This window comes from Neltuma alba, unplaced genomic scaffold (genome assembly GCF_004799145.2).
Source record: "Neltuma alba isolate B1F8T4 unplaced genomic scaffold, ASM479914v2 tig00002068_pilon, whole genome shotgun sequence".
Lineage (NCBI taxonomy): Eukaryota > Viridiplantae > Streptophyta > Magnoliopsida > Fabales > Fabaceae > Neltuma > Neltuma alba.
The window spans coordinates 3,214-75,302 of record NW_021632727.1 but is presented as its reverse complement, the minus strand read 5'-3'; the positions used below and the strand labels follow the sequence as shown (position 1 = coordinate 75,302).

The 72,089-nt window shown below is 32.7% G+C and overlaps 2 protein-coding genes and 3 pseudogenes across 3 annotated transcripts; 3 read left to right on the top strand and 2 right to left on the bottom strand.

Annotated features, from left to right (window-relative positions):
- Window positions 1–517: 517 nt before the first annotated feature.
- On the bottom strand, window positions 518–981 carry LOC114716291 (GDSL esterase/lipase At2g04570-like; annotated as a pseudogene).
- A 10,450-nt stretch (window positions 982–11,431) lies between these two features.
- On the top strand, window positions 11,432–40,939 carry LOC114716301 (E3 ubiquitin-protein ligase COP1). 2 transcript variants are annotated; one of them, XM_028901296.1, is made up of 15 exons: window positions 11,432–11,436; window positions 18,643–18,647; window positions 32,753–32,890; window positions 33,419–33,496; window positions 34,250–34,405; window positions 34,567–34,917; window positions 36,002–36,159; window positions 36,276–36,341; window positions 36,788–36,866; window positions 37,318–37,473; window positions 37,586–37,684; window positions 38,427–38,531; window positions 39,207–39,386; window positions 40,333–40,443; window positions 40,519–40,939. In XM_028901296.1, the coding sequence occupies exons 3-15, from the start codon at window positions 32,792–32,794 to the stop codon at window positions 40,687–40,689; spliced, it is 1,809 nt and encodes a 602-aa protein (XP_028757129.1). In that variant the 5' UTR covers window positions 11,432–11,436; window positions 18,643–18,647; window positions 32,753–32,791; the 3' UTR covers window positions 40,690–40,939. The 2 variants fall into 2 exon arrangements, with proteins under 2 accessions (XP_028757129.1, XP_028757124.1); XM_028901291.1 differs by lacking the exons at window positions 11,432–11,436; window positions 18,643–18,647 and having other exon boundaries at window positions 32,494–32,890.
- Window positions 14,071–16,802, bottom strand: LOC114716318 (triacylglycerol lipase 2-like; annotated as a pseudogene).
- LOC114716326 (uncharacterized) lies at window positions 20,398–23,575 on the top strand. Its single transcript, XM_028901318.1, has 4 exons — window positions 20,398–20,456; window positions 20,575–20,660; window positions 22,064–22,236; window positions 23,220–23,575. Exons 1-4 carry the CDS (start codon window positions 20,398–20,400, stop codon window positions 23,412–23,414), a joined length of 513 nt encoding a protein of 170 aa, XP_028757151.1. The 3' UTR covers window positions 23,415–23,575.
- A 30,271-nt stretch (window positions 40,940–71,210) lies between the features above and the next one.
- Window positions 71,211–72,089, top strand: part of LOC114716337 (tyrosine-protein phosphatase DSP1-like) — a 4,085-nt pseudogene continuing 3,206 nt past the window's right edge.

Genomic DNA, 72,089 nt, shown 5'->3' with positions numbered 1-72,089 from the left:
TATTTTGAGTAAAATATCTTTTTCAAGAAGATAACATTTTTAATTTACTAACTTCAGCCAAGACGAAAAAAATACTGACATATATTTTATAAAAATGGAATTAAAATGTTAACTAACTATATTTACTTGCAAAATAACATAGAATTAATGCACATAGCAAGTCATGAAAACCTTAGAAATATTTTAATGAAAATAGACTTAATAATGAAAGATGTATGATGAAGCCATGCGATATGGGATCATCTTTTTATATCTCATTTCATTTAACAAGTAAGTCGGACAGATTTAAACAAGTCTTATATCATATAAGTGCATTCCACCTACTTAAGTGAAATTGGCAAACTTTGAAGAGCATTCGAATCGTTAAATATGTTTTGTAAGTAATTATCTTCCTCCAAACAAAGATCAATGACTTACGTCGTACATGGAAAAGAATCTTAATCAAATTCTTCAAAACATCGCCGACAAACAAAAGACTATACGTAACCCTATTTTTGGTACAAAAATCAAACAGAGGGCTCAAATCAATCATTCAATAAACCCTAATTTCTGTAAGTTGTTGGAAAGAAGAAGCATGAGAACGAAGAAGACTTACAAGCACATCAGAAGTTGCATTATCATAACCCGTTCCTGCAGAAGCAAAGCAAACTCCAGTGGCAAAATCTTTGATGGAGTACGACGGATCCAAGTACGCAGGCACGTAGGTTTGATACCGAGCGCCTCGGAGATGAAGTCCGGCGGAACCCGGCCATTGCAGAACCGTCCGGTGGGGCGGCCTCCCTCGAAGTCACGGCCGTATGGCCTGAAGTTGCTCTTGAGAACGGTGGCGATCTTGTTGTTGTTCCCAGAATCCACAGAAGAGTCTCCAAAAACTATCACCGCAGGAACCTTATTATTGCAAACGACATTAACGAAATGGGTCGTCGCCAAAAGCAAAGTTAGTAATATTATGTGTATGCTTTCCATTTTCTTGCAGAAAGCCTGCTGGATATTGAATGACACACACGCTGGGATATATATATATATGCATTTTTACCATGCAGTTGTAATCAGAGAGAGATTATATTGGAAATGATAATAATAGTGTGAGGGGCAATTAATTAATAAGCAGATAAAGTTTGGTGGGAGATTGAATTTAATTTAGTGGATTTTTTTTCGGGGGCCCAACAATCTGGTGGACGATATAGAGATTTTATGGGTGTGTTTGTGTATGAAAAGTTGCCAAGAAATGAAAAAAAACCATATCAGGCATAAAAAATTTGGCAATTGGCTGACCAATAAATAATGTATATAATTTAGTAATTGATTATTAAGGCAACGAAAAGGAAAGTCTGGGGTTTGGTGAGTGGGTTTAAAACACCGATAAATATACAGACGAAGACGCTTATTTATTACTACACCAAAGAAAATAATAATTTGAACGTCCAAACGATAGAGAGTAAGTTAAAAGCAACGTATTTTTATGTAATCAGTAAACTGCTGTAGATACTCTGCTTAACTAATTTAGAGAGGTTAAAAAAGTTACTAAATTATATAATTATAGCATATCACTCTGTTCCTTGTTCTAAGTTACTTGTAGCCAAACCCGCAAACCAAAAAATACATTAAATTAACCAGTTTTTTTTTTCTATATTTACCCTTATTAAAAGTTGTGAGAGAGAGGGGGAGGGGATGAGTTGCATAGGAAATGAAAAGTTAAAAGAGAGATAGAGAGGGAGATTAATTAATTTTTTATTAAATTAATAGGAGTAAAATTGGAAAAAGATCATTAATTATACTATAAGTGACTTATATTTTAAAACAAACTTTTGAGGTACAAGTGACCTGTAATAAGGAATAGAGTGGTATGTTACATGATTTGTTTAAAATAATTATGTGCATTATTAGATTGTATATCAATTTATTATAAGTGAGGTAAATTAATTTTAAAAAAAACAATAAATATAAATAGTTTAAAATAATTTGGTAACTTTTTTAATCATTCCAAATTAATCAATTTATTTTTATATTAAGAACTGAAAGTAGCATCATTTTTCTTGGCAAAGAATTTGTTACTTTCGGATCAAACTAGTATATTAGCATTAAAATATATTTTCAATAAAAAGAATAATAAATTTTTTTAATATTTCTCTAATCTTAAATATAAGACACCTTTTGTAGTGTAATTTACACTATAAAAGGTGTCTTATATTTAGAACCACAGGATTATATATATTTTTTGATATGGTATTTATTGATTAGTTATGTTGAGCATTCACAAAAGGGAAAAACCTAATTATTATTGTTTTGGCAAAAAAAAAAAAGATGAAATGAGATAATGGTACGTAGGGAAAAAAAGAAAGAAAAAGAATAGTAGAATATTCTAGAAGGTTTGAAGGCTATCAAGGAGATGTGAAGATTAACGAGAATTTATAAATATTTTTTAAAAAATTTTGATTTTATTATACTTTTTAGATTTTAGCACTTAATTTTTAAATTTTTAGAATGTCGTGCATTTAATTCATCGAGTGAAAGGTGATGCTGTAAACTAATTAAATACTAAATAACCCCCTAATACATTTTATTTTGTACGCTTTTTGATAAATTGACTAAATTAAAGTTGAGATTTGAATACTCTTTTCCTATCTAGCTATCTCCAATTCTTCTCTTCTTCTCACTATTATCATGGCAACGCAACTACGGCAGAAACCACAAAATAAAAGTCACGTGGAGTAGTTTATAAGTATAATCGCAAAGTTTATGTCAGATGATTATATGACAATTATTTCTTTTCATATCACACTTTCTAATCAAAATATTTATATTGCGACTTTGACTTGGGTGTGATCTAAATAAACGTGCAGCAAGTTGAAGCTAATCAATGTTTAAAAACCAGATGGCATATCAATTGATCTGACTGAAGAAATATTGATACAGCCAATTAATGAATTTAATTATGATTCTGGTTCTGGCTGCGAGACAAAAAAAAATCAATTCTAAATTGATTAACCTGTCCAATAATTCATTTTAAGATGGTTTGTTGGAGTTCATATTTTTTCTTCAAAAAAAATAAAATAAATCTTTATAATCTTCTACTAGTACTTTTTTGATCCTTAATATAAGACCTATTTAACTAATTTGATTAGATTAAGAAAGTTAAATAAGTTAGTTAATTATAAGACATAAGATATATTTTTCTTAAAACACCATAATCAGCTTCCTTAATATCCTCTCTCCCTCCTCTACTTATTATAGTTGAGAGAGTATCCATATGGGTAATTTAGAAAAAACTAATAAATATGAGAAATAAGTCTTATATTTAGGATTAAAATTAACTCAACAATTAGGTCATATAGTAAGGATCAGAGGAGTATTTTAATTTAGATGGAAAACGAAATGAAGGAGAAGGTCAGGACCGGTTAACCCCTTGATAATACAAATATTTTTTTTAAAAATTTTTTATGTGTGAGGTTATGAATTCGAACATCCATAAATTCAGTTTTCTTTTTAATCCCCAAAGAATGAAATGGCCAAAAATAAATATTATAAAATTATAAATTGACTCGTTTTATTTGTTTATATTACATTAAATTTTTAATAAATCAAAATAATATACATAACTGCAAATTTATATAACAGCAATCAAATCAATGAAACTGTGCGAATTCAACTACTAATATGATTTTCAAATATGATTCAATTATCAAAGAAATTCTAAAAAAATCTATAATAGTGTCATGTGCATATATTAGTAAATGAAATTTAAATAATGTTAGTGTATGGTTAGATGTCCGTGTCAAAGGCTGTTCCTTATCAGGTGGATTTAAGTCACTACTTGTTCATATATCCATCGGCAAACGCATCTGTCACTCACTCTCAAACTTTTTAGTTATACTGATCCGATGGGCCTTACAACATTTAATTCAATTTATCTTATTTTTATACAGAATTAAACATTATTATTCATATATACAAATATATATATAGCTCGAAATCCAAATACTTAACATTATTATAAAGTCAATATTTTCTCCTGAATATATTAAAAATATGATAAAAGTATCTCTTTAATTCTTTAATGTGACATAAGACTTTCTTATAGTGTTTTTTCAATTATATAATCTTAGCATTGTTAATTTAAAAAAAAAAAGCTAACAAGGAAATTTTAGATATTGACAAAATATTCTTAAATGATACTATCGGTCCTAATTATAAAAGCTAGTTGACTAGTTTGAGAAGATTAAAAAAATAAGTTAAGTTAGTTATTTGTAATAAATAAGTATTGTCTTTCTTAAAATATTTTTGTTAATTAAGTATATCGGCTAAAACTACTATTATTAGGAAAAATACTTTGAAAAAAATACATAAACATGAAAGACAAAGTGAATTAGAATCTTATATTTATGATCAAAATAAAAATCAAATGAGGTCTTATATTAAAGACCGGAGGTAGTAATATACTATTAAGTTTAATTTTTTTAATGATTGTTAAAAAATGATTATTTAAGAATTTCAATATTTAAGTTAGAAGACTGAAAAATATTTCCTATAAATTAAAGGATCAAAATTAAAATATCATATAAATTTAGAGGAGGAAAAATCAAGAGATTTCATTTATGGAGATATATATATATATATATATATATAGCCTCTGTTGCTAGTGCCTTATATATATATATATATATATATATATTATTGGAAACATTAGGAAAAATTGTTATGAAATTTTAAAAAAACATAATTATTAAAAAGTTTCAATAAGAGCACAACAGTATACAATGAGAAGTCTAATATAAGAAATGACAACCGATCACTTCTCATTAAAAATTTTAAGTAACCATTTTGTTCAGAAATAAGAATGCTTTAATTATTTAATTTGTCAACAACCACATGACAATGTCTATATGTCATTGTTATTATCGTTATCATCGAAAACTATGGAAGGATAGGATTTTCTCTGTTCTTTCATTCATGTACGTACCACAATTTCGAATCAGATTTTATCCCACAAAGTCTCACGGCAATGTCCTCAGATAATCTTCTAGATTCCTACATCTTCATCCTTAATAATTACCATTATTATAAGTTTGAAATAACTAATTTATAGATAACGAATTATTAGTTAAAATTAGTTAGCAGCAATAAATACATTAAAAATATAGTTTTGTTTTTAAATATGCCTTTATAATAAATGAGAAGAAAATGAAAGAGAATATGTAGAGAAATGTGACAAGAGAGAGTATAATAAAAGAGAAAAAATAAATAATTAAGGGTAAAAATTAAAAAAATACGTTAAATGTTAAAACAAATCCAAAATTAAAACTTGCAAAATAGATTACACCTCTTTCTAAATTTAAAATTTATAAATAAGACCGGGGAGTACCTTTTGAACTCCTTCGTTTTGTTCTATAAACGTTGAAACGGCGGGTCGTCTCAAGTTGAAAATTAACAACCTCGTGTCTCACACGACAACATTACGGTATATTTACGTGTGGGTATTAAGCATTGACCAAAATGGGTGCCCCCATTAAATGGAATACATTGATTTATTTGATTATTTTTGACCACTTAAATTCCTATTAATCTTATTTTGAATAGATACATTCAAATTCCAAAGTCGTGAAGATTATTCAACATAGATATGTAGATCACCGTTAAATAAATAATTAAGTCGGTTGATGAAAGAAACGTGCTGGTGATTTCTCATTTCTCTGATATATAGCCTCCCAAATTTAATTGTATTTAGAGTAGTAATAACTAATTTTTCCTTCATTATTTTATACAGAATTAAACATTTTTATTCATATCTCTATATATATATATATAGTCCTAAATCGAAAGATTTAAACATTATTATAAAGTCAATGTCTTCTATTGAATATATGAAAAATATGATAAAAGAATCTCTTTAATTCTTGAATTTGACATAAGACTTTCTTATAGTGTTTAGCCAACAATGAAATTTTAATTATTGACAAAATATTCTTAAACGATGATATACTAATAAGTTTAATTTTTTAATGATTGTTAAAAATGATTATTTGAGAATTTCAATATTTAAGTTAGAAGAATGAAAAATATTTCCTAACAATTAAAGGATCAAAATTAAAATATTATATAAATTTAGAGGAGGAAAATTGAAAACCATTAGATCGATCATTGAGTGACAAGTTTTAAAAAAATCAAGAGATTTCATTTATGGATATATATATATATAGCCTCAGTTGCTAGTGCCTTTTATATATATATATATATATATATATATATATATATATATAGTATTGGAAACATTACATATATTTAGGAAAAATTGTTATGAAATTTTAAAAAAACATAATTATTAAAAAGTTTCAGTAAGAACACAATGAAAAGCTAATATAAGAAATGATAACGGCTCACTTGTCATTGAAATTTTTAAGTAACTATTTTTTTCCTTAATCTCACAATAATTCTCCCTTATATTTATTCTGGTTTAGAAATAGGGTGTTTTAATTATTTAATTTGCCAACAACCATGTGACAATCTTCATAGAAAAAATCGTCAAAAAGACCTTAAAAATTAAAAAATTGCACACAGAATTGGTTCACAAAAATTGTTGTCAAAACCTATATGAGTTAAAGTGCATCCAGCATTTTAAAATATTTTCTCAAGTGTATCTAATACCCAAAAATATTTAGTGGTATGTTCAGCATTTGCAAGTATTTTTCAAGAGCGTCCAACACCCTAAAGTTTTTTTTTACTGGATGTACCAAAAAATATTTTTGAGTGTTAGATGTACTCAAAAAATACTTTTGGATGCTAGATGCGCCAAAAAATATTTTAAAGTACTAGACACTCAAAGAAATACTTCAAGATGCTGAATGCATTACAAAATATTTTGAACTATTGGTTGCATTTAGAAAAGTATTTTGGAGTGCTAGATATATCTTAACCCAAACTCATATTATTGTTATCGTAATCCATACTAATATTATAAGAGGTTCCTATTTATAATTTTTCTATTTTAATGTTTTCTGGTTTTTGCAATTTTCCCATGTCTATATGTCATTGGTATCATCGTCATCGTCGAAAACTGGGGAATGATAGGATTTTTTCTGCTGGTAAAAAAAAAAAAAGATAGAATTTTCTCTATTGTTTCATTCACGTACGGACCAAATTTCGAATCAGATTTTATTCCTGCAGCTTCATCCTTGATAATTACCTTTTGAGCTCCTCCGTTTTATTGTATAAACGTGAAACGGCTTGTCGTCTCAAGTTGAAAATGGACAGGCTCGTGTCTCACACGACGACATGATGGGATATTTACGTGTGGACTGTGGATGTTGACCAAATTGTGTGCCCCCATTAAATGGAATACATCGATTTATTTGGTTATTTTTGACCACTTAAATTCCTATTAATCTCAAAGTCCTGAAGATTATTCATCATAAATATGTGCAGACCACCGTTAAATAAAAAACTAAGTCGGTTAATGAAAGAAACATTTGTTGGTGGCATTTAAAAAAAAAGAAAAAAGAAACGTGTTGGTGATTTCTCATTTCTCTGATTTATAGCCTCCCAAATTTAATTGTATTTATAGTAGTAATAACTAATGTTACTCCATTATTTTATGCGTAATCTTTTTTTAGTTTGCATAAAATTATCTTTAATAAAAAACTAATTTTTCCTCACACCACTTAAAATTATAATTATAATTTTACTATTCTTACGAGTTCTCTCTTTACAATATAGATCATCTATTTTTGTCACAACAAAAAATAATTTTAAGAAAATCTATTTGCTTGATGGTATACATACATATATTATTATTATCACTATTATTATTATTATTATTATTATTATTATTATTATTTTTATGCGTTCACATGGGGGTCTAGTATATGTGGTTGGCTTTGCAGACGAATATTAATTAAGCCAAAGCAAATTAGCTCCAAAGTTTAAAGTACACCTATATAAGTATTCCTCTTCTTGTCTTTAATTTAAAACCTAATTAATTAATTTGAGTTAATTAAATATGTTTATTAAATTAGTTAATATACTGCATCTTTTTTTTAAAAACACCTTAAATATCTTTTTAATTTCTCTCGCTCCCCTACTTAATTATTATTGAAGGAATATCAATAAATTTAACTTGAAAAAATTAATAAACTTATGAAATAAATCTTACATATAAAATCAATATTAATTCTCTAATTAGATTTTATATTAAATACTAGAGGAACATTTGATATATAGAAAAACGCATTAATTTGGATGCTACCTCCGCCAATTAATAGGATCAACTATAGTATGCATAGATCTCAGAAGAATCACCAAAAGCAATTGAATATATCAACAACACAGAATCGTCATCATGTGTATGGATTTGTTTTTGTCATACTTTAATTTAATTCATTTGATCTCCACATATTAAAAATATTTTTGATTAAAAAAGTAAATTTTAATGCAAATGATTAAAATGTATGAGTACTTTAAAAAAAAAACTTTTTAGCTATTTTTAAAATATCTTTATTAACTTTTATATTTATAACCGATTAAAAAATGGAAACCAAAAGTATTAATCTCAGTACACATGCATATCTATGCAAATCATCACATGGAGTCTAAAATTATTGCCTCTAAAATATTAAATTCAACATTATGGCCTGTCCATTCCATACAGAAAGGTCTTATTTATCATCACGATTGAAATCATTTATAAACACGTTTTATATAAGTCGAGACAAAACTCATCTCATATATTTATCTCGTATTTTTCATGAATTACGATTGAAAAGCTACTTATAAGCTATTCCAAACAGGCCCAAAGTATTGTATTAGCTGTCTTCAGGAAATGACCTACTCACAATTATTGGTGCCGGTCCATAACCCTCATACTTACCTATAATATAAACATTTGCACGGAAAAATAAATCCATGCAAAATTCAGACTATAATTTAAAAATAATAATGATGACATAAAATTTGAGACAAATAATTATTTATGAATTATATATTTTATATCAATGATTGCAAAAAATGCTCCAACTTTTTCTCAAGCATCAAACAAGTAAAAATTTGTCCAGATTTATCCATACGATCATTTAACCCTAAACTTACATGTGTTGAAGAACTTGACATAATTGTCATGAAAAAAATTTGATTTTATTATTTTTATTTTAACTAGGCCCACGTCAGCCAAACACTAATATCTTGGGACTTTAAAGTAAGTATATGGTTCATGCAAGTAATGGGCTTGCCCCAATATCTTTAATTCGGTTAGAACCCAATTCTAGTCACAGAAGAGAATAATGTGTTTAGAAACCCAAAAAAAAAAAAAACCCTTATATGCAGTCGCTTTTTTTTTTTTTTTTTTCCGCTAAAGCATAGATATCCTTCTATTGGAGGCAATCCTATTCGGGATACTGTCGGGCATTAAATGTGGACACCTCTCTTAACAGAGATTCGAACCTTGATTTGTCACGTTGTAAGAGACTAGTTTTTTCAGCTAGACCCAACCCCCATTAGTTATACCATTCATATCACATGACATATGGGCTTTTTTGTGCTGTTGTACAATTGATATTTCTTAACATGCGAAATACGAAATACAAGATAAGATATAAGTATGAAATACTAACTAATTTGATTAGATTAAAAAAGTTAATTAAATTAGTTAATTACAAAAAATGTAATATGTTTTTCCTAAAACACTATAATCATCTTTCTTAATATCCTCTCTCCTTCTTATACTTAATTATGGTTGAGGGAGATCCATAGGGGTAACTTAGAAAAAATTAATAAATATGAGAAATAGGTCTTATATTTAAGACTAAAATTAACTCAACAATTATATCATATATTAAAGACTGGAGGAGTACAATATAAGCACGCAGGGAGAATTTTGTTTCAACTTATATGAAGATCTTTATAGATCGCAGCTCCAAACAAACTCGTGAAGTAGATCCCCTAAGCGATAGTTTTAAGGGCCTCATGATAAATTTATTCATATTTATTAGATCAAGTTCACATGTAAATTTACAAGTGTACTGACATATTGAAACAAATAGTAATAAGCAAATGACAAGTGTTCATATTTCATAAGATAGTTTACAAATACACATGTATTTTGACAACTAACAATAATAAAATAAGAACTATTCATATGAAAATTTATAAATCTTAATTTACATTAGTGATAAAAATTTATAAATATTTATAGGCGAATTTACAAGTACACATATGTTTTAACAACTAACTATAACCATATAATAAGTATGATTAGAAAATTTGATCGCAACTTCACCTAACTTCCCTCCTTATTCATTTTTGCCACTCTCTTTTTCTCCAATAAAAAATTAATATTTTGTGGGTCACACTCGGCTGTTTCAACTGAATAGTAAAAAAATACGAAGAAAGTGAGAATTCGCGAGTAGGAGAAACGAAAACCCAACAAAATGAAAATTGAAAGCCACAACTTTTGAACAGAGGGGCAGAGAAGCTTTTACTGATCATTGTGAAACTTCTCGAGGATTAATTAATTATTAATCACACCACAAATCAAAACCCCAAATGGGCATTTTAGTCATTGCAATAGTCTCTTCCCTTCTTGACATGGTAATTTAAATAATTAAATAGTCATGGTAATTTTTATTTAAAGAAGGGTTAAGGTGCGCCCAACACCCCGAACTATTTACCTAGGTGCGTCCAGTGGCCTAAAGTAATTTTAGGTGCATCCAGTGTCCTAAACTAATTAAAATGGTGCGTCCATATTCCAGATTAACAGAAATGTTATGTTTAACTGTTACTTTCCTGACTCAATTTAAAGTTGACCCCAAATATTTTAAATGGCAGACAGATGGACATTTGATGTGTATTATTCTTACTCAAAATTGAATTTATTTCCTTCCTCTTCTTCTAAATAAATTGACTTTTGAGTAAGAATAATACACATCGGGTGCCTATGTGTCTGCCATGTAAAATATCTGGGGTCAACTTTAAGCTGAGTCAGGAAAGTAACGGTTAAACATAACATTTCTGTTAGCCTGGGATATGGACGCACCATTTTAATTAGTTTAGGATACTGGATGCATCCAAAATTACTTTAGACCACTGGACGCACCTGGGTAAATAGTTCGGGTTGCTGGACGCAACTTAACCCTTTAAAGAAAGAGACGTTGGTCTCATTTTGTCAAATGCAACTTCTTTCAGAACATTTCCGCATGTGGGATTCCCTTGCCTAAAGACCAGGTCCAAGTGAAACAAACAGCCAAATTAAACACAAAACTATCTACAATCACTCAAAAAAATAGTAAACTCACTCCCTTTAAAACCCAACTTTCCTCTCCTCTTTCCTTCATCATCATCAGCTTCTTCCGGCATTAATTAATTGGAAAAGCTCAGAAAATGGCGTTCTCAAAACGGGTGATTGCGTTTGGCTTCGTGGCACTTGTGGCCTGCATGTGCTTGATGAAAGCAGTGGAGGCTAGCGACGACAACGCCGACTCGCTTCATGCGTTTCAGCGCACCATTGAAGGACACTTCAACGTTGTGAAGAAGGAAGAAGAGTTTGATGACCCCCCAGAAGATCAACTCAACTATGATGAAACTCACAATCCAGATTTCTATGTTGGTCATAACAATGTCGAAGTATTGGGACACTGAGTTTCATCATCTGAGTCACAACCAATGCCGTTCTTCTTCTTCTTCTTCTTCATCCTCATCATGTTTCTTACAAGTTTCCTTCCTGTGATCACATCTCAGTTGATCCTTATGCCCGTTCTCTTCTTCTAAATACACAGCTAAGGAATTACAAATATCTACATTCTCCTTATTCTTGTACTAAATGTTTTACATCAGGGAACATTACTTTAAATAAAGGTTTTCAATTTCTCCTTGGAACAGTTTTGTCTTTTCTTTGATATAGGTACCCTTTGTAACGAGTTCACTATCAAATGTCGTGTCTAAAGCTATCAGCTAAAGAATATTACAGTTATGTCTCTCTGTTAAATTTTGAACGAGTGGATTTTACTTGAACAGTTTATCCTTTTTGCTTTATTTTTGGATCTTTCTTCCTGTTTCATGCGTACAGCAACTTGGTGAAGCATAGATGCAATTCAAATGACTGAGCCGTATTTATCAGTGTTATTCTCATGAATTTTATTCTATTGCGATATTGGCTAAGAGGTCATCTTACAACCCCTCTTTTGGGGACAAACATTAACTAAGTTGTTATTAAATGATCTTTTTAATGTCGTCATTACAAAAACCTCTTTTGTCACAATTAATATTGTAGTCCAAATGGGATCCTAGACATTTTTTTCAGTTAAACCACTGGTATCCAATGTAATCTAGACACCGGGCTTCTTTTTGGTTCATTTTTTTTATGTCTGAGCAACCAATTAGTCCAACCGAAGCGCAAGCGCATTAAAAGGTCAAACTTCTCTCAACACGTGTGCTTTCTGAGATTCAATGTAAATTATTATATGTTTGTGTTAAGTTTTAGTATGTGAGTGTGTCAAAGAAGTCTACATTACTCAAGATTGAGATTTGAATATATATTTAAGTTATGATATACAAATTTTAATGTTACGTTATGTGAGAAGCAACGAATCTAGACAAACATCTGTTTCATATTGTATCAATGAGAAAACAAACATGCATTTAAGAGGTTTTCTATGGTGATATTTTCATGGCTACAAAAGATTTTTAGTTGAAGCCAATAGTTCTAAATAATTAAGAAATGTGTTTTTAGTTATTACCTTCTGTGGTAACTAGTTTAGTGGCCACAAATTAGAATGGTTCATCCTCTAAATATAACTAAAAAAATCATTCGAATACTATTTTGTGAGCTTTGCATGATATTAAAGATTTTTAAATCTTTTATTTTGTCAGAATTTTACATTAGCGGATTACAAAGGACTGAGTTTCAATCAGAATGAAAAATCCATCACCAACTAGTGAATGGTTCCAACTATGTGGATTATAACACGTTAGCCATGATGATTGCAACATGGAAAGAAGGAAGCATGGTTCTGTAATGAAATTTATAATCACCGAGTGGAGTTTTTGCACAACAATATCGGAGCTTCAAAGAAGGATCTGACAAACTTTAATTAAATGCATTTTTCCCCTTTAAATGACATATTTGCTGATCATTATTTGCAGAAGCCGTGGGATTATCGTTTTCTGCTAGTACTGTCAAATTCATTACACTAAGGTGTTACCTTTTGCTATCTTGTTCATAGTTTACTGCAATATTTACCATCATTACATGAACAGATTTCCTGTTTATAGCGATCATATCAGTTTGGATTTCTGATTTTAAAACATATTCATATGATATCAGAACTTTTCTAAACGGCACTTCAATCTCATCCAAATTGAATCCTGCGCGAACTGTCTGTAACTCACTATAGGCTCGAGAAACAAAGAGATGTGTGCGAACGAGATATCCAGCAACAAGAAGAAGGAAAAGGATTGAATATAGAATTTTTTTCCTTGGTTAACAATAGGTGTAGTTTTCCCAGTATCCACGGGTTCCTTAATCTTCTTATTTCCCCATAGAGGAAATAAGGTAATTAGATGGTATACTATTTTTATATGCTTAATGAATCTCCTTATAACAACCTATGGATCACTCAAATGCTGATATTTCTATGCAATAATTCGGTCTACTGAATTGATTTAGATTGATTTTCTCCCTATGGGCTCATGATAAGAAAAAGGAAGAGAAGGCTTTTAAGACTTGTGCTTTGTCTACACTTTAAGCATAAAAGGGGTGTCATGTGAACAACTATGTCAGAGATCATGGAAGCTATAACATTTGAATTGTATTACATAACATAGAGAATCACAGAAGCCTAAACATTTGAATTGTAGTAAAGGGGACGGAAAATGCAAACTAGTTAATCATTTAATAGCAACTAGATTTGGTTTTGTTGAACTTTTTCCTCCTTTTCCCTAATCTGCATCAGTCTAGTTTGGCCCTGAATAAATCGTTGTTCATTAATGATCTTTTTATACTATTAAAAGCCAAAAACTGATCAGTCAATCAAAGAATTGCATTTTCAGAAATAAAAGCACAGTTCTATAAAATCTGCAGTCTGCACAAAAGAGAAAAGTTGGATATTCTTTTTTCTCATAAATGATATCAGTATCTTGTGTATAATCATACTACAAAGTTTTCTGTGTTTTTCAGCTCTGAGACAGAGAGGGAACCTCCTGAAGTGTTTGTATAGAGCATCCTATTCAGGACGTCATTTTAAAGAAAGACATAAGAGGATCATATATATCTTGTTTGGCATTTTGACCCATAACATAATCTGCATGAGCATAATCATCCCTGTACTGCACTACAAGCTTATCTTGATGATGACCATCAAGGATTTCCAGAAGGCGTCGTACATCCTTCACATCAGAAAGAGCATCAGCCCCACCATAACTGATGAAGAGAGGAAGGTCATTTGGAATTCTTGATATGTCATACACGGGAGGCAAGGGCTGTCCATAGTGTTTAATATTCTCAACTTTGTTCTCATAATCATACATTGCTATGGTTCCTCGTCTGATCACTGCATTAGCCATAGGATTAAAACTTACTTTTCCTCTAACTAGACCAACCTGTTCTTCTGTTATTACCATTTGTTCCGTCTGAATTCTCAAAATCAAAATCTGTACTACCTTCCTATTTGAAGAATTAGAATAAAATGTCGAGTATCCTAACAATTTGACCTCCAAATTATTGCACTCACTTAGCTATAGTCCCCAAAAAAGTAGCAAATGCGTTATGCACGAATTATTCTTGAAAAGAACAAAGTCCTTGCATGTTAGTCAAGTGAATCAAGAATGCCAAAAGGACCAAGCTGTGCATTCATTAATTCCAAGAATTAAAGCTAGCAATTCAAGGGTGACAACTTACTCTGAGACAGATGAATCGTGTTCTTTGTTGCTGTTGATTGAGGTTCATGTTCCAGGAAAATGTTTACAATTGAACGGTTTACACAACAGTTGGGACCTGAAACCAATACATAATAAGGTCAGTATAAATCAGTATAGTCAGTTAAATGGGAATATGCATAGTACCTGTGAAAGATGTTAACAAGTTGGTGCAGTCAATGCCTGGTTTCTTGCACAGGTCCTCAAGAAACTTCATAACGGCATCCCTGTTAAAACATTGGGGGCAAAAAAGTGAAGCCAAACAGATATCAAAACCAATCTTAAAGCCAAACAGATCTCAAAACCAATCTTAACTCGTATTTCAATAATAAAATCACAAAATTAGTGATACCCACTTCCTTATTCTGATAACACTATCCATCCAGTGAGAAAAATAGAAACGAAGTTCAATCTTTGAATGATTTCCAGTGAATGTGTGATATCTGATTGGATTCTGATCTTATTCCGCCCTCAAGGATAAAATTTTCTAGTTTTATGCTAACCATATGATAGCACCCATCAAAACCACAGTACAGAGCAATAACAGCCACACAATTTCTTGCTTAAAAAGGTATATCTAGAGTTGCTTACCCTCTCAGATTAAATTCAAATACTCCCAATTTGTACAAAGACTGCTATGAGAAAGCCATCCTGCAGGTTAGTCCCTTTGAATTTTAATCTTAATTAACATAACAACAATAAATTTTAACAAGTACCTCTGCAATAAAGTTTTCAGCTGCGTTTCTAGCCAGTGGCGATGTCATTTGATTGACATAGGCAATGGGACTAAGCAAGGCGGCTGACCTCAACATGTTCGATAACTTAAACTTAGAAAAAGCAGCCAGTGCAATTAAAGTCCCCTACAGAGCAGTTTGTTACTTTGCTTCTTGATTGAAACAGACGTCAGAGAAAACAGCATACTAAGTTTACCTGTGAGTGTCCAATATAGTGCAATTTTTGTCTTGTTAAATGACGAACATACTGGATTGTTGCTGGAAGATCATAAGCAACTAACTCATCCCATGACCAGTCCCAATAAGCCTGAATAATTGAATCAATATAAGCAACAGATTCAATAGGTAGAGACACACTGAGCAAGGTCTTTTTCAATTATTTGGTCAACACCCTTTTTCCCATCAATACTGCTTTGTAAGAAACGGTTAAACAAAAAGTTCTGAAACAAGAAGAAATTGAAAAGGCAGTCAGTAGGCAGAACTAACCGAGCCATTCGTGGCCAGTGATGTGTGTTGACGGCTATACTTGGTTCCGCGAGTGTTAGAAAGCCATACATCAAACCCATTGTCTGCTAACAGGAATGCCAGAGAACGGCTTGGAGGTAACAAGAGCCATGTTATAGCATCCTGCAGCCACAAACTTTGCATCAATTTCCATCATCAATGACAAAAACCAAGCCATAAACTTGCTTTTAAAAATTGAGAGTGACCATGAAAAGCCCGTGCTGTAGCAGAACTGGTGGCCTATTTCTCATTGACCCCCCTGATTGCCCCACTGGAATTCTCTGCATGTTGATAACATAACCATCTCGAGTTGTCACCTGAAACGCATCAATCACACAAGAAACCCATCAGTAGGTGCTCTAAAACCTTACTAATTTTACGATGATGATCGGAAGAGAGAAACAGATGCAGAGAGGAATATGAATGTCAATTACCAAGTGTTTTCACAAGCATAGCCCTGCGTCTTCACCATTGATGAGCAGATACCATCTCTGGGCGCTATCTCCATTGCAGAAGTACTGATAGCTGATACCAATTCTGTTCTTCTTGTTTCTCCAAGAGATAACCCAGAAAAGAGAATAATGACAATGATTATTGCGAGCGAAGTCTCGGCCATGCTCTGGTTCCTGCTACATCTCTACCTTCTCATTATGACATTATTTATACACGGCTAAACAGAGAACCAGATAAAGACAGAAAAGAGTATTCACATGTCTTTTAAAACCCACCACCCTCTTTTTCAACAGATTCGCTTGTGGTTTAGAACAGGCCCTCTGTGGGGTCTTCCCGGTTTTCTTATATTAAAATTGATGATTAATACGCGAATGGTAATCATCACGGCTGAATAGAACAGGCCGGTGTGGACCCCATAACAAGCCTTAATCATGTGCCTTGCAGACAAACGATTTTGTCATAGCTAGCTACTCTTTTGTCCAGAGAAAGAGAGAGAGAGAGCTATGCATTTCACTGGGGAATAGGAAACTTGGCATGGATACCTATACGGGTTGAAGTATGAAGGCTTAGTAACTTATCTTCCATAAACTCGTCAATTAATTCTGAAACATATGATTTTAAATGCCTTCTTATGTCAATATTTTTTTTTTTTCATATTGATTTTCAGCTGTATGTAAATACTCCTCCAAATCTTTGATATAAGACTTATTTAACTAATTTGATAAGTTAAGAAAATTAGATAGTTAATTAATTATAAGAAATATGATACTACCATCCGGTCCTTATTATAAGACCCCGTTTGACTTTTTGTTTGGTCCTAATTATAAGACCCCAATCCATTTTGTCTCTTATATTTTATACATTTTTTTTCCAAAATAATCCTTCTAATAATGATAGTTCTAGCCAATAACTTAATTAGCAAGATATTTTAGGAATGAACAACACTTATTTATTACAAATAACTAACTTAACTTACTTCCTTAATCTTCTCAAATAAGTCAACTGGGTCTTATAATTAGGACCGGAGTATATGTTTTTTTTTCTAAAACATCATAATCATCTTTTTTTAATACCCTCCCTTTCTAACTTATTTGATTATGGTTGAGGGGTATCCATAAAAGTAATTTAGAAAAATTGATAAATATAAAGAATAGATCTTATATTTAAAACTAAAATTATCTTAACAATTAGGTTCTATATTAAGAACATAAAGAGTAATAGCTAGAAACGACTGCGCAATATCAAATAAGCCTACACTAAAAAAATCCTTAACATGCACCTGACCTGAGACACCTTGGAACTTTAAGTCTAGAAATAGTCTATATTTATGAGATTACGAGAGTGGTTTGGATAGAAATCAAATCATGATTTTCAGATGTGCTTTTTCGGTTACGAAATAAATATGTGAAAGAGTTTGTCTCGTTTTACAAAAAGTACTTCTGAGAAACACTTCTGAGAATTGCCAAACCTCACAGCTCGAGCATGCCTCTCTTGGGCATTTTCTTTTATCCATACCCAGATAATTTAACAATTACAAAAGAGCTTATGTTTATCTTGTATGAAATAGAGAATCATGCTGCACCATTAAATTAGATACAAGGAACGTCCCGTTGGCAAAAAAAAAAAAGATCAAGGAACGTCCATCTCAAAAAGTCTATTACGGTTTTAATTGTTTTCAAACGTCTTCACTGCAGCTCCTGGCGCTTTGGATATGATTGGTGCCATGCATCATTCTTCCAGGTTTTAGCCGGCGAAGCCATGGCCATCTTCTAGGTTTAGATCCATCCTAGAATTTTGATCTGCTCCTTTCTGGAAACCCTTATTTGCGAGTCAGCTTTCACCTTGCTATCCCAGGCCAAACCAGCTCGTCGGGTAAACAGACTCGAAGCTTAAAATTTTGCAAGTTCAGTTCAAACGAGATTACATAGATTCAGCATACACGATGAGGCAGCCAACCCGCAGCATGCACGATGAGGCAGCGAAACATTTCAGGGCAGAGCCTGTTTGTGTCTGGCATAACACACTCAATAGGACATTCAAGACTTCAATTCAATAGTCCTTGTTCCAGCATCTCTCTCTCCCTCTCTCTCTCTTCTCTGTGTTTCTTTTATTGGGACTAAGTTTGACAATGAACACTTGGAAGCCAAATGAAGGGAGAGAAAGGCCTTCAAAGTTTCCTGCATTTAGCTCCAAAATAGCACATCAAGCACCACAAACATCAAAACAATTCAATATCTCAAGTGTTAATATTGTCCAACTTCGGCTTCCCTTGGACATGCTCACTCGGCAAAGTAAGATATCAAATATAAGCTCACCTGTAGGCAAAATATAAAATTTTTCCCTTTGTCAGTGACATCTGGATGCAGTCAATAACTTTTACATGGTACCCATAAAATATTAACCCATGTTTTTTAAGAAGATTATTCAAGTGCATATCACAAACCATAAGTGGGCAAGCTTAGACTGTGACCCCCATACAAAGTGTAACATGTAGCTGACAAGTTGAGACACAAGGGAGCCATATTGATTCATTCATTGCTGATAAGAAAGCCAGCGCCCCAAATATGAACCTGGGAACTACATGTTTGGAAACCCGTGTTGATTCGATAACCGCTGTAGACCCACTCGAGAAATTGACACAACAGAATCAACTTTATAAGAGAAAAAGCAAGAATTATTCCATTTAAGCAACAAAGGAATCTCATCTCAAAAGCAAAAAACCAGGGAGCCAGAAAAAGCACATTTAAGAAAACACCTAAACAAGTCATGGCAATAATGAGATTGAGGTTCCAAACTTCCAGTTGTAAAACACCATCCGAATCCTCTCAAATTAATCCTACTGCAGTCAAAAGAGAAAAATTTCATAGCCATGAATTTTCGCAAACAGTGAGCATAATAAAATACAGAAACAAGAAACACAAATTGATCATTACAACTTGCAGCGATCACATTGCCTCTTCGCTCTGTTCTTCAGGTGGGTGGAACCATATCAGGAACTGAATTGATTCCTTAAGTCTGACCTTAGCCAATGACCACTGTATAATGCATTCTACTCGAGACGCAATGGCGCTGATCGAACAGCCGATCAGAGGTTCGGTCAGGAAATTCCCAGAGAACCCGAATCGAAACTTTCTGGAAGAGAAAATGTTAGACTTTCCCATGACTCCATCGCCAGCGGAGGCGTGCACCCCAAATTTGCAAGCTTATGCATAAAATTTGTGTATTAGATTCCTGTCTCATCTATGAAACAAGGGAAAGCTCTCAAATTTGTTTGCAATGGCAAAAATAAGATGAATGAAATAGAAATTATGAGATTTTAGTTCTCACTATAAGACAAACTCAAACGCAATGCCATGTCCCACCCAACCAATTATCCTAATCCCATAAGCAAATATGCATCAAGACGATGTCGTTTCCAGAGGGAGGAACATGTGAATGTGTGAAATATCGTCGTTTTCAGCATTTGGCATTTGCCTAGTGCGCTAGTGCAGAGAAGATAAACGCAAATCGTCTCTTTGAGCAGCAGGTCGTCCGCCATTGTTAGTGAAAGCTGTAAAAGGTTGAGAAATGCCTCTCTCGCTCTTGCAAATATCCTCTACTTCTCCTCTATATTCCACCTACAATCATCTTTATCCGACGTCTATCTTGCCCAAATCCCTCTTCCCTACTTTTCATCTGGAATCAAAGGCCTTGAAACGATGGATCTTTTCCACTAAGACAACACTGCACCAAAGAATACCTAAAAACTGGCGCTGTCCATGCTTCTTTGCTGAGACTCCAGTTTTATGGGCAGGCAGGCTTTGTATCTTTTATGCCCTCCTCAAGGCTGGATTGGCTGGATCTCGAGAAAACCCGCTCGTCTCAGGTTTATGTCTACATCCTGCTTCGCGTTATCTGATTTTGTTTTCGAGTTTTGAACTTGCACATTTGGATTTGGACTTTATCCGGACAGGAATTTTAATGCGTCCTTATTTATAAGTTGAATATCTGCTGCAGATTTGGAGATTGATAGCAGTGATGAATCTGGTGACTTGGGGTTCTCTAAGTGGACTCAAAGTATCCTGGGTAAACCAGGTGTGCTAAGCGTCCTTATTTTCTGATCTTATACTTTGGAGGTGTAATGTTCTTTAAAACCTTAGGCCATGTGCTTTTGACCTATAAATACAATGTTTCATGTAGATCTGTACTCATTGAATGCATTTCCTAGGGAGAATTTTATTTGTGTTACTGGGGATTATCAGTTAGCTGTTAATTGTCACTATCAGTTACTGAAGGAAGTTAGTTAGGATATAATTGATTATAACCACCTATTGATCCTATGCAATTACCGATCAGTGCATAATAGATTTCTTGTTTGGCAGCCCGAGGCTATCAGTTTCCATATCATGGTATCACTGCCATGTTTTGATTAGGGAACATAGTAATTAAGGACCCAGAAAGTGCCTCAAAGTGTAATTTATATCCAAAATATATGTGCTCTGCCCAGCTGTCATGTCTATGCTTCATACTTACAGTGTAACTTCCTGGAATGCCAGTAAATTTACCTGGTCCATGACGTCCAGGTCAATGGAAAAGTGGCTTATGTGCCAGACGTTTAAGTCCTGGTGGCTAGTTCATTTTTCAGGCACATGTTTATTCAGAAAAATAATAATGAATTGCGATAGGCACATGATGCATAGTGATCTTTTTCCTTACTTGTACTTTTGTGCTTATAACATCTTACTTTTCTAACCATAGCCTGCCTAGAGTGAAAATCGTCTTATGCTAGTGTTTGTCTTCTCAGTTAGATATAGTTGTGGTGAAACATATGAGATGGCAGTAATGGATAAATACAAGCATGTTGGTTGTTACCGTATGATGGATACAATAATCCTTTGGAATTGATGTTGCTTATGGTTTGCAGTTTTCTGGAAAATTTTTAGGGCGAATACCTCACTTTGTGAGGATATTGATTGAGTGATTTCTCAAATGTAGCGATTTTAGAAATTGACAGAATATCCCTGGGCGATTCTGGAGTTCTGAGAAGGCCTGAGTTATCATTTCGTTGCCATTTATGCAGGTCTTTTGGGTAGCATCCAGGAAGCAGGAACATTATAAATTGTTATTGTGCTTCATGTGGGGGATTGTGCATAACTAGAGTATAGTGCAAAATACTGAAAAGTCACCTGTGAATTCTCTTTGTATTTTTAATACCTTGCTGCACAATGAATATATGTGGAAAATTAATACGTGGATAACTAATGCTTGCCATGCATGGATCCTTGATTGGCTTCCTTTTTATACTACATATAATTTACATGTTGCTCTGCGTGGGTAACTTTTGTGTAGTGCTTTCTTTTCACTGTGAAGTTTTTTTCAATTTAAAACTGATTATATAGGGATTTTTTTTTTTTTTTAGTTTGCATTTATTTTCCTGACTTAAAACTGGTTTTTTTTGGGCAATTTGTGTTATATATTTCTTTTCTCCCTTTAACCAGCAAAGCAAGAAGTTACTGGAAGGAAGCTGGTAATCAAATGGCATGCTACAACCAAGGGCACACTTCGAAGAAACTACAGAGTCCGATCAAAGTCTGAGGGAAAGCGTCTTCTTAAAGCTGTTGCATCTCTATTGTCCGATGATGATCACTTCACTGATGCCACCTCTCACAAGGTTCTATATTTCCCCTCCTGTTTTACTTCAACTCTGCAAAAACCTCCGTCAATTTTTTTTCCAAAAAAAAATAGAGGGTTAATATAATTTTTGGTCTTTCAAATTTGTTCTCATTTTGGTTTTGGTCCTTCAAATTTTAAACTATAGTTTTTGGTTCCTGGGAAAACCTTGGAGGTACTTATATTTTTTTTCAATTTTCAATTTGGTACCTATGTGTTTTTTGTTTTTAACTAAATCTTTAATTTTGTTCTATTAACATCATTAATCCTTATGTAGAGACTAAAAATATCAATAGAACAAAGTTATAAGAGCTAATGTTGCTAAAAAGATAAAATTAAATGTTTAATTAAAAGGAAAAAAAAAAACATAGGTACCAAATTAAAAATTGAGAGAAAGTATAGGTACCTTCAATATGGTTTTCCCTTTGGTTCCTCTAGGGGCAAAATGATCCAAGTTTTTATTGGATTATAAGGACCAATATTTTAAATTTAAAAAAAAATTTGAGGGACCAAAACTTATGGTTTAAAACTTGAGAGACTAAAACCAAAATGAGGATAAACTTAAAGGACCAAAGTTTGTATTAACCTAGAAAAATATTTCCTCAGTATCACTGTTTATGATTTAAACTCTTCTGTTCACTTTCCCATTTATCCAATTACTGGAGATGCTGCTTCAGGCTCTGTGATTTGTCATGTGGCACACTCATATTCATCCGGAAAAATAACGGATGATATAATTGACTGTTTTATCAACAAAAAAAAAAAAAAAAAAAAAAGGAGGATGCTAGAGCTTGAAATGACATCTATCTTTAATCGATTAAGTTGAAATGACCTCTATCTTTAATAGATTAAGGGGGAGATGTTTCAATAATGAGGGAAATGTTTGGAGCCAGGTCAAGCTTAAGAGAGTTAATTCCATGATGTTCTTATTTTAATTGAACTTAAACACATGCTCAACATGACATTTTGGTGAGGCCATTGCAGGGTTGTCAAATTAGGAGGGAAAGTGCTCATGGAGAGAGTGTGTGTTGCAACAATGTGAGAGCTCTTTTTGATGAGCTTCCAACTCCACACCTGATTGTAGAAATCACTCCTTTCCCTTCAGGATCTCTCACTGAGAAGGATTACACTAAAGCAGAGAAGCTTGAGAAGGTTCTCAGATCCAGTCCTTCTGTGTGAGCCATCTTAATTTGGTGGTTCATGCATATTCCTGTACATATTCAGGGCTAACTTGTATATACTTATGATGAACATAAGCTTTGGACAATTTTCAACTCAACGCTGCACTGATTGAGTTGGACCTGGAAAATAATCTGATATCAGTTTTTTTTTTACTTTCATCTGATGCCAATTTGTCCAGTGTCTTCCGTATGCTTTCCCACTTGTGAACTCGTGAATTATCTTGAGTAGTTTACATCATGTTAGGTATGCTAAATATTAGCCACAGAAGGGAAAAGATAATTAAAGATGATTTTAGAAAAATGACACTCATGTCTTTAGATAAAATAAATTAACTGAGAGGTCATCATTGTTATGTAATGCTCTGTTACAAAGTGCAAGTCATCTCCCCCCGTCTTTTATGAAAGACATTTAAAAGGATTTTCTTGATCCTGTTTAGAAGGGATTCTAACTTTGTCTCAGATACTTATAGGATTCTCTTGACTTATGACATTATTGTTATGAACATCGAGAGTTTTGTGTTGAAGTCACTTTACTCGAGTAGTTTTTCCCACTATCCTACTATTTAATTATTCTTGATCAAGAAGATGATAAGGACTTTGGTTTAGAGAGTTTAAAGGGAATCATTAGGATCTAATTCAGAAAATCAAGAAATGAGATGTTACGTTTACTTAATTAAAAAAAATGATATTTATTAGGGAGGATCATAAAAATCAAAATTATTTAGGGGGACAAAAATTAAAATATAAATTTAAAAATACTAAATTGACCCTAACCAAATTAAACTCCTACATTATCTCTGCCACAATCTATTTTTAAACTTTAAATTTCATTAAATTAAACAAAAATTTCCACAACTTTTGCAACTTGCTTACATATTTATTGGAAAAAAATTACATGAAGATTCTTCACTTTTCAAATTTTTTTTTTAATTTTGACAGATTTTTATTAAAAGAATAAATTTTTATAAGTTTAATAAGATTGAGATTTTTTATAATTTATTATATATGTTGCAGAAATGCTCTAGGTGTCTTGAATATAAAAATAAAATTTAGCCACGAAAAAATTTAAAGAAATTTTGCATAACTTTTGTATAAGAAATTTATGTGAGTTATAACAGTTTTAAAAAAAAGCCATGTAATGTGAATAGAATTTTAAAAAATCTAGATAATCGTTTATAATTTTTATGCAAAAGTGGTAGTCTGATGCTTGCATGAAATTGGAAGAATACTTGTGTGTAAGCCCACAAAAAATTTTCAATAAGTATTTTAATATAAGCAATAAAATTTATGATAAATCACATAAAAATAAATGATGATAAGGTTTGTTATTAACTTATTATTGTAGGGGAATAAGGCCTTTTCAGAATGTTCATATTCTAAGATATAAGGCAAAAAATTTAAAATTGGTATATTGTAGTTACAGATTGTAGTTACAACTCTTTTAAGTGAAATACAAATTCTTGTCTTTTTTCAATTTTTTTAATTTTACTCTTATATTTATATTGATATATCATGTAAGGATTTATGGTAAAAAAAAAATATCATATATAAATGGGATGGTTTTTGTTAAATGATTTTGAGGAGGAATTTTATAATACACACATAATATTTTTTTCGGGCCAACTAATGCACACATAATATAAAACTCTAGTAAATGATATCATTTATTTATAAACTGTAAATTATAAATAATGTTACTCATTTTTTATTATCGGGTAAGATACATGTTAATTTGTTCATAATTGGACTGTTATAAATTTTAAATTGATAATATAAATTGAGCGGAAAAGTTTAATGATGTAAATTGATTACTACAGATATTAATAATTAAATGATATTTGTATGATAACTACTAAGTTGTTGCGTGAAATGGTAAGTGGTTTGATCTCTGCAAGGAGAAAAACACAAGCTCAAGTTTTGGAATTAGTCTTGCACTCAAAGTAACTTGAGGATATTTTGAGTTGTGCAAAAGGAAAAAAAAATGATACCTTGATTGTAAGAATATAGATCCGGGTAAAACAGGTTAAAATGTCATTTTTGCTCTAAAAGTTTTCACGAAGTAACACTAACTAGTAGGAAGTTTTTTTTTTGGGAACAATGTCATCATAGAAGTTACAAAATCGTACCCATGTCAACCTACCCTAAGAGGATCAAACAATCAACCATTGGTTAACTCATTATGCTGAGATGGCATGCCTCTATCACATCCACCTCATTTTTTTTCCAGGTCAGTATTAACAAGAATTTGCCCATCTTGTTGGAATAATGGAAGAAAGAGAATGATACAAAATAAGTTATCCTTGGAGGAGTAAACTCTTATAAGCAAAGAAAGAGACAGGAGAGGACGAGGAGGAAGGTGGAAAGAGAGAGAGGTTTTAGTAAACCGAAATAGGGAGACCCAGCACTTGGAGATGGGAGAGACTAAAGAAGAACACATCTTTTCAAGAGATATCATTATCTTGCTAGAGTTTCACTAATGTTTGAAGAGATACCTGCTGTTTGAGGCCATTTTGTAATTTTCTTGAAAGAACACATCATTCCTTTAGCCATTTCCACATCCGTTGGCCCTTTTTCATTTTGAATGTTTTTGTTGCTAGCTGCAAAGCAATATTACAATCAAATAAGTCGCTCAAATAAATCCCCTCTTTGTCTCTTTTCCATTAGTCCAACATAAATGCGTAGTTTTTTTCTTTTTTTCTTTTTAATTTTTCAATTTTTAATATGATTTGGGAAAAAATGAGATGGATGCTACATAGGCATGTCATTTCAGTATAATAGGCTAACTAATGGTGGATTGTTTGGTTCTATTAGGTTAGGTCGACATTGCCATGATTTTACAACTTTTCGAAGTGATATTGCTACCAAAAAAAACTTCATGATATCAAATACTCTTTTGCGAAAAACCTTTAATCCTTAAAAAATATAAGGTAATGTTGATGATCCCCAACTTTTGTTTTAGTCTTCTTTTTTTTCAAAAAAAATTTTTGTTGCCAACTATGCAAGCACTTTACATTGTCACCTCAATGCCAGTGTCCCTACAGGCTACCTCCACAATGTTGTTCAAGGGTTGGAATAAATACTCAAATCCCATTGCACAGCTCAGGACTTCTTTTGCCAATATGTCTACCATTTCATTAGCTTCTCTTCAACACTAAGAAACAAGCACCTCCCAATCCCTTCTCAACATCTTCATAATCTCTGATATTAGACCCCAGCAGAACGGGTCTATCTCCTTCACTTTGCTAGTCATTTCCACTAGATCACAAAAAGTCTATTTTGAGGTAAAGGATGCCCTTGTCCTGTGCCATTTTATGTCCCTATATGGTGCATCCCTGTTGAGATTTACAAGGAAACCGCCCAACACCTCAACAAGGGAGTTTCTTATAACCACCTACAAGTAGACACACTATCTTTTCTAGCTGCCACATCATCCACATTAACCTTGATAAACTCTAGGTCATGTGGCGTCTAACTTTTCCCCTCCAAAATCACATGACCCATCCTATTAGAATGTGTTCTCCTCCATCATGTTAGGCAGTAACCATGGCCAAGATATTTGTGGAGGTGGTGTCCTTAGCATTGAACATGTTGGAGTTCCTTGCTAACTAAAGTTGGCAGTACGTCAAAGCAAACCAAATCTCCTATATGAACTTCTATTGTATGTTCCAACCAATCCACTCTGCTAGGTCATGACCTTATAATGATTTTGTTCCAAAGCTTTGTTTTGAGATGGCACCCTCGTAGTACATGAATGGTTGTCTCTATCACCTTATCACACACGATGCAAGCTAATGAAAGGCTCATGCCCTTTGCATGTTGATTGTCATTTGTAAGAGGCCTCTTATAGGCACAAAGCTAAAGAAACATTCTATCTTTGGGGAGCGTCTTCCATATTCTACGCTACAGCCATGTTCATAGTGCCTCACTTTTAATTCTCATGCTATCATAAGCAGACATGGTGGCAAAGTCTCTTACTAGGGCCAATTTCCAGCCTAACTTATCATCCTATGTTTTCCTGACTTGGTAGGATTTAACTTCGCACACCACATGGATTGGTAGATATCTGACAAGTACATCACATCACCAATTCCCTTGTTCATCTAATATTTTTGGACTCACATTCTTTTGCTCCTGAGACACTTCTTGTGTGGCAATGTCTACAAGTCACTCGTGGCTATTGCACCATTGGTCAAGCCAAAATCTTACACCATGTCCATTTCCTAGTACCCATTTTGTGAAAAGTTGCATGTTCTCCTAGCATTGCTTGATGCCTTGCCACGTTCTAGAGCATTTTCTCCTTTGTTCAATGTTTAGGACCAGGTTGTTACCGTAGCCATACTTCTCTCTGACAAATCTCAATGAAAGCACATCACATTTTTTCATTGGAGACTATCCAAGTTTCATTATAAAGGCATCATTCTACATCTGAGCCCTTCTAATACCCAGATCTTCCTCCTCTTTTTTCATGCAAACTCTTTCTCATGTCACTAGGTGCATCTTTATGCTCTAGTTGGAACCACCCCACAAGAACTTCATACATTGTTTATTGATGTCGTTGTAGGTCGAGCTTGGTAGCGGGGTCAATTACATCGTGTATACTAGAACAGAAGTCAAACTGAGGTGACTAGCGTGTTGTAGGAAGCTAAGGATAGTGTGTTGGCCTTCCAATTCAAATGTAGGAGATTTAATTTGGTACCACTTTGTATCTTTGTATTTATAGTTTAAAATTTGATCCTCCTTAATTAATATTGTTTTTTTAGGTCCTTTACTTAAATTTTTTCTATCTTTTTCAAAAATTGGTGGGAGATAGTTGGATCATTCAGTCTTTACAAAAATATTATTAGTTATTTGGATTAAAATATTAAAAATATTATTTCACAGTCGTCGTACTTAACAAAATTTTGGTGTTAATCAAAAGTTATTTTGTAGTCATACATAATTTATACGAAAAATTAGGGGTGTTCATAGGATAGGATCATTAGGATGAGACTAAGACAACTCTGTCTTGGTCCTGTCCCTATAATTGGGATGGGAGGACCTTTGCATCCTATGTCTTGTCCCATTTTAATGCCATCCTGTCCTATTTGAGATAAGATATAACTAGAATAGAAAATGATATCTCATTCACGTATTCTTTTTAATTTTTTTGAATTTTTTTATTTTATAATAAATGCATTTAAAACATAAAAGTTCATAATAAAAAATATATAAAGAAAATAGATAAAAATTGGTGAAAAATGACAATAATAAAAAATTAATAAAGAAAAATGTTTTTTAAAGACTTAAAATATATAAACTGAAAATAACCCCTAAAAGATCATATAACCCATACAAAAAACCTTATAAATTACAAACAACATAATCATACAAATTATAATATTATTATATTAATGATAATTAAAATAAATTTATAAAATTAAAAAAGATAATATGTCAATATGGAAGTAGGACAAAACACCCTGTCCTGAGACATTTTTGTCTCGTCCTGAAAATTTTTAGGACATGACAAAATGACTAGAATCGGGACAAAATATGAGTAAACACCCTTACAAACAATAACTGTTAAAAATGTTTCAAAAGTTCTAGAGAAAAGGAAGTACCTGGGGATTATACTATTTAATGGATTTTTAAAAAAAATTAACATTACCAACCGTGCATACGTTTCCCGCCTTGTCATGTATATATATTGCCCATAGTCTATTAATAATAGCTTGGACTGCTAGTTTGGTTTCAAGTTTCTTTAGCAATAGTAAATCCAAAGTTCTCCAACTGTTGTGGAGCTTATTTCAGTATTTGTGTACTTTGTATCACCATTTTGACTACTTATGCTGTGGTGACATCATCACTTTTACTTTGCCTATTATCATTTAGGCAAGTGGATTTGGAAGTGATTATCGTCTTTGGTAGCATGTGGAATAAGCCATATGTTGGTAACGATCTTTCGTTCTTTCTCATCTCTTAGTTCTAATTTAAATTAATCAATCTTTTTTTCTATTTATTAATTGGATGCCTAAAAATAGAACTAATTTTAGATATGGCGATGGGGCTTTTTAGGCATTCACTACTTTTCTTGGCGATCTTGTTACTTGGTGGAGTCATGTCTTGGTATCAGAGAATTTCAATAAACTCTTTTAGTAGCTAATTAATATCAGTCAACTCCCAAAACATTTCAAATTTCAGTCAACCCCTTTGAATTAAAATAAAATAAAAATTTAATGGTAAAATAATACCCCTCATTTTTATTTTTTTTAAAACAAGTATTTGTTTTGTTATATATATTTTTCTTTGCATTATATAATTAGGTGGATTGGTTGGCTTGGTGGTCATATTATTTTTAGTGTGCTAAGGGGTCATGAGTTCAAACCCTTTTGGCCACCTCATCTTATTTAAAAAAAAAAAAAATCCTCCAACCACCAGAGCCTGTGTGACTGGCCACCAGGGGTTGGTATCGGAGGTTGGTTAATATTTTTTTTAAAAAAAATAAAATGAAAGGGTATTATTGTATTTTTACTTTTAAATTTTAATTCAATTTTGATCCAAGAGGTTTGACTGAGATTTTGAAATGTTTTGGAGATTGACTGATATTAATCAATTATTACTAAGGAGGTTTATTGAAATTCTCCCTTAATTCTTCTGTTTGGAGAGATGAGCATGATTTTCTTTTCTTTTCTTTTTTCTTTTTGGAAATCTCTCATATGCACAACTCTACAATGTTCTTAATGCTCTGTTATTCAATGGTGCGTGCAATTGTTTTAAGATCTATTTAATTTTATTTATGTGAAATTATTCAATGGTGCGTGCAATTGTTTTAAGATCTATTTAGTTTTATTTATGTAAGATTATTCTATGGTCTGACCATTTTCGCTATGGACTAAAGATTGGGACAAAAGTCATGCCCATTGTCCGTGTTCTTCCATTGATATGCCGATTTGCTTTTTCCATCAGCAAGGTGAAATAAACCAAGTCAAAAGTATGTCAATCTATTGCTAGTAAATTTTGCAATAACTTTCGTATAATTCTTAGAGGTAGCATAATTATACTTTTTGACATTTTATTTTAAAATTTATGAACTTTATTTTCTTGTAAATGCAAATTTTATAATTAAATTAAATACTTTGTGTGCTGGCAAAAAAAAAAACACCCTCGTGAAGTTTTCCCCTTTTTTAATTCAAGAGAACAAAATAAAAAAGTTCTAATTGCTTTCGTCCCTGGATAATTGGATTTGGAAATTGGAATGGCCAGCTGACAGTGATATTAACAATATCTGTGTAGGCTTCACTGATGGTGGCCCAAAAAGTGTTTGACATACATCCAAAAGGCCCAACTAGCCCAATACATCTTGATGTTTGTTGATATTTTTAACAAAAATAAAATTTAAATCTCCGGTTAAAGTGGCAAGCATGAGCGGTGGGTGCAGTCGTGAGGGCTGTTTAAAATGGTTTATAAACAGTTTTTCAATCATGATTCATGTAATATAAGGTAAATATGTGAGAGAAATTTTGCTTTGATTTATATAAAACGTGATCATAAGTAATTTCAAATGGGGCTACAACGTAATTTTATTTTTATATTTAGGGTTAATATAATTTTTGGTTCCTAAAATTTAGGTCTATTTTAACTTTAGTCCTTCACATTTTAAATACATGATTTTAGTCCTTGGAATTTAGCCTGTCCTAAAACATTAATCCTTAGAAGTGTAACAGTTTTAATATCTACTAAAGTGCCATAAATAGCATAGTGTAAATTCATTAGATGATACTTAGTTGGATCTTGTGTGAATAACAGAAGGGAAAAAAAGAACAGGTCCAAAAAATGCAGCTCTTTAGAGTTTTTTCCCCTCACCATTCATTTTTAGGAGCTATTCACTCCAGTGCACTTTGTTATTCACACAAATCCAATTAGCTGTGATCTGATGAGTCAATATCAACACTTATAATGTCATTGATGATACTTTAGCATATTCTAATATCATGACATCATCAAGGGTTAACGTTTTAAGACAAGACATATGATAGGAACTAAAACTATGGGTTTGAAATTTGAAGGATGAAAATCAAAATGGACTCAAATTTTAGGGACCAAAAATTATATTAATCCCTTCTATTTATACAAGAAATCCCCAAAAAATGACTGTTAGATTTTAAAATTTTAAATTAGTATTGGTTATTACATTTATAAAAAGACAAAACTCAAAAAATAAATGACAACAAATTTTTATGGTAATTCTTTATTTGAAATTTTAAAATTTAACAGTCATTTGTTTTTGGAATTTTCTCTATTTATATCTATTTTTTCAGAAGAAAAAATATATATATATATCTATTTAACGTAATCTGAGATTTCAACCTTCTTTGCCCGTGCGTGTCTTTGCTGTGACACTAGAGAAAGGCCAGGCAAGGCATTGCGGGAAAGGTCTTCATAGGGAAATTAAATTATGTCATTATGAGGGAGAGAATTTTATTGGGAAAATCACAAATAAAGACCCCTGAATTACTGAAATTACGCAGAGGTCACCTGAATAAGGAAAATTACCGTGAGGGACCCAATCTCATATTGTAAATATGAAATCTTGATGAAATGTCTGAAATGCCCCTCAGTCAAATGACAAGTTGACTATAAGAAATGACAAGTTCACTTTAATAGATAACAATTTCAGTAGATCAAATCACAACTTGATTGAAGGTATGCTAAATGACAAGTTGACTATAGAAAATAACAAGTTTACTTTAGCGGATGACAACTTCAATAGACCAAATTACAATTTGACTGAGGGGTATTTCAGACATTTCGCCAAGATTTCATATTTACAATATGAGACTGGGTCCTTCATGGTAATTTTACTTATTCAGGTGACCTCTGCGTCATTTTAGTAATTTGGGGGTCTTTTTTTGTCATTTTCCCAATTTTATTTTCACAGTTATTATTATTTTTTAAAATTTAAACGGCAATTGATGACGTGGCTTCAGTTATGAAGCTGCAAGGGAAGTGATCGCGTGGACTGCTCTCGCCCTCAGAATGACGCTCCCGCGTTCTTTGGGCCCACTCCTCCCCCCCCACCTCAAATTTCTCTCTCTAGTTCTTCTCTCTCTCTCTCTCTGTGATCTCTCCCTCAGTCCAAACGCTCCTTTCCTCTCCATACTCCCGAGTCCACCACCACCACTCCTCCAAGATAATCCCCATCCCATGGACCAACTCTCCGCGGGGCCTCTCGTCCCCGCCGTCAAATCCGACCTCCCCAAGCCCCCGGCCACCGCCTCTGATACCCCGTCCGCCGAGCCTTTCATGTCTGAACCCGACAAGGATTTCTTGTGCCCGATTTGCATGCAGATCATCAAGGATGCTTTCCTCACTGCTTGCGGCCATAGCTTCTGCTATATGTGTATCAATACTCACCTCCGCAACAAGAGTGATTGCCCTTGTTGTGGCCACTACCTCACCAGCAATCAGTTGTTCCCTAATTTCTTGCTTCATAAGGTCGGTCTCATTTCCTACAGATTCTCTTAGGCTTGCGATTGCTAATCGTTGGATATTTCACCAAACTAAACACGCTTACTTGAATTGGATCCTATCGTCCTTCTGTCATGAGTTGGGTTTCATTGGTAGATAACCGTAACTGCATTCTGTGATTGCATTTAAGAGTACAAGTCTCTAAATTTCTAATTCAGTTCATGTTTGAGTGTTCCGAGTCATCTTTGGGGTTAGGGATTTTGGACTAGTGAAGCTTCTAGGTAAGATAAAATATGAAGTGGAGGGGGGGCTGGGAGTTTCTTTTGTTTATATTCACTCTTATTGGTGCAGGTATGACTATTAATAGTACCAGTCTCTGGAGCCTCCTTTTCATTCTAATTCACGATTTGTAATGTTCCTCAATTAACACCATCATTTTATGTGGAATCAGAAGCGTGAAAGTTTGACTATCTGATTCGAACATTATTAGTATCTTGAAATAGTCTACTTCGAAATGCAACTTATTGTTATACGGTTTCTGTACCACATTTGTAGCTACTTAAGAAGACATCCGCTTGTCAAGTATCAAAAACCGCCTCACCTGTGGAACATTTTCGGTTGTCATTGCAAAAGGTTGGTTGTAGTTAGACCTCACTTCTGTTATTAAAATTTCATTTCAGAAAAGTTATATCGTGATGTGGCCTATAAATTTACGTTAAGACGTTGTAATTGGTTATTTTTATTTGTGACTTTTGATCTGATTAATTATTCATTATAATTACTTGTGCTCTTATGAGAGAAATTTGTCATGCAAATGTGGATCCATGTCATCTTGTTGGTAAAGAGAAACTTAGATGTTCAAGCCTATACACTTATGGTACCTTTTTCAACGAGTGTTAATGACAGGGTATGTAATGCGTAAAGAAAAATCTATATGTCTGAATTTGATTGGAAAGTAATAACTTAGGTGTGTCATGTTTTCTTCCCAGTTTGTAAATGGTATTTTATGATTATGAGGTGGATTTTAGGTGAAAGCACGTTTGGATAATGAGGGAAAGAGATTTCCTGTTTTAAAATTTTTGCACCGTCTATTATGCCCTTGTGATCTATACCTTTTCGTTTAATCTTTTTTTTTTTTAATTAATTTTCTAAGTTGGAGCACAATATTGTTTTCCATTATAAGTTATTTCTTTCCTTTGTTTTTTTATTTCATTCCATTCTGTCTACCAAACAGGCAGGTAGCACATTTACATTGTAGATTATAATCTCTAATAAGACAAACTAAAGGTGGAGTACTAAAGATGCAAAGTGCTAGACTATTTATTTTGTTTAGTGTCTGTTGGACATTTTTTTGGACAATTTGTTTATCTGTAAATCCTGCGACAGGGTTGTGATGTGACAATTAAGGAGGTAGACTCCCTTTTGTTCCTTCTTGCTGAGAAGAAAAGAAAAATGGAACAAGAAGAGGCTGAGAGAAATATGCAGATATTACTAGACTTCTTGCATTGTTTAAGGAAGCAAAAAGTTGAAGAACTGAAAGAGGTTTGCTGCCAGCAACTCCTATCTACATATTTGTGACTATAGTATTGCTGGCTTATATTTCCTCTCCTTGAGTGTGCATTACTGAGTCTATATTATTCCAATCTATACAGAATTAATCTTATTTATGCTAATTATTGTAATAAAGTGGTGTTTTATTTTAGGTGCAAACTGATCTCCAGTTCATAAAAGAGGACATAAGTGCTGTGGATAAACATAGAATGGAATTGTACCGTGCAAGAGACAGGTACTCCGTGAAATTGAGGATGCTTGATGAGTCTGGATCAAGAAAGTCTTGGCATTCATCGATGGATAAGGCTAGCGGTGGCCATTTGTCTAGTCCTCTAAACATGAGAGGAGCGTTGTCTTCTGGAAGTCTTCCAAAGAAACTTGATGGAAAGGGCCAAGTAAGCTCACATGGAATCCAGAGAAAAGAAGCTATTAGTGGATCAGATTCCCAATATTTAAATCAATCCAGTCTTGCTTTAATTAAAAAAAAGCGGGTGCATGCACAGGTAGCACAGGTTTCATTTTCCAGTATCTGTTCAGATGTTTTGATTTATGTTTCATAATTTTCTGTGCTCACCTATAGTTAATTCCTAGTTGTTTCCTCCACATGAATTGATTTTCCCAATTTAATGCAGGTAAAAAACTTGTTAGGTAGCTCTTGACAATTTTAGACGAACTATATATTGATTCATGATAATGTTATATTGCTATCACAAATTTCAGGATTGATGTGTCAGTAGTAGCTTTGGAAAGCCCAAAAAGTTTCACCGCTCAAGCTGTTTGGTTTTACTAAAATTTAGAATGGCAGCAGTGAAATTAGGATCTGGTAAAGTTAAAACATGAGCTGCATTAGAGGAAAATGAATAGAAAACTTGGGAAGCTGAAGTCTCGGTTAATGTATGTTAGGGTTAGGAGGTTCTTATATGCAAGAGGATGTCAAACAATTGTTGAATGAGACTATTTTAGAGCTGTCAGCTTTATCAGTGGATTGTACGAGATCAAAACAGATATGAAACTGGATACGTTAGGATTGTGTAAGGAAGGGAACATAAAGTTGTTTGGCCATGAAAACGGATCTGAACCAGGCTTTAAAGGGAAAAGGGAATCAGATTGCAGGGAATATGCAGAAAATTGGAGCTGCGGGTCTGCCTAAGGATGGAATTACTTCAAATTGCAGTAATATGCCAAAAAACGCTATATGAATAATAACCAGGCCTTACATTCACTTGACTAGGTTATGTAATACAAGCTCTTTGTTAATAAAGTATAGCAGCATATCAGTTTTAGAAGCTTACTGAATTACTAAAATACCCCCTGAATCTAAAAGTATGGAGTCCGACTCAACAACTAAGATAGGCTTAGCAGACGCAAGATAACTTATAGGAGAATTACGGCAACACACATATCAAAATTTGTGTTTAGATACACACACACACGCATTGTGTGCGCGCTTTCAATCTTATATCATGTGGCTTGGGTTATTAAGAAAGAACTATTGTTATCTGTGTTTTCTCTCTTACCAATTTGGAATCTGTATACATTGTGGTTTTTTTGTCATTGGAGTTTTTTTTAAAACTTATTGGGCTGCAGTTCAATGATCTGCAAGAATGTTACCTACAAAAACGACGACATTTAGCAGAGAAGCCTCATAACCAACAAGAAAAAGATAAAAATGTTATAAACCGAGAGGGTTATGCTCCTGGTCTTTCGGAGTTTCAATCAGTCTTGACAACTTTCACACAATACAGGTATTCATTTCTGTCCTCGCTTTTATTTGGAGTCATTGGTTAAGTGATGCCAATTACTATGTTCCGGAGCATTGCAAAACAATTTATTGACATTTTTTCTTTTTCATTTGATATAGTCGACTGAGGGTCATTGCTGAAGTTAGGCATGGAGATCTATTTCATTCAGCCAACATAGTGTCAAGGTGAGTTGCTTCTATGAATTGCCTGTTTGTGGTATATCTTTGTTGTACCATCCCTCTATCATTGTGATTTTAGAAATTGGGGGAAGAACAATTTATAGCAAGTCTTGTGTGTGTCACAGCCTTTTTTGTAGAAGCAAAATATATCTGCATGAATTATGTGTGATGCCATTGTGGCCAGTATTGATATCACCCAAACAGCAGAAATCAACGTGAATATTATGTGGAAAAGAGGACATTAGTTAGTATGACTAGTCCATACCTTGTTTATTTGTTCTTAATGTACTCTCCCCGGTCCCATTATTATCCTAATGTAAGGTTTAAGATGGCTTAAACTACTGTGGTGGAATGAAATGGTTGTTTCACATTTACATTTGTGTTTGGGAAAAGGGCGGAAAGTGTTGAGTACCGTACTTACCTAGTTATTGAATTTTCCATCTCTATTACAGCATAGAGTTTGACCGTGATGATGAGTTGTTTGCTACCGCTGGAGTTTCCCGTCGCATAAAAGTTTTTGACTTCTCAACTGTAAGATGGGCATCTTTTTAATTTGTTATTATTTTTTTACCTTTTGCTATTCAGATTGACATGCCACCTCTGCTGAAGTTTCAGTTTGGTCTAACCGTGATTACATTGAAGAATCATACTACTACATATGAAAAAGAAAATTAAGAGATAGGGAACTGGACATGAGCTATTTGGCTCCTTAATAGCCATCTGCCAGAAATTTCCTAATCCACGATGTTTTTAAATTTGTTTCTGTCATACCATGGTTATCTTTATATCGACAGTAACAAAAAATTGGGGCTTTATTGATTCTTAGATGCCTATTTAAATTTCTTTGCCTCAACTATTCATAAGACTGCCAGGGAATTGTTATTAAAAGTCATGGTGATAGCTTTCTTTCTATGGTCTTATTGTCGTGTCAGCCAATTATCTGAATACGAGGGTAATAACTCTGTATGTTATTGCTTTCCAGGTTGTTAATGAACCTTCAGATGCACACTGTCCTGTTGTGGAGATGTCTACGCGCTCAAAACTTAGTTGCTTGAGTTGGAACAAATATGCAAAGAACCACATAGCTAGTAGTGATTATGAAGGAATTGTAACTGTCTGGGATGTAACCACTCGTCAGGTAACTTCTGAAATCATTATGTTCAGTTTGACATGACTAATACAATTTTAATTGTTATAGGCTGGGCATAACGTTTCATTTTTGTCACTCATGTATTATTTTGCTTGGGCAGAGTATAATGGAATATGAAGAGCATGAAAAGCGTGCCTGGAGCGTTGATTTTTCAAGAACAGATCCTTCTATGCTTGTTTCTGGCAGTGATGACTGCAAGGTGATCCAGAACATTCAACTTAAGTTTATCAAAATTCCCTGGCTTGCTTGTGTAATTTTATGCAACATTCAAATATAATTGATACAGTTTTGGGAAAACTATGCAAAATTATCTTTCTGGCGTATTAGCGATAGCATTTTTCTGTAACTAATTATAATATTTATGCATGATTTCACTATTCTCTACGCACTTTGCTTGGGTCAAATTCTGAATATGTTTTCCATTTATGTGCCTTCTCAGTAGCTTTGTATGTTTGTCACTGTTGTTTTATGCTTGTGACCTTGATTGTTGAGGCACTTGACAAGAAACCTTCACAAGGTATTTGTTTTATTACCTTTTATGTCCTTGCCAAATTTTGTCTATCTTGTGTATGGAAAAGGAAAAAAAATGGAGGAAAAAAGGAACAAACAAGCAAATGCTAGCATGACTTCAGTTGTTTGATGGTATGAAGATGCAATGGAAATGCTAATGGGAAACTGGTGGTGTAAAATGTTAATCCTATCTAAGCTTCAGTGATTTTGTGTCGTAGTGACTCATTTCTTAAGACTTGGGATATTTTGAGAAATAGCATGATGAAGTGTATTCTTTTACTTTATCATACTGATCAAATATATTTCATGTATATAGGGATTTTATATTTTTAAGTGATCATATTTTGGAATTTGTTAAATCTTCTTTCACTCTGAATTGTATATTCAAGGCTGAACAAACCAACAATAATGTGTGCCTTCCCAATGAGCAGGTTAAAGTCTGGTGCACAAAGCAGGAGGCCAGTGTCCTCAACATAGACATGAAAGCAAACATATGTTGCGTCAAATATAATCCAGGGTCTGGAAATTACATTGCAGTATGTACTTCTGCTCTCTTAGAAGACAATTCTATTTGTTAATGCTTCTTGAATTGATCCCAATTATGCAGTATCTTGTAATTTCTTTCATTTGAAGCCAACATACTGTTTCACATGGTGTTTCATGGCAATAACTATGGTTAAGAGCTGTCAGGGATTAGAAAAGTGCCGTAGGTTAAGAAAAAGTTACTTGTAGTGCACTCCAAGTAAGAAAGAATAAGTATCTCCGTGTGGTCATAGTATTTAGTATGCATAGAGATTAAAGGATTAGCTTTTATGAACGTGCTGTCATTGAATCTTTCAATAATATATTTCCCCCCTTACTTTTCCAATTCTGATCACCCAATATTCTGAAATGATGTCATCTTTTTTTCTTTTTTGGTGAAACATATCTTCCTTTCATCATGTAATCGATGTATTTTTCCCCCAAAAAAAAAAAAATTAAAATAAAATAAAACAAAAGTCTGAGTAGCTCCACGTCAGTAGAGGGTGCATCCGCTGGATATGAGATAAATTAGTAAAATTGTATCTTCACACCAACTACCAATAAAGTTTGTGAATCACATGCCTCTTCTCTCTCTCTCTCTCTCTCTCTCTGCCTTTTTTTATTATGGTCAAAAGTTTTCAACTCAATCTGATTCTTTTAAGGCTAAGCAATCTTAACATGTTTTACAGGTTGGTTCAGCAGACCATCACATCCATTACTATGATTTGAGAAATATCAGCCGTCCACTCCACGTCTTCAATGGCCACAGAAAGGCTGTTTCTTATGTAAAATTTTTGTCTAATAATGAACTTGCATCTGCATCAACAGATAGTACGCTGCGATTATGGGATGTAAAGGAAAATATACCGGTGAGTGATGAAATAGTTTCCATTTTGCTTTTGATTTTAGTGAAATTTATTTTACGTTATGTGTGTATGCCTATAATTTTTCGCTGTAATGCTTTCTTTGCTAATTTATCTGTAGCCTGCATGCATGCTAAAAAGTTTGGTGCCTGTGAGAATAACGTACAACCAAACATAGAGACAAAGAAGTAAATTGCTTTTGGTGGGGAAAGGGAATCACCTATTTCCCCAAATTCTTTTTATTTAAAAAAAAAAAAAAAAAAACCACCAACTTTTCTTAAGCCACAACCTATGTTGTGGTGGTATGCAATCTGGATTGCCAAATGTAACCATTGCCCAGAAGATGAAGAACAAAAGGAAGGAAAGAGGGCACTTCTGGGGGTGAACCAATATGAGTGTCCTGTTTATCTGTCGATCATTGTACAGTAATACTTCTATCCCCATTAATGGGCAATAATTGGCAATTTTAGATGTTGGTGTGTATTTTTCGATTATTGCAAAAAGTTTTGGTGTCTATTTATTGATGCATGATCTTAAGAAGATTAAACAATGGTTAAGTTCTTTGTTACATGAAGGCCTTTAATCAGTGATACTTCTGTGAGTTGTGGCAAGTCGATGGTGTTTCCCTGTATGGCTAGCTATCACAAGAAAAACTTTAAGTCTGACGTTATTGTCATTTCCGCTCGTTAATTTCAATCTGGAGTATACTCATCATCCAGAATATTGAAAAAGGATTGGAGAATCTTCTGTTGGTTACAAATTATGTTCTGGAGTACTAAGTGGTTACGAGTCTCATGGCTCATTGCTTAACTTTTGTGGTTTAATGATGTACTTCGACCTTATGGGTGCAATTATTTAGTTCTCCATTACAATTAAATTCTTTAATTTCATAATTTTTTTTAAAAAAACATGAATCACAATAAAAATTTTTAACTTCAAATTGTGTGTGCAGGTTCGTACTTTCAAAGGGCACACGAATGAGAAAAATTTTGTTGGTCTCACAGTCAACAGCAATTACATAGCTTGTGGCAGTGAAACAAATGAAGTGTTTGTATACCACAAGGTTTGTTAAATCTGATTATTTTGACATTTTTCCTTAATTTTCCTTGAACAAATCTGAAGGTGAGTCTCTTTGCAGGAAATTTCCAAGCCTGTGACTTGGCATAGATTTGGTTCACTTGATATCGATGATGCAGAAGATGAGGCAGGGTCTTACTTCATCAGTGCTGTATGCTGGAAGAGTGATAGCCCCACCATACTAACTGCAAATAGTCAAGGGACCATTAAAGTGCTGGTTCTTGCGACTTGAACATGCAACAAGGAAATATCCAAGAGAAAGCCGGCTTGGTATTTTCTTTTTCTTTGCATTGTTTTGCCCCATTTACTATTTGTACATAGCATTTAAGTGAATAGGGTAGGTTGTAGAAATCACAATTATGTACATCGAAAGCAATTTATATGCAATAGTTTTGACAAAAGAAGCATAAGCTATTGCGCCAGCTCAATATCCATTTTATCCAATATTCATTGGCCTATCATTGAGTATTTGAGTTCAATATGCACCCCCCCCCCCAAAAAAAAAGAAAGAAAATAGTTGTGATTTCCTGATTTTAACAGTCTGACTACGTTAATGTTGGTGTTGTTGCTTTTATATTGCATTCACTTGAACATTGAATCCAGGGGGAAATAAAATATGAAACTGAACTAGTCCCATCCTGAAAAACTTGTTGCATGGAGCTCTTTCGAGTTTAATGAAATTACTTCCCGCATCCTACTCTCTATATGTATATTTTCCCATCAATTCCTCTTTCTCGTTGTTAGTTATTACCATACTGTTCTTCAAGAAATTTATTCTTTTAAAGTGGTAAAATCCTCCAAGCGTCATGATATGCTTAGAAACATTTTCGTATATGGTTGACAGGATACAAAACTTTGCACTTTACTGATTAGTTATTAACATTGATTTCTTCAAGCAAATCATTTTAAGGGCGTCAAATGACGTGCTGTCGTTGGTACAATGTGAGCATATGTCACATTTGATGTCCTTGTGTTAATGTTGTTATAATAAAGTTCAAAAAATGTTATAATAACAGTATTTTATGATAAGTAGTACTTCTTTAATATAAAAATTATCTAGTTAGTTAATTTGAAAAAAATTAGAAAAGTTAAATAAATTACTTTAAAGTATTTACATATATCTTTTTTTTTAAATTGTTTAATTTATAAACTGATATACTTGTTCTAGTCCTTTTTATAAGAACATGATAAATAAATTATGCCGTTTAAAAAAATAGCTAAAATAAGTTAAAACTGATAAATATGTAAGAAATGAATTTGTTTTCACCTTTGCCCTCGTTTATAAAGGAAAAGTGAGGGGGAGAAAGTATGAAAAAAAGTGCAATTTATAAAATTATTTAGGGACAAAAATACTAAAAATATATTAAGTGTTCAGATACCTATAACTGAGATCTTATAAAAAAGATCAAAGCAATTCAAATTTCAGGATTATATAAAAAGGAGCAAAGGGAGTATAATCTAGTTATAATTAAGTCATTTACATAGCTTTCCTAATCTTTCTAAATTAATCAATTGAATTTTCTATTGAGGATAGGAGGTACTATAATTTTTAAATGGTAAAATATAAATATAATAAGATAAAATTATTTTCCCTCGCATAAGATAAAATTATATAACTAACAAATTATTGGTTGAGGTTAGGGCTGGCAAAACGGGCTAACTCGCGGATTGCGAGTTATTTGGGTCAGGCTCAAAAGGCCCGTTTTTTGGCGGGTTGGTATTCTGCCAACTTTAACCCACCAACCTGCCAGATTTTTTAAAAAAATTATTTTCTTATAAATAATCAAAAATTAAAAAAAAATGATTTAAAGTATTCCAAGCATTCACACAAAATTACAACACATTAAAACACAAAATATACAATTGTCCAAAGTTCAAACTCAAAACATGATAAAACACAAGTTCAAACATAAATTTTTCCTACCTTTCCAGCCACCTCCTAATATTTTATATATATAAAAATTAAAAAAAAATTTAGGCGGGATGACCCGTGGAGGGCTCGGGTTGTGGCGGTGCGGGTTCATATTTTTCAGGTGGTGGTGGGTTGACCAAAGGCCAACCCTAACCCGTCTCTTTTGGCGGGTTAGCGGGTTCAACCTGCGGGTCCAACCCATATTACCAACTCTAGTTGAGGTGGTATGCGGCCTCATCGTTGTAAGGAAGATAATATAAGTTCAAGTCCTAAGAAGTATACTTGTTGAGAGAGACAAAAACTCTTTGCGTTTTAAGTCTCCAAAGAAAACACCCTTAATCAAATAAAATAAATAAATAAAATCATATAAGTACTCCTTTTAGCTTTAAACTATATGCAAAAGCCTTTATCAAAATAGAAGATTACATTATACAACCACACAAATTATCTTTTTCAGTTTTCCCCCCTTAAAGCTCGTGGTAAATACTTTTAATAAGTGGATAAACAACTACTATGTATTCATGAAAAATTAACTATTATATTTTTATGAAAAATTAACAGAAAGCAATGCGTAAAAATATTATTGATGAGAATATACTAAACTTACATTAACAAGTGATATTGCTTTTTTCCCCTTGACATTCTCTCTTTCTTGTCTCTAGTTTACATTCTTTCTATTTTCTAGGTGACAATATCGATACTACCAGTTACTCTTTATTCAAGCATTGTCGAATTCCAAATAAAATATTATCTCCCTTTGAATTTCCATCATCCATGAGATGCATATTCTTCTACCTGGCTAAAGTCATGTTACGTAATTTCAAGATCAAATAAATGAATTAACATATATAATAAGCATAGATTAAGCTAATTCCCAGGCATGCGTGGATGTCTCGTTTGGTATATATAATCATTTTATATAGGATTAAAAGATAAGGATCCATATGAATGAATTGAAAAGGGTAAAAGTGCAATTTCAATTTGATTTTATTTCTCTGGTGCCATTTACACTTGATTTTTTTAGAGGTGTAATTTTATCCTCATCCTTTTTTTGGATTAAAATTACATCCAAAAATCAATGGTAAAATTACACCTGAACAATAAGATTATCTGCGTCGTATTATCTTCATAATTTCATGTTTACGGCTATAACTTACCTTGATATAGTGACGGTGTAATTAATATTATATAGATTGTCATCATAGTTAATAATGGGCGGGTAACTTTTATTTTGATATTTTTTTCATGAAAGATGCGTACTGTGAGTGAAATAATTAATCTTTTCCAGCTTTCTCCGGACCAAAACTGTGTTATAAAAATTGAAAAATCATCCTCCGGTAATTTAATCTATTCCTTTTTTAAGGAAAAATGAACATAAAAAATAGATGACTGACAATAAAAGAAATCAAAATATTCCCATTACTGCTTAACAAAAAGCCACAAGGGATCCATCTTCGGGAAGCAGAATGCATCCATAACAATTCTAGCTACCTAGCTTGAATCTGCTAGCTAGTTGCACAGTACACATCGTAACTATAAAAATCATAATAAAATCGTACTCTCACGAGACTTTGGAACAATAAATATAATCACTGTTTAGAAGATAAATAGACAGGGGAAAAGAGAATAATGAAGCCCAAAAGGAAATACATGTGATAATAGCACGTTTAACAAACAAATAGAAGATATGTTAACATTTTAGTGCCGAGCTTCATAGAAATACTATGTTAACAACTTGACCTCCATCTAGAAATTTATTGGACTTGCAAGGTCAAGAAAACTCCAACATTTTGTGTGAAGTTTAACAAAACAAAACAAAGAAGGGGGCAGAACAAGCTCAGGAGAGATATCACCAAAGGATTCACCACAAGATTCCCGATATTGGGTTTGGAATAGCATTGTTGTAACGTTGAGGAGCCATTAAGAAGAAGAAGAGGAAGAGCATCTGCTGCAGTTGCAGAGAATAAGAGGCGGACAGAAGAATGGAAGAAGGTGAAGAAGCAGGAGGGCTTCACATATTCAGTACGTACAAGATGAACAGTGGCACTGGTTAAGCAGTGGGGAAGCGAGTGGGGCTATATATATAAATCAAAATTAGGCTGCCATTAATTCCCCCACATGGACGAAATTTAATATAATAGAGATATATATGTGTGTGTGTTGGGAAATTAGATATTTTTGTCGCAAAAATCAACTGAGAAAACCAGGGTAACAGTAACTCTTTGATTTCACCTCCATATTTCCCATCGGCAACTAGTGTGATTGAGAAGATATTTACCAGGCCAAAATTTTTTTATCATGATAAATAATAATACAATTAATCGTAAAATTATTAATTAATCAAATAAAAGTTTGGTTTGGAGAAGGTAATATTTTGGTTTTGTTTTAGAAGGAAGAGAAAACAAGAGCTCATATTGACTCCTTTCATCTCTCCTCTGCAAGACTCTCTTTCAAGGCGCTTTTTGCCATGCAAGATAAGTAAGATTCAAAGCGGGACCCTATTCAAAATAATTTAATGGAATAATTAAATAAAATCTATGTCTTTAACCTATCCTATTAGGTCAAACAAAGAATGGTCAAAGTTAACATTTATTAATCAATGGTAGGGCTATATTGCTGCCTATTTTTAGAATGTTTGATTAGGGTATTAGACCATTAATTGTGATTGTAGAACAGTGAACACATTTATGAAACAGTTTGAAAAGCAAAAACGAGGGACAGCGCGGAGCAGAGGAATAGACAGAAGATGATGATGACGTGGTAGGAGAGTGACGTAGAGAAAGGCCTTGAAGCGTCACTTTCTGCAGAAAAAGCACATCGTCCTTCTTTCTGCAACTTTCTTCTTTTTTACCTTCCCTCACATTCATGCTCCTCCTCATATTACACCCACCCTCCCTCCATCCATTTTGCTTCCTCTTAAGTACTGTTCCCTATAAATATATACTCTTTTTCTTTTTAATATAAGATCTATTTAACTAATTTAATTAGATTAAAAAAGTTAAGTAAATTAGTTAATTATAAGAAAAGTGACACATTTCTCCTAAAACACCATAATAATCTTCTTTAATACCCCCCTCTCTCTTCTACTTAATTATGGTTGAGAGAGCATCCATAGGGGTAATTTAGAAAAAGTTGATAAATATAAGAAATGGGTCTTATATTTAAGACCAAAACTAATTTAAGAATTGGGTCCTATATTAAGGATCGGAGGAGTATATGTTTTCTCAGGAAATATTAACAATGAAGGGCATCAAACCTCTTCATTCAAGTAGTGAGAGGTTTTAAATAGAGATAATGAACTTTTGGTCCCTCAAGTCTCCGGCGGCAATTTAACTAATTTCCATGGAATGAACTGTATCATTATTCATCACCGTCTTACTTAGCTCCAAAATAAGTCAAGTCTTTTTGTTCATTGATTAAGAACAGTTTAAAAAAATTATTACTCCTGAATAAAAACAAATCACACCCTCTATAACTGTCTTGGAAACAGATGATGGAGTAGTAATAATTCTCTCATTACTTTCACTGTCTTAATTGTACTCGGCTCCTTTTGCCGCCTCTCTATTATATGAGCATGCATGCAGCATACACTATACATGCGTGTGATATAAGTCATATAGTATTAATTAATGCGTGTGCGTGTTCTGTCCATAGCTAGCTTTCTTTCATATATGGTTTTCATTATGTGGTACTATCGCATTAACCCATCGTGCTACTGGCAAGAAGAAAAATGAGAGAAGGATTAAAGCTGCATAATAATCCTAAAAAATCTGAATAATTTTGCGGGAAAGATTTAATGGGGTTGAAAAGCTGAATGAGGAGGACAGATAGAGGAATTAATTGGAGTTATTAATGAGAGAAAGGCACTAGTTTTGACCATTTGAATAACGTTAAGTCTTCTGCGATAATAATGCCAAATTTGACGGAAACAACAAATACGTAGTATGTGTATTTGTTTGTACGAAGGGTATGTAACAGTATGGCTTTGTTGTTTCTGTAGGCTCCTGAATGTCTGAAAGAGAAATAACGTAAAAGCAATGCATGTGACCTTCCCTTTCCCTAATCCCTAAGACCCCATCTTCTTCTGCTGCTCTCTGTAACTTCTATATATATATATATATATATATATATTCACGACCCTAATTAATACCAATGCCCATTGCTTCTTCTGCTGCATTGTTGGGTCAACCTCATATGGCATTCCCATTTAATATTATTGCTTCGTAGATCAGAAACTTAATCAAACTAACATGTTTGAATTGAGCTTTTGGGAAGAAAGTGGTAGATGATTAAAAACTCAGTCAATACAGTGAAATGTGGGTGGGGCAAAAACGTTTGAAGAAAGGGTGAAAAAAATGTCAGCAGATCGGGAAGGCTGACACAGTGAGCATTTATGGGAATAAGGAGTACAATGATGAAAATGTCTGAGACACTGAAACCCTGCTGGCTGCTATCATATTCATAATAATAATAATAATAATAATAAGTGTTTTGTAATTATTCCTTTCACCTCTTTTACTCTTCTCTTCAACTACCTGCCCTTTTTACTCTCTTCGTCTCACTTTTATCTTCGTCAACCCCCATATCTTTGTGGGTCCTTCTCCATTTACCTCTCATCAATCCCTTCACCAAGCTAGCTAATTCTTCATTCTAAATTTTAAAGGTCTCATTTTCTTGTCTATTATATAGAAACTTTTCTTTTATATGATAACTCTATTTATTGAAAACACCCACCTATGATAGAACTTGTAACCTGCCTTTTTTAAGAGGATGATTGATGCCATCGAGCCATTAAGCAACTTGCTCTATTCAAAATTTTTGAATAACACTCTTAACTCTATTTTTGTGAATTTTTATCGACAATTCATCAAGTTTGAATGTTTGATGCCATATTTTTTTTTAATTTGCTCAAACTTATTTTAGATATTACCTGATAAAGTCCAATTTTTATATATTTTATCCCACATTAATTCAGGATTTAAATGATAATTTTGAGCTTAATTAGATTTTTTATGCATTATTGAATTAATTGGTTGATTTTTGGATTTTGCATAAAAATTGAGATTTTGGATTAAAAATATAGATATTTTGTGATTTCCTATTTTGACTTGGAATTAATTTTTCCTATTTCTTTAGAAACAAGTCTCATATTTTTAGAAAGACTATTTTTAGAAAGTTTTGTACTTTCTTGCCTAATTTTTGTGCATACCTAATATTTAATTTTTGATTATATTTGGATATAATCTACATTAATAGATGCACTTAAATTTTTGTAGGTCAAGAATTTGCATATGAGAAATCCAATGGTGCAAGATGGTTTCTTGGAATCTAAGCACAATCCAATGGCTAATATCAAGTGGGTCAATTAATTACTAATAGGCTTGAGCCTTGAATCCACAAAAATTTCTTTTTCTCCCATTAAAATATTTTCCTTATTTGAGAACAAGGATTTCACGCCTAATATCGGAAGAGAGAGTTCACATTGAGAGCCGGTCAAAGAATTTTATTCCCTTCTTCATTATACTTGTGGAGTGCCCATATATTCCCAGGATTCACGTCGCGTAGAGGGGGGAGGATTGAAACAATTATTTCACTCTCACACTCATCTTTTCCCTTGCGTAAGGACCCACTCCAACTCCACATAATCATCCTCTTCTCTTCTTTACCCCTCATGGCTGCGGCATCTAATGACTTTGGAGGAAAGATAATTTTCATGGAGGCTTAAGCTTATTTGGGAGGCAACTTGGGAGGAGCATAGAGGAGATTTGAGCCTTGGGCTAGCACTTGAAGACCATAAGAGAGTGATACTCCATTTATCTTTTTAATTCAAGGACTTAAGATTATTTAGTTTTTGTAATTTAGAGAATGAAAATTGTGTATTTTATTGATACTTCGATTGGGTATTTATATACACTAGAGGAGCCTAGGTATTAATGGCTCATTAATATGAAATCATATCACATCATATCCTATATACTAATTACAGGATATTTACATATCTTATAATATCTCCTATAATATCTCTACACTCCCCCTCAAGTTGGAGCATAGATGTTAATCATGCCCAACTTGTTACAAAGATATTCAACTCGAACCCCATTGAGAGCTTTGGTGAGAAGATCACCCAACTGGTCGCTGGATCTGACATGTCCTGTAGAGATGAAGTTTTCCTTGAGCTTGTCTCGGATGAAATGACAGTCAATCTCAATATGTTTCGTTCGTTCATGAAAGACCGAATTCGAAGCTATGTGTAGGGCTGCTTTATTATCACACCACAGCTTTGCTGGTAACGAGGTTTTAAGACCAACCTCTTTTAGTAGCTGGTATATCCAAACTATCTCACATACAGATTGCGCCATGGCTCTGTATTCCGCTTCTGCACTCGATCGTGACACCACATTCTGTTTCTTGCTTTTCCAGGACACCAAGTTGCCTCCTACAAAAACACAGTATCCTGTAGTCGATCGTCTTGTGGCTTTCGACTCACCATGATCAGCATCACAAAAGCACTCAATGTCTGTGTGACCATGATTCTTGTACAATATCCCACGACCCGGGGATCCCTTCAAGTAGTGTAACACATGCTTTAAGGCTTCCCATTGTCGGACAGTTGGCGCAACCATAAATTGGCTAAGGACACTTACTGGATAGGTGATATCAGGACGGGTCACTGTAAGGTAATTCAACTTCCCAATCAGTCTCCTATACCTCTCTGGATTTTCAAATGGCTTGCTCTTAGCAGCCTCATCAGGATTTTCACATGGTATGCTACCATCAGCATCAAGCAGAGGATTATAGACCATAGGGAAGCTGGTCGGGGCAACCCCTAGTTTCCCAGTTTCTTTCAGCAGATCAAGAACATACTTTCTCTGAGTCAATAAGATGCCTTTCTTGCTCCTCATGACTTCAATTCCCAGAAAATACTTCAATGAACCCAGATCCTTCGTTTGGAAATGTGAGTTAAGGAACGACTTGAGAGATGAGATCCCCGAGGCATTGTTTCCTGTAATCACAATGTCATCGACATACACAACTAGTAGAATCATGCCAGCACTTGTTTGCTGATAGAACACAGAATGATCACACTTACTCTGGTGCAAGCCAAAGTTTTTCACAACAGTACTAAATCTGTCAAATCATGCCCGAGGACTTTGTTTTAAGCCATAGAGTGATTTCTTAAGGCGACACACCTTCCCACGCTCCCCCTGAGCAACAAAACCTGGTGGTTGCTCCATATACACTTCTTCAAGGAGATCGCCGTTCAAGAATGCATTTTTGATATCTAATTGATGGAGATCCCAACTATAGGTAGCGGCCATAGAGATAAACAGACGAACAGAAGAGAGCTTGGCCACGGGAGAGAAAGTCTCAGAGTAGTCAATACCATACTTTTGAGCATAGCCTTTTGCGACAAGGCGAGCCTTGAGGCGTTCAAGTGTACCATCCGCCTTAACTTTAGGGGTCAACACCCACTTACACCCAATAGCTTTCTTTCCTGCTGGTAAATCTACTAAGGTCCATGTGCCAGCACAATGAAGGGCCGCCATCTCTTCTTCCATAGCAGTACGCCAACCCGGGTGGGACAAGGCTTCATGAAGGGACTTAGGTACTGAAATAGTATCTAAAGAGACAACAAAGGCACGAGAAACAGAAGGGAGGTGGTTATATGAAACAAAAGAAGAAATAGGATGGGCACAAGTACGTTTACCTTTACGAAGGGCAATGGGCAAATCAAGAGAGGGATCTGGAGCTGGAACAGGAGGTGTCTCAGAGTCAATTGAGGGATCGGCATCTAGACCTGGGGTAGGGTCAGGCTCAGGGTGTATGATGCTTGCTGCAGGATCAGATGACGAAGCAAATAATGGTGGAGCAGAATGTGGCGCAATAGTAGGAGTAGTTTCCTTCAAACGTCTGGTGTAGACCCAAGACAAAGATGGTTGATCAGGTGCCAGTACGGGAGCTGGTGCTGGTGGCAAGCTTGGACTAACAGAATATACCAGAAAGGTATCCTCCTCCGCCGGTGGAGAAGGTAAAGCGGAAGCATTAGATGCAAAGTAGGCAACAGATTCCTGAAAAGTGACATCAGCTGAAACCAAATAACGATTCAAAGTAGGAGAAAAACATCGATAACCCTTTTGAACTCGAGAGTAGCCAAGAAAGACACATTTAAGAGACTTGGGGTCCAATTTGGAGACCGTGGGACGCACATCTCGAACAAAACAAACACAGCCAAAGATCTTAGGATCAATAGGGAACAAAGCTTTGGAAGGAAAGAGAGTGGTGTAGGGAATGTTACCATCAAGGACAGAGGAGGGCATGCGATTAATAAGAAAACAAGCTGTGGAGACTGCATCTGCCCAGAATGGTTTTGGAACCTGCATTTGAAATAAAAGTGCACGGGCCACCTCTAATAAGTGACGATTTTTTCTTTCGGCCACACCATTCTGGGCCGGTGTATCCACACAAGAAGATTGATGAAGAATGCCATGTTGAAGCATAAAAGAGCGAAAGGATTCAGAAAAATATTCTTTAGCATTATCACTGCGCAAGGTGTGGACAAGCGTATTGAATTGAGTTTTAATTTCGGCAACAAAAGTACAAAAGTGAGAGAAAAGCTCAAAACGATTTTTCATTAAATATAGCCAAGTGGTACGGGAATAATCATCAACAAATGTGACAAAATATTTAAAACCACCTTTGGACTCAACTGGACACGGACCCCAAATATCGGAGTGCACTAACTCAAAGGGGGACGAAGCCCGTTTATTGACTCTAGACACTAACGGTAGACGATGATGTTTAGCAAACTGACACGACTCACAATCTAAAGACGACAAATGCTGAAACTGAGGATAAACCTTTTTTAAAGAAGATAAAGATAAATGACCCAAACGACAATGTGCTTCAAATGGAGTGACACCACCAGTACAAGCCACCGCACGAGACCCCTGATCATCAAGGAAGTAATGTCCGCCAGATTCGTAGCCCCTACCAATAATCCTCTTCGTCAAAAGATCCTGTATCAAGCAATGGTCAGGAAAAAGTGAGACCCAACAATTTAATTGGCGAGTAAGCTTGCTAGGGGACAAAAGGTTAAAAGCAAGATTTGGGACATTGAGTACAGATTTTAAATGAATAGAAGGAGTAGGTTTAACAGATCCAGATCCAAGGACACGAGAGTGGGAACCATCCGCAATGGTGATAGCAGAAGGGTTGGCATACAAATTATAGCTAGAGAAGAGATGACGGTTACCTGTCATGTGGTCAGTAGCACCAGAGTCTATGATCCATTTGGAGGAAGAAGAGACAAGGGCAGTAGCCTCATTACCTGTTGTACTAGCAGTGCTCACGGGGGGATTTGCAGATTTCAATTGAGCATACTCAGTAGCTGAGATAGTAACCATGTCACTGGTTGTTGTGGCCACATGGGCAGAGCTCTGTCGTTGTTGCTTGTTTTGCAGCTTACGACATGTGCGTTTAGTATGTCCCGGTTCCTTGCAGTAATAACATATCACTTCCTTGGGCTCCTGATTACCACCTCCTGGTTTCGGACCACTACGACTAGGGAGCCCTCGATTGTCATTCTGGCCTCGACTGAGTAATGCACTAGTAGGTGGAATGGGAGTTGAGGAAGGGTTTTGTTCAGTTCTCAGTACACGAGAGAAAGCTTCTTCAAGAGAGGGGATGTCAGCTCCCGACAAAATTTGTGATCGAGCAGCCGCATATTGAGATGGCAGTGCAGTCAGAAAACTCATGGTGGCCATCTGCTCGCGGTGAGACACATTAACTTTCCTGTCATCAGAAATAGGCATAAGAACATTGAGCTCTTCATAGGTGCTTTTAAAATCCATAAAGAAATTTGTGAGGGAACGGTCAACTGGCATCTCGGACCGATAGAATGATCTGCAGACCTCGTACATACGAGAGATGTTGTTCTTTCCTGAGTATAAGAGTGCCAAATAATCCATTAGCTCTTTAACAAATTCACAATGAGTAATAGAAGGCATGATCTCACTGTCAATAGAGTTACGAAGTTGTAACAGAAGCCGTGCATCATCTCTTAACCATGACTTGCGAGAGGCATCCTTTTCATCAGGAGGATTGTCAGTCAAGTGATCTTCCTTCTCAATACTCCGAAAATAAATACGAATAGTCTTACTCCAATCCAGATAATTTTTCCAAGTTAGTTTGTGTTCAGTAATCTTAGTGACTACTGGAACCATCTCAGAAATAACAGACTTGTTATCACCCATTAGGATAATAATTATCACAAAAATACTAATCAGCCAAGTGGATCACACTAGGGACCACAGAATAAAAAATAGATTAGAATACCACAAACCAGAGTGTCAACGCTTGCTCAGGAAGCCAAAATTGCTCTGAATCATAACAAACAATGTGACCCAGAAGGTAGAAGCAGTAGGGATGGGTCGGAAAACACAGAAGACGCCGGAAATCGAGAGAAGACGCCGAAAAAACGCTGCAAAACGCGACGGCGCGTGAACAGTACCCGCGCAGGGTGACGGCGCGTGAAGGCCACGCGCTGCTCGGACGACGACGAGACTCCGGTGGCTGGCCGATCGGACCCCTGCGACCTCCTCTGGCCGGCGCGTGTTCACTGTAGAGGCTGGAAAGCTGATCGTTTGGTAGCCACGTGAACAGTGACGGCGCTGGTGAACAGTGACGGACGCTGGAGGCCAGAAAAAAATGTTTCTTTTAACCCTAGTAAACTGGCTCTGGTACCATATAATTTAGAGAATGAAAATTGTGTATTTTATTGATACTTCGATTGGGTATTTATATACACTAGAGGAGCCTAGGTATTAATGGCTCATTAATATGAAATCATATCACATCATATCCTATATACTAATTACAGGATATTTACATATCTTATAATATCTCCTATAATATCTCTTTTTAAATGATTTTAAGTTATATTTTTGTTGAGACAATTTCGTTCTAGATTGTCAATTTTATTCTTGGATTAAATTGATATTTGGATTTTATTTGTGCCGAGATACTTGTTGGAATTTATGTTTAGAACCTTTGCATTGTTAATTGAATTTATAATTGAGTTTTCATTATGAGTTTAATTATCAATGTGGTTTCAATTGCAAAATTTGGGTTCTTTCACCTCTTAATTGTTTAATTAAGTTGGTTGGTTATCTGATTGTTTAATTGAATAATTTCAAACATAATTTCTAAAATTAAATTGAATTATCTTTGTTGGTTTTAATAGGCTTAATTAACCAACCTTATACTGTTATGAGTTCTCTAATAGTTTAAGGGCTTTTGAAATTGAAGGTTCCCTTTGTTTCAAGTAGGTAATTAAGTTTATTAATTCCACTCTCTTATCACTTTCCTTTGGTCTAATTAACTGATTAAGGTTATGAAGGTTAAATCCATGCAAATCCTAAGTTGTCCCCTCTACCGTACCTGAAGAGAACTTCTCACTTTTCACTTCTTAATTTTCTTTGCTTTCTGATTAATTTTTTTTATTCATTATTTTTATTTTCCTTCAAAAAAACCCCCCAAAAAATTGCATTGCATTTATTTAGTTTAATTTAATTTTCATATAGATTTTAGGACATTTGCATTTTCCATTTAGGATTAGAATTTTGCATTTTAGTTTAGGTCCAATTTATTGCATTTTTTCTATCACCTGATTTTTTACCTAAAGAAACCCATAAATTGCTCCTTGGAAGTAATGACCTAGGTCGATCCTAAACTACAAATAAATTAGGACCTAGTTTAATTGAGTGCTTTAACGACAAGAAGCATCATCTAATCCTTAATATAAGAGTTACTTAATTAATTTGGATAGTAAGAAAGTTAGTTAAGTTAATTATTTGTAATAGATATTAGTTGATTTTCCTAAAATATCATTTTAATCATGACTACCCTTGGATGAAAACTGCCTTAGTAAATATGTGTAATAATCAATAGGGATAATTTAGAGAATGAATAATAAATTTAGGAGATAAAGTGAATTGAGATCTTATATTTATGATCAAATAAAATCTTTAACCAACTTCTATAATAAGGATCCAAAGTAGTATTTTGGGGGATTTCATGTTTAAAGGAGAAGATGACCACCAAGTGCTTGAATCAACTGGCAATGAGTTGTTCTAGCTTAACTAGTGATCTCATGTTCCAAAGCTACCATGATTACTTGGATGTAGCGAGGTGCCCCACAAATTGTGGGCCACTCTGGTGAAGTGGACTAGTAAGGTACTCAAATATTTAGTAATAGTATCCAGAAAAAGTGTCCAGATACTGGGTGATAATAATTTGAAGAAGAAAAAAAGAGAGGGGAAAATGAAGGGAAAAGGCAACACAAGCTGAGTGGTAAGCCCAAGATTTCAATTGGGCTTTAGTCTATACTGCACCCATTTCTATTGATCGTCTTCGTGAAAAATGTTGGCAACGTGGCCCAATAAGGTCCATTAAGGCGGGCCTTTCCTTTTATTGGAGAAAGGGGTTGGATTGAGCAATGGGAATTCTTATTGGCAACTGGTCACATGCTTCGAGTATAAATGTATTTATATTTGTTGTCATGAAACTGATACTTTTGGATGTTCCCGAACTTTTTGAACCAAACACTTTTCACGTATGGTGAATGAGTATTCAATTATCCCGTTTAATAGGGGTAAGAATTTATATTGAGATTAAAAAAATTATATTAAAAGAATGTTTAGCTTAAGTAATTATTTAATAATTCCATATATATGTGAAATTGTAGAATACTATGAAGAGATGTGGTATTTCTTAATCCCATCTATATAAGATTCTTTAATCCTATGTGATAAGAAATCACTCTTGTTAAATATCTTTGTGACATGTATTTTCAATCTCAGTCTCAATTCTTACCACTTGTTTTTAATACTTCGTATGTTATCTAAGTGTCTGTTTGGAATAGCAGTGAAAATCCTTTATAAGCATGTTTTACGTAAGTCGAGACAAAACTCCTCTCATATACTTGCCTCATATTCCGCAAATGATATTAAAAAGCTATTTATAAGCTGTTCCAAACGGATTCTAAATGTTTATTGTTACATCCTTCAAATGAAACAATGGAACTCTTTTAATTGGATAAGATCAAAACTATGGTTTCAGAAATACTTTTACGGTATACGAGATAAATATGTAGAAAAATTTATCTCGATTTACAAAAAATTGTTTATGAAAAGTGATTGTTAGGGTAGACAAGTACCCCCTAATTCAATAACAACAACGCCCCTTTTAGATCTCTTTCCGAGTTACAACGAAATTCTTTTTTCTTTTTAAGTTTTTATTGAAAAATAAAAGCCTTTGAAATTGAAATGAAATGCGGCGGCCGGCGGTGGCCTGCTGTTTAACCACCGACACGCACTCCGTAATCAAAATGGGCCTCATTGGACCCAATTTGTCAAATCTTATCGATGAAGACCTTTTGTTTAACCCAAGAGTGTCTTTAACAAAACACGTATTATGAACTTCTTGTTTCATAATGAAATGTCACAAAAACAATCCTTTACAATTTACATGGACTAAGAAAATTATCAAATAATTTAAGATTTTGGAAAATATTTTTTTCTTTTTTTGCCAACTTTTGTGAAATCAACATAGTACTCTTTTAAAAGTGTTCTTAGTTGGTGCTTTTTAAATAAGGGCCAAAAGCATTTAATTGTTCTTAAAATCCGAAAATAACACTTATTTTGAACCATGAAAAGGAAGCTTTTATGACGCCTACTTCTCTAGTGGTATGTATAGGACAAAAAGAGTATTCTTTTTTTTTTTTTTACAAAAAGAGTATTCTTTCGTTATTAATATGAGTCACCTTAATTTTATTATATGAATGCTTAATCTTACAACTAATTTATTGTTCTAAATATACTGTATATACTCCTCCAGTCCTTAATATAGGACCCATTTCTTGAGTTGGTTTTGGTCCTAAATATAAGACCCATTTCTCATATTTATCATTTTTCTCTAAATTATCCCTATGGATACTCTCTCAACTATAATCAAGTAGAAGAGGGAGAGAGGGTATTAAAAAATATGATTATGGTATTTTAAAAAAATGTTTCATTTTTCTTATAATTAACTAACTTACCTAACTTCCTTAATCTAATCAAATTAATTAAATGGGTCTTATATTAAGGACCGAAGGAGTATTAAATATGGATAGAGTTAATAATATTTCAAGATTTTCTTGTTTTTATGATAAAATAGAAATACCTTATAAATCAGAAGAATACTAGTTATATATTAGTAATTTGTGACACCAATAATGTCATGAGAGATTGAGAGAGGGATGATTAAGAAGAGAGGATATACTCTATATATATATATAGAGAGAGAGAGATAAGAAGACAGGATATATATATATATATAGAGAGAGAGAGAGAGACATGTTTCCTGAGAGTATAACAAAAAACCAAGAAATTAAAGCCGTGCATGCGAGATTAGCGTCATTGGTTCGTTTTACGTCAAACTAAGCGGCGTCTCCATATTGGCACTTCAATAATGTTGACACTTCAATAATTCCTCCCTCTGATCGCCCCTTCTCTCTATATATTATCCGATGAGCAAAATTCCATGGGGGAGATTCAAGAATAAAGACTTTTTAAAAAAAAAAAAAAAGTTGTTCGCACTTTACGTGGTCAAATGCTCATGTCTTCGTTGCATGTTCACAAAGCAACTTCTCACATTGGTCTCCGTACACTGCCCAACTCGCCCGCCCCTTGACGTATACCCTAAGACCTTCCCCCCACAACTCTCTCTTTTTCTTCCCATCTTAATTTCAATCTCACTTCTTGTGAAACATAACTCATTCATCGTACTCATCATGCTCATACATACTACCTCCGGTCTTAATTATAAAACTCAGTTGACTTATTTGAGGAGATTAAGAAAGTAAGTTAAGTTAGTTATTTGTAATACTACCTCCGGTCTTTAATATAAGACCCAATTTGACTTTTAGTTTGGTCCTAATTATAAGACCCCAACCCACTTTGTCTCTCATATTTACTCAATTTTTTCCAAGATAGTCCTTCTAATAATTATAGTTCTAGTTAATACACTTGATTAGCAAGGATATCTTGGGAAAGACAACACTTATTTAGGACAAATAACTAACTCAACTTACTTCCTTAATCTCCTCAAATTAGTCAACTGGCTCTTATAATTAGGACCGGAGGTAGTAAATAAGTGTTGTCATTCCTAAAATATCCTTGCTAATTAAGTGTATTGACTACAATTATGATTATTAAAAGGACTATCTTGGAAAAGAATGCATAAATATGACAGACAAAATGGATTGGGGTCTTATAATTAAGACCAAACAAAAAGTCAAACAGGGTCTTATATTAAGGACCGGAGGTAGTATATTCAATTATATTTTTTCTGACAAATTTTACTGTTCTTGCAGACCATGTTTGAGTTTGAAGGAAAAATCAGTGTGCAGTCCCATATAAACAATCTAATCACTAGAAAAATCTCTCGACTTTTTAATATGCCATGATTTGTTGTCATTCTTTGTATTGGGTCTTGTCATTGTTGCTGTACTGATTACTTGTTTTGGAATTTTTTAGTAATTAATTACTTGGATAGTTATTTTCCCGGTTCAAGTTAATTGAAAATAAACTATATCCTTGGCTCTTTTAGTCAACACCTGGATTTTCACTAACACGCACCCATATTGTTATTAATATTTGATGTGTGCTGTGAAATATATCTAGCAAACAGTACAAGAAGATATTTGGTTGAAAAATGTACAAGTTAATTGAAACCCTATGGATGTTTTGTTGAAATTAAAAATGCCGCAATAATATATTGCACAATGAAAATTCATGTTTGTCTTAAAATTAATTACTATCAAACGGAGTGCATTTTTTTAAAATGAAATTAATTTGTAATGAGAGATTCAAACAGGTAATGTGATGTATACTTGCAACATTATTGTCAAACAGGTAATGATGAAGTATATATTCTTGCATCTCATTGGTGTAGTTTAATTATAACAAGTTGGCACGCGTTCTTCAGGTTAGGATGATTAAGAATCTGATAAACAAGAATATGATGGAGAATTGTTTTTACTAATTTTCTTTGGTATTCGAGCTAATATATTGTTTATTTATTCAGAGAGGAAAAAATATAAATAAACTGGGGTTCCATTATTTGGAAGAGGTCAAGATTTTATGGTGGAGATAGTGACCCAACAAAATAGCGTGCTGAGAGATGTCATGCTTTGAAATAAGATAGGAACCAAACATCAAAGTCAGTAATTCACCTTTTGCTTTATGTTGCATATTATATTTCCCGTTACTTTCTATCCTTGATATAAGAGTTAGGAAAAATTACAAATAAAGACTCTCAATATATAAAATTGTGATTTGAGACCTTGAATTTGGAAAATAGCAAATAAGGACTGGGTCCCACTTTTGCAAATATGAAATGTATGTGAAATGTCTAAAATGTCTCTCAACCAAATTATGATTTGGTCTACTGAAGTTGTCATTCGCTAAAGTTAACTTATCATTTCCCATAGTCAACTCGTCATTTGGTATACCCTCAGTCAAGTTGTGATTTGGTCTACTGAAATTGTCATTCGCTAAAGTGAACTTGTCATTTTTCATAGTCAACTTGTCATTTGGCTGAGGAATATTTCAGACATTTCACTACGATTTCATATTTGTAAAAGTGAAACCGGGTTCTTATTTACTATTTTCAAAATTGATGGTCCCAAATCGCAATTTTACAAATATGAAAAGAGTTAACTAAGTTAGTTATTTGTAATAAATAGGCGTTATTATTCTTGAAATACTCTTGCTAATAATATGTATTAGTTAAAACTATCATTTGATGAAATATTTAACATGTACAACTATTACAATGACTATTTTTAAAAAAACGAATAAATACGAGATACAAAACGGATTGAAATCTTATATTTAAGACTAAATTGAATATCAAACTATTTTTTATATTAAGAGCTTAAAATAGTAATATAATTTGGATCGTGGTTTAAGGTTCTTTAATTTATTTTTTGTGAATTTAAGAATCCAAAGGACTGAGATCTCAAGACGCATGGAACAGTGTTGAACATATATAATAATGCTTTAATTAATTGTGCAGAGAGGTTGGGGAAGATTAAGCTTAATTTAGAGAGTCTGGACTTCGGCCGGAATGTGTTGATGTGAATATGATGAAAACGAAGAAGCTTTTGAAAAATTGTTAAAAATTGGTATTCATATCACATAGACGCAATCCTTGGACCCCTCTCTTCATATAATAGAACAAACATTGGAACTCGTAAACTGAGTTGTCAGTCAGAATCTCAATAATTGTTCATACTTACCATGTTCAGTTCACTTCGTTTTATCAGTATACGATGGCTATTCCCTTGTATTTGTAAGGCTTAATACCATCTTGACTTCATTTTTATTTTTATTCTTGAAATCTAAAACTAATAATTTTGATCCTTGAAATCTCATTTTAAGAGCCAAAAACACTGTTTAAGAGACCACAAATTTTTAGGCAGACTCAAATAAAATCAAATTTTTAGGATCAAAATTAAAACGAGGTTAAAATAAACTGAAGATAATGTTAACTCTCTTTTTATATATATATATATATATATTGTGTGGTATGTATATGTGGAGTTTGTGTGTGTATATACGGAACACAATGAAATGAAAAAAGGAAATAAAATGAAAATATTATAAAACACTTATAACTAATTTGACTTATGTTTAGTGTCATAAACTTATTCTAAAATCTGACTTATATTATTATAGACATGAGGGAACATATTATGGTTTGTGCAAATTTTGGAGGGATTTAAAAGAGATATATCTTGAAATAGGTGATATCACCTAATTAATTAAGTAAGAAAAGCTGAAAATTAACGGATGTATTAATCAATCAAAATGAGTCGGTGAATGCTTTGAATATGGTAACAAATTAAAGAAAAAATAGTTAAAACGTGTTAAAGAGGGAATGATTTTTTCCACCAAACTCAAATAATTTGCTTTGGGTTTGATGTTACGTTAGGTTTTGAAAAAACCAAAGCATTATGTATGGCTTCTCTAACCTTTTGTCAATATTTAGAAATTATGGGAATCAATGGACATGTCAAAAAGTATCAAAGAAATCCCACAATAATGTATAATGCTTAGATATGCTTCGTTTTCTCTCTATTATTGACTCTTTTGGATAAGGCAAACATATTCAGGCATTGTTTCCTTAAAAAAAAAAAAAAGTTTACGTATAAAAATCTTGCTCATATATCCACTTATACCACCCTGCCTTCCAGCCATGAGGCAAAAAAAGGTTATTCTTTTGCTATACATAATAAAAAAAAATTAATATATTAATAAAAATCTTAAGACAACACGAAGTGGGGAGTAGCAGTTGTAATAAAGACAATTCCTATCTTGTGGGGTCAAATTTAATTCTAAACATAAAATCTCAATGCATTTTATTTCTTGTATTTATTGTTTTTTAAAAATGATTTACCTAATTCATAATCTACTATATAATCCCACGTTATATAGGAGTATCTGTCACTGAAAAGATAGATGTATTTTGAATAGATCATGTCAATTAACTAATTTATTTGCTTTTCTCAATCAATTTAAATTAATCAAATATCTTCTATATTAAGAAAAAAAAAGGATTGGTACAAAATTAATAAGCCCTCATTAAGTGGGATTACTACTCTTAACAGAATTCGGATCTAATTTTGAATTTTGTTTGTTTCAATATTTTTTCGGGCTGAAAGAATCATACTTAATTAGAATAAATACAATTTGGCCAAAAAAAAATAGAATAAATGCAATGTTTTCTAACTTTCATTAGATGAATAATTCATCTAAAAGATCCTAAAATACAACATAAAATAAAATAAATTTTATTTGTCAAAATCAAAATCAAAATAATTCCTATATATCTGTTCATTAAGATTTTGGTGCAAAATATTTATATTTTCGTGTTCGAATTCAAACAAATTAACACTTTGTGATTCTTTAACAAGACAGTGACTAGCTAATCGACAATACCTCATTGCTGTGCCAATCCACAAGCCATACATTTTTTATTATATAATTTTGAATGTTATTTTCCCTATCTCTTCGGCAACTTAGTGTGTTTTTGTGACTTTTGTTTTCTTAGTTGAATTCTAAAAATTGCACAAATATGTGGGTACCGGCTACTTGTAGTTTTGAACGGGAAACTATTATAAATGCTTACTTGATAAAGTCGCAGTATTATCTTCTCTTTACGTAAAGTAGGGAAACTATTTAATTATTAAAAAAATATACAAAACAATTGGCAATTAAAGAAGATATTTAGTTAATCGATCAAAAAAAAAAACCCCCAAAGTCCACCAATAATTTTTAAAAAAATAATGCAAATTTTTAAAGATATATCAACCAAATTGGTAAATTAAACAATATTGAGTTTAACTTCACTAATTAATGCCCAACCAGCAGTAGTTATCAAATGCAAGTTCTCTCATCCTTGTTCTTGCTCTCCTTGTTTGGAATTTGTATAATTTGAGCAACTCTTGCTATTACATATACATATCATATATATGTTGGCCAAAATCATATATACATATATGGACACCAAATATAGCTTAATTTTTAATGTTATTTAATATATAATTTGTTTGGATGAAGCGCACGTTGGGAAGTTCAAAGTGATGCGACCATTAATTGGTTATGCACTTGTGAATACATCACAGAAACTAACATTATTATAATCAACCACCATTAGTGAGTCACACCCACACCATAAAAAGTAAACTAATTTTATAACGGTTGCTTAAGCAAATGGTTCAAGTTAACATTATATTTTAATCAACATGAATCTTTTCTAATTTAACCACCAAAATAAATTTAGAAGGGAAATTTCAAATTGTTTGTATATTGCTAGATCAAATCACTAAGATTTCATTTGAAATCACGATTAAAAGTACTTATAAGTATATTTCGTGCAAGTTAGAAAAATTATTCTCATATATTTATCTTATATTCTGTAAATAAGGATTGAAAATCTGTTTAAAAACCATCTGAAATGGGACCTAAACTTTTAAATAATCAATCTAGTTAATTACCAGTGTTCCCTGTTAAATACTTCAATATGATGAGCTAAATTGCAAATTACGTGTAAGTTATTGTCAAATCTTGAAAGCTACTAACTTTATAGAATGTCAATTATTGTAATATATAATTCTTAAAAAGGAAAAGAAAAGAATTTGTGCACTTGGCAAGAAAACAATTATATAATTAAACTGTGAAAGAAAGTTAAAGTTAAACTGGGTAGCTATAGCCTATAATGATAAGTGACCATGACGAGGTGGGTAACCGTCCTTTGTTTATGAGCCAACCAATTTGCGTAGCCATTGCAAAAAACAAAAATTGAAGGGACCACGTGCGTACTTGTTCTTCCTTTCATTCACCACCGATGAATCATTTGCCAAAACTATATATGCACGTTAAATAATGAAATATTAATGGCTTCACACGTGTGAATTGCCAATTGTTTCATTATTTCTTTTATATACTTCATCTGGATTTATACCAGGTTAAGTAATATTATTTACGTTAAATTTGATCTTAAATATAAGACCTCAATCTACTTTACTTTCAAATTATAATATTTTCTCAAAGACATCCTTATTAATTGTAAGAGGTTTTTACATGTAATTGCAATGTATATGATTAATAGGATAATTTAAGAAAGTCAATACATATTTGTGATAAATAACTAATTTAATTATTTTTTAATATTTCTAAATTAGCTATTTAGTTCTTATATAAAAAACCGGATGTAGTAATTTTTTATTATATACTTGAAGGTTTATAATAATTAAGGTACAAGTATGAATGAAGTGTGCCATGAATGGTAATCTCTTTTTCAAAAGGTTGACTAATTTTTGCTTCTACATAGTTTGCACGCATCTTCCATTGAAAATAGATCACACAATGGAGAATATTAATTATTTAGTAATCCTTTTATAAATAATTTGTTATCGGTTATTGGTGAAATTTCCAATCTTATTCAAGCCTATGAGCAGGCCTGTGAGTAGTCACTTTTTGAAGGATTAAATTAGAAAGAATAGCTTCTTTGAAGATTGAAATGAAAGTTGCTCTTATATTTAGACTAAGGGAGTGTTTGGATGGAAACTAAACTATAGTTTTAAAAGTATTTTTACAGTATACGAAATAAATATATAGAAGAGTTTGTCTCGTTTTACGAAAAAATATTTTTTAAAAGCATTTTTTTGTTATTGCCAAACACCCCTTGAGTCCCATGCATTTTTATTTGACTGTCTATAGTTAAGGCGATTTTATTTAAGCAACTTTTTTAATAGAATGGTTAGATGAAGATTTGATATTTTATCTACCTTTCTAAAAAGATGAATCTCGATTCTTGTTGAGTCATCCAACTGGCAGAATATGAAATAGTGATCAGCTCTGCAAAGGCAAAAGGAATTATTAATTGAAGTTCTTGACTCTATTTTTTTATAAAAGAAAATTGACTCTAATTTTTATCTCTAAGTATAAATAATAGTAAAATCTGTGGGAAACTTTTAATATTTATAAATTATTAATAATGTGACTCTACTCTACTTTTGTATAAAACACTAGCCACTTATTTTACAAATACAAATCTTTTAGAGATAATTATTGTGAAGGATCCGATTCATAAATTGATGAAAGCTAAGCCCTTAAATTTATTACTCACATAATGCTAATTTACAATAAAAAGATATTTATTATTTACTACTTAAAAAAAAATACAAACTGATGACCGGAACAATGACTATTTATCATTCTAATTCTCGGATATGAAAGATTTGTAAATTTGGTCATTCCATATGATTCTCCTAATCTTTGATTCCTCTTATATATGTTATTCTGCACACTAATTACTTAATATTAAAATGAATTTTATTTTTTAATCATTTCTATTTTTTGATAGTAACACGTAACGCAAAATAAAAGATAATGTTTTGTCAAAGTAATTTTAGCCTTTTCAAAGTCTTCAAAATTCGAACTGATTCCATATCATGTAGCCACAATTTAAATTTTGTTGAAAAGAATCAACTTTTGAATTGGAAGTGAGACGAGAAATCCTAATATTTTGTTGACCCAACCACAATAATAAAAGATGCCCTATATATGATCCCCATCTCCTTCCACACCAAAAAAAAAAAAAACGTTGTCCTCTTTAAATTTTTAACTAAAGATTAACCATCAGTGAAAGTTTGTTCAATTTGTAAGAATGCAATATATGAGTTTGAAATTTTGTTAGTCATGTTAGAATCTTATTAATAAACAATTTATGAATATTATTATAAATGTTTTATCAGCTTGACTAAAATTCTTTCAAGACCTTACTTGAAGAACTTTTTATCTCCTCAAAGGAATAATGTTAATGGTGAATCTTTACTCTTCTACTGACCCCTCTCGTTTCTATTACGAGGAACTTCTAATTAATTAATAGGTGTCAATAAAAATAATTAAAACTTAAATTTGTCATGAAATTTAAGTAATTTTTAATATCAGTCTTATTAAATATGTACATATATGAAAAAAGACATTTAATATTTCTTGAAACTAGCAAGTGTATGTCTTATTAAAAAAAATCCAAAAACACCTTGTAGTTGGTGCAGAGGAAGTGTTAGCTAACAAATTATCACTTTGTAGAAAATCATTACTCTCTCACACAGACACACATATAAAGAATTATTAATAGGATAATTAATCAGTTGATAGATTGAAGATATCTTAAAGTGATTTTTTTCAGAAAAAAAAAAGGTTTTAAAGAATGGTAAATAATGACCATTGAAAGAGGACGTGGGAATAAAGGAGATGAGAAAAGGCAGAATCTTTTTTAATATGCACTTTTTCCCTTTGCTTTTTGTGGAAAGAAAATAGCTCAACAAGCCACTATCGCTCATGGGCGTCTGACCAACAACACTATATAAATAAATAAATATATATATTTTATATTTATGTGGCGGAGGGAGGTCGCAGCTATCACTCCTGAGTTGAGCTGAGCATGGTAATAATTTGGAAAGTGGATCCTCTCCACTGCTCTTTCCATCCTCTTCCCCTCCACTACCTTCCTTTTCTCTTCACAACCATTGGATCAAAACTCCAATGGTCCAGATTTAATATTTTATAACATTTTATAAAAATAAATATTATGATAAAAATAGATAAATAAATTTAAACTGTTAAAATCTAATTTGAACAGTTCATAATTCTAGACTGTTATTATAGAGCAATTTTTTTTTGAAATTTTTTTATTACAATTGTAAACTGTTCAGACCAAATTTTAACAGTTTAAATTTATTTATTTATTTTTTAATACATTATTTTTATAAGATGTTAAATCTGAACTATTGGAATTTTGATCCAATGGTTGTGAAGAGAAAAGAAGGGTAGTGGAAGGGAAGAGGATGGGAAGGTAGTGGAGAGAATCCAAGTCCAATAATTTGGGACGGTTACGATGAAATTCAACTTCCAATGTTAAATATAAGAGTTAATTGCAAATTCAATAATATATCAATTTATTTTATTTTTTGTATTTATTTATTTTCTTTCAAAATAGTCTCATGATAAGTATGTATGTTAAAAAATGTTTATTCTAATATACATTATTAACAAGAATATTTTAAGAAAGATAATATCTATTTATTAAAAAAATTAAATTAACTAATTTTATTAATATTTGCAAATTAATGGTTTAATTCTTATATTAAGAACTAGAGATAATAATTATTTAAAAAATCCCAACAATAATAGAGCTGCTTATAATTATAAATTTTACTGTAAGAAATGATAATTCTTTACTTGTTATTGAGGTTTTTCTTTGGGTAGTTATCTTTTTTTTTTTTTTTAAGAAGGTAGAATCACAAAGCCATTCTCCCTCATAATTTGTCACTCACTTCCTTTAAATATAATTTATAATATAATACACACACACACGCACTTCAGCTGCGATGCTCCGCATATTCCCTCCCAGAGGAAAAACTATTAATAAATGAAATCATTTTAATATTGCTGACAATTTCCCTTCAACTAATTGTGAAAGCATTCAGCATGCGAAGGGGCGTAATGGAAATCACAATGATGGTAATGTGTCAGTATTTTATTTTATTTTTTTGCCAGCAGGTAATATGTCAGTATTACAGATTAGTATTAATATTTTAATTTAATCCTTCAAATAAAGTAATAATATTAATATCTAACGTTGGAAGCTAGCTAGTAATGATCTTAATGATTGTGAGGCATAACTCAGCACATTTTCATGCATAATTATTTGGCAAAATATAATGACTACTCTTATCAAATTCAATGGACATAAAAGTGTGGTGGATTAATTAATTCAAGTTAGACCAACGCACTTTCGATGTGGGGCATTTAACTTGCTGGCCAACTGCTTCAACAAGAGCATATTCTTCAGAATACTTTGCTCCTTAGTAGTATGTGACTGCTAGAATCAGTTTGCAAAACAGGTCAAGCCATATCAGATCTCAATCACACGTGGTTGTAGATTTTTAATAGGAGTTTCCATCTTTAATTATAATTACCATCTCTCATTATTTTTTTTTTATTATAGACCGACTGTAATATTAAACTACAATTATTGGAGCCTCTACTAAATGACCTTGTGTGTGAATAGATCTATCAGAGAACATTCAGATAGAAACTTGAATGTGTTTATTCTAAGCTTAATATTACAATAAGGCCAATTACTTAAAATAAGAATGAATGTCATCATTAACTACTTAATTTTAATGTACATAATTACTAAATTTAACAAATTATAGTTTACCATTGAATAGATTAAATTTCGCCAAATCAGTTCAATACTTGAAAGTGATTAAATTCGATCAAAACTAATTTTAAAAAAAATAGAGTCCAATTGTATTTTTAGACACAGAAATTAAGATAACAACAAAAAAACACATGCACAATGAATGGTCTGGGTCTGGCCCAAAAGATTTTTTTTAAAAAATTGCACAATGTGGTTTAAATGATGGTATTAGCTTTTTATTTAACTAAATAAATAGTGGCAGAATAACTTCTTGCCATCTGAATAATGTAATGTGATAAAGTAACAAACAATTAGGCAACATTTTTCATGCATTTTATGAAAATTGAAAGCAAACTATACTATTAATTATAGGGAAAATAATATAAAAAGAAGTTACTAATTGCAATATTCAAATTCAAGCACCTAAGAGCTTAAAATCTTAGAGGAGGAAGTGGTCTAATCTAATATATTACAAATATGACCAAATGACTAAAATATATTTGTATCATATTCGAAATAAAAAGCTATCAAATTTGTCATTGTTAGTATATTTCTTGTTATTAAGTGTTTAACACCTATTACTGTCGTTTCACAATTTATTAATAAATAACTTGTCATTATCCGTACATTTTGTGTAATTTATCGTTCAATATTTATTATTATCAGTTCATAACTTGTTAATAAATTTTTTAATACGAGAGCATTTTTGTCATTTGATTACATTTGCATAATATAAGATCAGGCACCACTTTTTTGTATGAGATTTTGAGCTTTTAAATGCCTTAATTGAAATATTTTAATTTTTAATTTTTTTAAAGCAAATTTTCCTTAATTATATAATAGTATAATATAAATAATGTAGCATGTTCAAAAACAAAATTCGTGTATATTATTTTAAGGTGAGGCACATGGAAAGAATATAAGATGGTGGTTGATAATTACAAGCTCGTTTCAGTGGGCCCCTCCATTTTGAAGCCTCATATCCTTGTAACCGTAGAACGTGTGGTTGGATGTCAAATATATATAAACAATGTATATGCGCGAGGCAAAAGAAATCTCTTATTATAAGGTCAAATATTAAATTTAGTCTTTTTTTTCCAATAAAAATTTAAATATTTATTCGTCATATTGTAATTAACTAACCCTTCTTAATAGATTCAATTCCTATTAGTTATAAATATATTGTGTATATAAATATTAATCTCATTACAAGGGCTTTTTTTTCCATTATTAGCTTTTAGAGAGTAATGTATAAACTCGTAGTAGCGTGGCTTAAATTTGCATTAATAAGATAACCAAAACTAACAGAGAAAGTATTGTCTAAGTTGGTTTTAACTATAACCAAACGTGGAATTTTTTTTATATAAAAAGACTGACACCTATTTATTTTTATTACAGATTAACTTGCAATTTAAAGCTAAAACTCACAGCATAAGCAAAATTAAACTAGTGTAGAACCAGAACCAATATATACAAGTCATCCAATTATATATTATTCAAACTAATTAAACTATTGAATAATTCAACTAATCACAATGTATACAAAATACTACTTCTGGTCTTTAATACAAGATCTAGTTAACTAATTTGAGTAGATTTAGAAAATTAGCTAAGTTAGTTATTTGTAATAAATAGGTATTGTCTTTCCTAAAATATCATTGCTAATCAAGTGTATTGACTATAATTATCATTATTATAAGGACCACCTTGGAAAAAAAATAGATAAATATGAGAGATAAAATGAATTAGGGTTTTATATTTAGGATTAACATAAAAATCAAACGAACTCTTATATTAAGAACCAGAAGTAGTATATAACCTAAGTAAACTTTGACTTAATGTTATCCAAGAAATGATCAAAACTAAGCCTTAATTTTGATCACAACTCTTGAAGCATAAGTTGTCAAAGAGAATTTCGAGTAAGATCAATATTTTCATCTGTGTATAGTTTTGGGTTTTCAATTATCTGTAAAATTATACAAATTTATGAAATCTCAAGATCAAATTAATTTTTTTTAATGAGAAACTTTTATTTCATTTGATTCATGTATTGTTGATGGATATTTAAAATAAAAATTGTACTTTGTAATTATAAATAACTAAACACGCAACATTGCAGATTATATCTATTAAACCCTATCATTATTTATAATTCATTGACTTTCTATAAAAATCATATATAATGATAAATATGATTGCATATATCTTTTGACTACGGATAGATATATCATAATCTCATGTTTTCGCCAAATAATTTGAACAAAAAATTGATAATTGTAAGCTTGTTAACATAAAAATTTTACCTAATCAAGGGCATAGTACTATCATGATAAATAAATAATACGAAATAAATAATGACAACTAAATAAAAAATAACAACTTTTACAATATATGTAATAACGAATAAATATAGTGTATTTTATATACTCTATACCATCCTATAAGACACTTTCAATTGCTTCACCAGATTCAAGAGGAAGTAGTTAAGTCATTATATTTATTTAAAAATCATTTTTTAAACATACTTTTATCTAAAATCATAAATTATATTTTGAGAAGCAAAAAACGAAAATCATATCAAAATTTAAATAAGGGTGATTTTAAAAAAAAAAGGTAATCGGTACCTTATTAATAATTTATGATAAAAAGTTATTGTAATTAAGAGTAATAAACACTAATATACACTAATAAATATTTTGTGTGAGTTAAGATATTGAGTGCCAAAAAAAGTGAGAAGAAATTGTAAATGAATTTATTTAAACTTCAATTATGTATAAAAAATTTTTTGAAATTTTTTATTTAAAATCATAAGTTACGTTTTGAAAATTGAATAGAAAAATCAATTTTTAGATAAAAATAATTTAAAAAATATGACTAATATCTCATTTAGTGATTTATAATAAGGGCCAATTATTAATATATTCTATACTGCCCATTTTGTAACCTTTGATTTTTTTGAGTGAATTTAATTCTTCTTATAAGCTACACTTTGTACATGCCTAATGACATTTTTTTTCTAATTAATTATAGGTATCTCTCATTTTTTCCTGCTCATTCTCCCTTCCACCTAATACCTATATTGTCTATAAAATATAAATAATGACATTTAAAAAAAAATAAAATTATATATTTTACATATTTATTGTTTTCAACAAGTTTTAAGGAACCTTTTTTAATTTGCATCATTTAATTATTTTTTCCAAAAACATAGTTTAATTATTTAAAACTTATAAAAAAAACTGAAAAAATATTATGTACTCCCTCCGTTCCTTATTATAAGAGACATTTAATGCTTATGACATGTTCCTATATATAAAAGACACTTACAAGTTGTCTCTACTTTTTTGTGTTGATTTACTATTTTACCCATATTTATTATCTCCAATTCACACTCTCTCTCCCTCGTACTTCTCTTTCTTTTAATAATTTAATTGTTCTCTCTCATGCTCTCTCTCCTTATTAATGAGGGCATTTTTAGAAAAAAAAATATACTTTTTACACATTAATTGTTCTTAACTAATTGTAATTATTTTTTTGACCAACGTACTTCGGTTATTTGTCTCTTATAATAAAAAACGGAGGGAGTAATGATTTGTAATAAGAATGGCTCACTTATTCTAGATGGACAGATATTGCCTCATAATAATGAAAGAAAGGGAGTACCAGTAGTTAATAATTAAGATGTTAGTGTGAAGGCAAGAGAAGATATTGAATGCCAATAAAAAAGAGAGAGAAGATATTGTAAATGAATTTATTCAAAGTTCAATGATCTCAAATCCTCAACTAAACAAACTATTTTCACTTTTTATTCCGTTTCCACGCGCCGCAATGCACTCATCAAACGACGCTCCAAAATCCTCCATTCCTGCTCGCTCACGCCAACTCCTCCTTCCCTTTTCATTCCCTTTTTCTTCCCAATCTCACAAATCAGAAAAGTTCGTTAATTTCTTTTTTTTTTTTTTTTTAAATTAGACATTTTGATTCGCAAATCCAAAACCAGACGACGAACCAGTTCTCTCTCTTCCCTCCCTCGTTGCCGCGCCTTTCTCTCCCCTCTCCTTCATCTCTTCCGCGTCTCTCTTAGTTCTTCTATATATACAGCCTCTCTCTTTCACTCCGATTGTCTCCGCCTTCTACTTTAACTGCTTCACGCCATTCTCTCTCTTTCTTTCTCTCTCTCTCCCCTTCCTCTTCTTCACTGTGCAACTTTTTCAACTGTCAAGGTACTTTGGAATATCCTCTGCGATCCCAATCTCTTTCTCTCTTTTTATTATTATATAATGTATTTTCGCGATTTTTAAGAACCCGATATTTTCTTTTTTTGGGGTTTTTAATTATAGAAATATGAAAGTGGAAGAACTCCAATTCGAATTCAATCGTCTCCACCACCATCACCAGCACCTCCAGCGGCAGAGTAAAGAGAAGACCCATTTGGGTCTCGCCGAACTCTCATCGGCCGTCGTCCCTGCCGATGATGGTGGTGGGTTTGAGAAGGTCATTGACGGCGAAGACGAGGATTGTTTCGTCCAGCCGATCAATTTCGCCATGGTAGATAACGGCATTTTCCGGTCCGGCTTCCCTCAACCCGACAACTTCTCCTTCCTCAAATCCCTCGGTCTCCGCTCCATTGTGTAAGCACAGAACCTTATAAATGGATTCTTTATTGTTTGTTTTCCTTCTTTGCCGGAAAAATTTCGATCCTTCATCCGGTCTGTGGTGCCACTTAGCTTTTCTGTGCTGAATTTGTTCGGATGGTTCTTCAGATATCTCTGTCCCGAGCCGTATGCGGAGGAAAGCTTAGAGTTCTTGAAGTCAAATGGGATCAAGCTTTATCAATTTGGGATTGACGGTCACAAGGTATATAGCTGTTTGAAGTTTGCGTTATGTAATGGGAGTGA

Bases quoted from the DNA above. Each gene is read 5' to 3' on its own strand.
- LOC114716301 (XM_028901291.1), top strand. From the start codon at position 32,600: ATGGACCAACTCTCCGCGGGGCCTCTCGTCCCCGCCGTCAAATCCGAC. The intron at 37,685-38,426 runs GTGATCCAGAAC...CCCAATGAGCAG, and splicing joins CTGGCAGTGATGACTGCAAG to GTTAAAGTCTGGTGCACAAA. The intron at 38,532-39,206 runs GTATGTACTTCT...CATGTTTTACAG, and splicing joins GGTCTGGAAATTACATTGCA to GTTGGTTCAGCAGACCATCA.
- LOC114716326 (XM_028901318.1), top strand. From the start codon at position 20,398: ATGCCCTCCTCAAGGCTGGATTGGCTGGATCTCGAGAAAACCCGCTCG. The intron at 20,457-20,574 runs TGTCTACATCCT...AAGTTGAATATC, and splicing joins ACCCGCTCGTCTCAGGTTTA to TGCTGCAGATTTGGAGATTG. The intron at 22,237-23,219 runs GTTCTATATTTC...AGGCCATTGCAG, and splicing joins CTGATGCCACCTCTCACAAG to GGTTGTCAAATTAGGAGGGA.